Source organism: Bombina bombina, chromosome 5 (genome assembly GCF_027579735.1).
Source record: "Bombina bombina isolate aBomBom1 chromosome 5, aBomBom1.pri, whole genome shotgun sequence".
Lineage (NCBI taxonomy): Eukaryota > Metazoa > Chordata > Amphibia > Anura > Bombinatoridae > Bombina > Bombina bombina.
In genome coordinates, this window is record NC_069503.1 from 849353161 (window position 1) to 849425249 (window position 72089).

Sequence of the window (72089 nt, forward strand, 5' to 3'; positions counted from 1 at the left end):
GGACTATTACATTAGGTGTAATTCTTTTTTATTTTTGATACTGTGTTTTTTATTTTTTGTAACTTAGTGTTTTTTATTTTTTGTAACTTAGCATTTATTTTTTTGTAATTTATTAATTTAGTAGGGTTAGGTTTTGAAATATGTAATATAGTTAATTTAATTGGTAGTTTAATGTAATTTTAGTATAATAGTTAGGGTAGGTTAATTAATAGTTAAATATAGTTTAATTTAATTCTACAGGTAAGTTTAAATTTATTATAAGATAGGGATGTTGTAATTTTAATGTAAAGTTAGTGGGTTATTAGGTTAAGGGGTTAATAGCTTAATTTAGTTTATGGCGATGTGGGGGGCTGGAAGTTTATGGGTTAATAGGTTTAGTAAGTGGTAGTGATGTGGGAGGCCAGGGGTTTAGGGGTTAATACATTTATTTAGTTGCGGTGGGGTCCGGGAGCGGCGGAATGGGGGTTAATTCTTGTATTTAGTTGCGGTGGGGTCCGGGATTGGCGGAATGGGGGTTAATACTTGTATTTAGTTGTGGTGGAGTCCAGGAGCGGCGGAATGGGGGTTAATACTTTTATTTAGTTGTGGTGGGGTCCGGGAGCGGCGGAATGGGGGTTAATACTTTTATTTAGTTGCGATGGGGTCCAGGAGTGGCGGAATGGGGGTTAATACTTTTATTTAGTTGCGTTAGGGTCCGGGAGCGGCGGGATAGGGGCTAATAACTTTATTAAAGTTGCGGTGGGGTCTGGGATAGGCGGGATAAGGATTTAACATTTTAGTATAGTGGGCAGTGTTTAGTTACAGGGTATAAATAAAGTTGGTAAAAAGCCAAATAGCAGCGAGATCGATGACTGCTAGTTAACAACAGTCCGCTGCTCATTGCCCCGTACTTGGTGTGCGGCTTTTTGTTGGCTTTTTTAATAAATATGGAGATTGTATTTAGGTCCGTGGCCGTGATGTTAGGCGATGTTAGGTGAGCATATTGGTGCCGTCGAATACAAGAAAGTTGACAGCTTGATAGATAGGCCTCATTGTCTCTACTATCCTGGAGTGTTATGTTAAGTGTTGCTATATTGATGTGTATGAAATAGTTCCTGGGGTAAGGGAAACAGACTATTGGCCCTCTGCTCCGTGGTATACTATATGTCATGTAGACCCTATTATGGGTGCCGTTATCTGTGAGGGTGTCCAATTTTATATAGTATTTGGTAGTTACATATATGTTACACTAGGTACTACTAGGTATATGACAAAGTCTAAACATACTATATATAGCTGTTCCTTTGCGCCGCAACCCGCTAGATCCAAGAACCGGGCTCTCAGGAGAAAGTTTCCATCTACTCTCTGCTATTAACCTTAAAGGTGTGTCATGTATAATGTGTTAATATATATCCATAGGAGGTAGGGCACACTAAGCTAAGTGTGGAGGTGTGAGAGAGTGCTTTCAGTGATATTACTTAAGTGTGCATATCACTACTTGTCCAGTAAGTGAATTTAATTTTTGCCTTTTAGGTTGTTGGACCCCAGGTTCATAAGCTATAGGTATCAACTGAATAAATGCTATAAGTTAAAACATTTCAATATTATAACAAACACATACTCAACAGCAATGCTATATGAGAGAACTAAAACAACAGTGTTTAGACACAATACCGTACATATCAGTCAGCTGACAAATATGGTAAGCAGTTTAAATATCTTTATCATTTTAACCCGACTTGTTTCGTATATAGGGGCAAATCTTGGTAGAGTCCTAATGGTCTTGAGAGATGTAAGAACACCAGAGTGAGGAGAACATATGGGTTCATACCTCTTGTGGTCGTCTGAGAGTGGAGAGTATTTACTTATAAAGAGAGAAGTCCCCAGTGGGTGATTATTGATGTCATGAGGATCTAGAGCATCTGCACACTCGGATGATGCATATTTTTCAGCCTCGGTATCCCAGGGGACCCCCCGAAATCCCATAGGGCTGCGGCCAGCAAACAGCATGTTGCAGTTCATTGGGGTATCGTTGTTGTATCGTGCGGAATTGGTTTTATCTGTGTTATTGGGTTTTCCCTTCTAGGTGTTGTTACTTGCAGGTTGCTCAACTTCCCCACGGCAACTGTAATACTTTGTAGATACTTCGGTGGGGAAACGTAGGTTTGCATGTTGACATTCTGCGGCTGAAACTTTTGTTATACTACTACGCTCAGTACTGCGTCTGTTACCATCATGGTATCTTGTGTGAGCCATGAGTCTGGTGGGGCTCTCTCGATAAGACATAGGCAGAGCTCTTCAAATCTGCGCCAATGCTTGTTATTAAAATCATCGAGAGAGTCCGCTTCCCCTGTGTCAGCCATTTTAAGTGCAACATGGCGTATAAGTTTATACTGTTTCTTTGAATAAGGCTTTAAACTGTGATCAGTTTTCAAGATCTATCAAGTTTGACTGTTTGAGTGTATGATGATTCAGGTCGGTATATAGATGTGTCAGGCTACAGTCAAATACCTCGGAAATCTGAGGGGGGTAGCGCTGCCCGTTTGGTGCCGCTGCACCAGGCCTCTGTTGTCTGTTTTCGAGCTTCAGCTTCAATAATACAGCTCGGCTTGAGTTGATTAATGCTCAACCACAAAGTAGGTCGATGCTGGGTATAGTGTTGAGAGGTTAGCTGTGCAATTATACAGAAAATCGGCAGATTGAGAGAGTTTCATCTGAAGTTCAAAAAAGTGTGACCGGTCCCGATCACTGTTCAGACATGCCCCCATTCTATGTATTTTTAAATAGATATTTATATATATAAATAATTCCCAGAAGAGATAAGCACAGTCTTATGGTATAACCACAGCCGCCAGGGTGCACTTCCTAATGATGTGAACAATCATCTTTGAAAAAAAGGCACTCACTGGTCTTCAGCACAATATCCAAAATCTTTAATTCATCTTGAAAGACATCACATAACAAACATAACGTTTTGCTGTTATTTCAACACCTTTGTCAAATGTTGTCAAGTATCAAAATCACGGAATAGACATATCCCCCAAAAAATTCCTAACACCACATCCCTAGTACCCACCTTATATACACATTTTATAAAGGTGGGTACTTGGGATGTGGTGTAAGGAATTTTTTTTCAAAGAGGATTATATATATATATATATATATATATATTTATCTATATATACCTTACAAGTTCAAAGCAAAATGTTTATGCAAGTTTGTGAAAGCTGGTACACGCTAACTTCTCCCCATAGACTTCTACGGAGAGTGTAAACTGGAAAAAACACTTATCGCTCCCATGCTAACCCACAGGAGATAAACCTACAGCGCTAACCCGAAGGCAGCTACTGAGCTGTTGTTCATCCTGTGCTTCTCTATCTGTATCTAAAGTATATATACCCATGTAAATATGTGTTTATATTTGTATATATGTATGTATATACATTTATGCACATATAAACCTAAATACACATGTACACATATATACATATGAATATATACATTCAAACATACATACACATGTATGTATATATATATATATATATATATATATATATATTTCCATTATAGACCTTTTCATTCAAATACCTTGTCATATATCATATACCTTTTAGCAAGTAACTTTTTTTTAAATATTTTTTATTAGATAGAGTGTGTATATGAGTGTAACACTTTAGTCACGCTATACCCTCACCAAAAAATATTAGGGCCAAAAAAGTCCTAAAACCTTGGGGGGCAGCAGAATTTTGAGTGCCTAGGGCAGCACAAAACCTAAATATGCCACTCCTAAGGAACATTTTTAACTAACAGAAAATGTTATGATATTGCAACTTATAACACTACCATAACCCTGTAGATGATAGATAGATAGATAGATAGATAGATAGATAGATAGATAGATAGATAGATAGATAGATAGATGGATATGTGATTGATAAATAGATAGATAGATAGATGATGGATAGATAGATAGATAGATAGATAGATGATAGATAGATAGATAAATAGATAGATAGATCGATATGTGATTGATAAATAGATAGATAGATGATGGATAGATAGATAGATAGATGATAGATAGATAGATAGATAGATAGATAGATAGATAGATGATAGATAGATAGATAGATAGATAGATAGATAGATAGATAGATAGATAGATGATAAATAGATAGATAGATAGATAGATAAATAGATAGATAGATATGTGATTGATAAATAGATAGATAGATAGATAGATGATGGATAGATAGATAGATAGATAGATTAGATAGATAGATAGATAGATAGATAGATAGATGATTGATAAATAGATAGATAGATAGATAGATAGATAGATAGATAGATAGACAGGCAGACGGACGGACGGATGGATGGATGAATGAATGAATGAATGGATAGATAGATAGATGGATAGTCAGACAGACAGATAAAAATACATTATGGTGTGAAGGAGTTTTATACTCTTAAACATCACTATAAGGATAATGAATAATGAGTTCTTGGTTCTATTGTAGGATTTGAATTTGCAAATCACCATGGCTGATTAATGAATTTATGGTGTGAGTCCCAGTTATTTTGTAAATAGATAGATAGAGAGAAAGATTAGATAAAGCATGATAACATTTATTATATAGGCTTTTAAATTTAGTTTCTTAAAAAAGGAAAATTCAGCAAAATAAATGATATGCATAGTAGTACTAAGGTTGCCTTTCTTTGTGTGAAACAATTGTCAAAAAATTGGACAATTGATTCAGCATGATTCTTTGACCTGGCAGATAAATTATAAATAAATGCCATAAATATGCTGCAGTTTGAAAATTATTAGCATAAATAAAGTATCTATTGTTTCTTTAATATTACACCTGCAGCAATATGGTTTATAAAGTATTAGCTCTGTAATGTAGAGTAATTAACATATAGTACATTTTACAACAAAACATCTGCAACTCAATCCCCAGCACTTACAAGTACAGTGGCTCTTATTTGCAGTTTAATATTGCTGCAACAATGTACCTGCTATAACAATTGCCTCCCAAGGGCTACCCTATTATAGGCTATAGAACCCATATGAGTTTCTTCCACTATATCAGAAAGCCCTTGGCTCGTGAAAGTGTCAGATTAGTTCATTTCAAGGTACATATCTTAGTCCACAAAGAGTAGCGTTCAGTCTGATACAATTTAACCATGGGAGACGGGTTCCTAATTTACTATTCTGTAATCAATCTAGCTCATCTCCGATGACCTTTATCACCTCGTATTCAAGGTTATAAACTAAAAAAATATGTGTGACCTTTATTGAATGATATATATGGAACCCGTGTTTTATGCTTTTACAGTAACTGCGAGGATATCCTGCAAGATAAAAAAGTAATAATGTTTTATGACCAAGCACTGATATTATTATAACACATTTTCTGCTATTTTATTGTAACGTTTTCCATATACTGTAGGTGTTTTGTTTTGTTTTTTTGTAACATAAATGTTTGGAATTAAAATTTACTTTGTGTGTACTCTTTATTCTTCCATAGATAAAATGTCCAATGTTTTTTTTTTTAGCTGTTTATGTTTCAAATATGATATGATGCAATGACAGTGAAAGCATTACTGCTGGTCACAAGCAAAACAGCTACTGAGTTACTAAGCAGTGGCAGTCGCACAGGTGAGTCATGCAACTGCTGCTACTGATTGGCTTACTGGCTGTATCCACTCAGGACCAACATTGCTATGCGGCTCCCGAGCTGTACTATAATTACATAGCAATGCAGGTTACCTGCACAATCAAAACGCACTTGTAAACTGGAGGAAATTCTGACATGAAGACTTCTGGCTGACCCAAAGCCAGAACAGACTCAAGTTTCAACATTTTGCATTATGGATATCTCACGGAACAACAACTTCAAGAACAGCTTACCATTGGTTAAAGAAATACTATTACAAGTATATGGATTTGAATTTTTTAAATTGAATATCATAATTTGAATCAAATTATTAAAAAAAAAATGGAATTGAACATTACATTTAAAGAAAGCATTAGAAATACTATTACATTAAAACTAAATCCGAAAAGAACGAACTAATATGTAAAAAAAAAAATTATTTTTAGAATGCTGCAAAACATTTGTCCTTAAAAGTAATGATAATAATGGTGCGCAAGTAAGGGTCTCCCTTGCACCCACACTTATCTGTTCCCAAAAAACAGATATGTTTAGAGATATAGCACCAAAGTATAATAGTGTGTGAGTGCGCTAACAGCAATAGGGATGTTATGAGATATTGAAATATCAAATGATATCGGAGTTAGATAACTCTGAAAGAATGACAAAGTGTACATATAAACACTAATACTTTATATATTCATGCAGTTGTTCTTAAAAAAACAATCTATAACTACTAATAAAAGACACTTAATGAATTTTCAATTAGTGGTAGGCGCTTAGGTCTCAAATAATCAATGATATAGATAACTCTGATATAAAAATAACAAAAAGTAAATAAATGTTTACAATTTATTTTATCAGTATATTAAAATGAACATTTATTCATGGGAGTGAATCTATAACTATGCAAAAAAATTTAAAGCATTAAAATGAACTAAAAATCCTATAAAAAATCCTTAATAAATATGAAATATTAAAATAGTGGTAGGCGCTTAGCTATCAAATGATATAGATAACTCTGATACAAAAAATTACAAAGGGTAAATAAATGTTATCAATTTATTTTAACAATGTATTAGATTGAACATTATTCCTGGGAACGAATCTATAACTATGCATAAAAACTAACTAAAAACTAACTAAAATCCTATGATCTGATCACCTATACATAAAAATATATACGGCTAGTTGGGCTTTGAACTGGTATATCTAGTACACTGTATTCCATGAAATAGTATTTATATACTTAAATGGTGCACCATTCCTAAATGTTGTTTTAAACAATAGATTTTCACCATTCCTTATTGTTTAAAAAGAAGAGGCGAATGTGTGTGATTATTGCACAAATGTCTGCATGAAATCCGATGGTTGGTATTAAGATAATGTCTGTATCTGTTATGTGTTATTTTCAATGCAGTCTCTTGTAATCTTTGTATTGTGAGCCTCAAATAAAGTCTCAGGGGGGTAGTTATCAAGCCGTCAACCTCAAATACGCTGGAATTCCGCAGCGTATTTGTGGCGAGGCTGATTCGCCTTAGTTATCAAAGGCTCGAGACCAGCAAAAGTAGAATTTTGTGATGTAAGCTTTGATCCGCCGGACTCAGTCCGACACAGATCGATTGTTACGTCACTCCAGATGTTCCGCACACTAGTGCGGCACAATCTCACTAATTTTGCTAGTTATCAAATGACTAGCAGGTATGCTCGGCACTTTTACGGCCCAGCGTACCTGGTTTTCAAACCGCCACCCCTGGAGGCGGCGGATCCCATAGGAATCAATGGGAGTCTGACCATAGCGAAAGTACAAGTTCGCTGCTGCCAGACATCCCATTGATTCCTATGGGTGATGTCTGCACCTAACACCCTAACATGTACCCCGAGTCTAAACACCACTAAGCTGTCCCCCCCTAAACCGCCGCAACTAAATAAAGTTATTACCCCCTAAACCGCCCACCGCAAGCTACTCTATACATATTAACCCCTAAACTGCCGCTCCCGGAGCCCATCGCAACTATAATAAATGTATTAACCCCTAAACCGCCGCTCCCTGAACCCGCCGCAACCTATATTAAATGTATTACCCCTATACTGCCCCCCCTACACCGTCGCCACCTATAATAAATTTATTAACCCCTAATCTGCCCCCCTTACACCGTCGCCACCTATAATAAATTTATTAACCCCTATCCTGCCCCCCACTACGCCGCCGCCACTGAAATAAAATTATTAACCCCTAAACCTAAGTCTAACACTAACCCTAACGCCCCCCTAACTTAAAGATTAATTAAATAAATCTAAATAATATTTTTATTATTAACTAAATTAATGCTATTTAAAACTAAATACTTACCTTTAAAATAAACCCTAATATAGCTACAAAATAAATAATAATTTTATTGTAGCTATCTTAGGATTTATTTTTATTTTACAGGCAACTTTCAATTTATTTTAACTAGGTACAATAGCTATTAAATAGTTATTAACTATTTAATAGTTACCTAGCTAAAATAAACTGAAATTTACCTGTAAAATAAATCCTAACCTAAGTTACAATTACACCTAGCACTACACTATACTTTAATAAATTATTCCTATTTAAAACTAAATACTTACCTGTAAAATAAACCCTAATATAGCTACAATATAAATAATAATTATATTGTAGCTATCTTAGGATTTATATTTATTTTTCAGGTAACTTTGTATTTATTTTAGCTAGGTAGAATAGTTATGAAATAGTTATTAACTATTTAATAACTACCTAGCTAAAAGAAATACAAAATTACCTGTAAAATAAATCCTAACCTAAGTTACAATTAAACCTAATACTACACTATCATTAAATTAATTAAATAAACTACCTACAAATAACTACAATTAAATACAATTACATAAACTAACTAAAGTACAAAAAAGAAAAAAAGCTAAGTTACAAAAAATAAAAATATAAGTTACAAACATTTTAAAAATATTACAACAATTTTAAGCTACTTACACCTAATCTAAGCCCCCTAATAAAATAACAAACCCCCCCAAAATAAAAAAATGCCCTACCCTATTCTAAATTAAATAAAGTTCAAAGCTCTTTTACCTTACCAGCCCTTAAAAGGGCCATTTGTGTGGGCATGCCCCAAAAAGTTCAGCTCTTTTGCCTGTAAAAGAAAAATACAATCTGATTGGAATCAGCCAATCAGATTGAGCTCGCATTCTATTGGCTGATCGGAACAGCCAATAGAATGCAAGCTCAATCTGATTGGCTGATTCCATCAGCCAATCAAATTTTTCCTATCTTAATTCCGATTGGCTGATAGAATCCTATCAGCCAATCGGAATTGAGGAGACGCCATCTTGGATGACGTCCCTTAAAGGAGCCTTCATTCCGTCAGTGAAGAAGGAGGTTCCGCGTCGGCAGGAGGAAGATTCAAGACCCGGCTTGGAAGATGACATTGCCCGGATAGAAGACCTCTTCAGCGCCTCTTGGAAGATGACATCGCCCGGATCGAAGACTTCTTCAGCGTCGCCTGGATGATGACTTCATCGAATGGAAGATTTCTTCAGCGCCGCTTGGAGGATTAACTTCTTCTGCTCCGGATGTCCACTTCGGTTCCATCGCTGCTTGGCTGAGTGAAGACGACTCAAGGTAGGATGATCTTCAGGGGATTAGTGTTAGGTTTTTGTAAGGGGGGTTTGGGTTAGATTAGGGGTATGTGGGTGGTGGGTTTTAATGTTGGGGGGGTAGTATTTTTCTTTTACAGGCAAAAGAGCTGAACTTTTTGGGGCATTCCCCCACAAATGGCCCTTTTAAGGGCTGGTAAGATAAAAGAGCTTTGAACTTTATTTAATTTAGAATAGGGTAGGGCATTTTTTTATTTTGGGGGGGTTTGTTATTTTATTAGGGGGCTTAGATTAGGTGTAAGTAGCTTAAAATTGTTGTAATATTTTTAAAATGTTTCTAACTTATTTTTTTATTTTTTGCAACTTAGCTTTTTATTTTTTGTACTTTAGTTAGTTTATTTAATTGTAGTTATTTGTAGGTAGTTTATTTAATTAATTTAATGATAGTGTAGTATTAGGTTTAATTGTAACTTAGGTTAGGATTTATTTTACAGGTAATTTTGTATTTCTTTTAGCTAGGTAGTTATTAAATAGTTAATAACTATTTAATAACTATTCTAACTAGCTAAAATAAATACAAAGTTACCTGTAAAATAAATATAAATCCTAAGATAGCTACAATATAATTATTATTTATATTGTAGCTTTATTAGGGTTTATTTTACAGGTAAGTATTTAGTTTTAAATAGGAATAATTTATTAAAGTATAGTGTAGTGTTAGGTGTAATTATAACTTAGGTTAGGATTTATTTTACAGGTAAATTTCAGTTTATTTTAGCTAGGTAAGCTATTAAATAGTTAATAACTATTTAATAGCTATTGTACCTAGTTAAAATAAATTGAAAGTTGCCTGTAAAATAAAAATAAATCCTAAGATAGCTAGAATATAATTATTATTTATATTGTAGCTATATTAGGGTTTATTTTAAAGGTAAGTATTTAGTTTTAAATAGGATTAATTTAGTTAATAATAGAAATATTATTTAGATTTATTTAATTAATATTTAAGTTAGGGGGGCGTTAGGGTTAGGGTTAGACTTAGGTTTAGGGGTTAATAATTTTATTACAGTGGCGGCGGTGTAGTGGGGGGCAGGATAGGGGTTAATAAATGTATTATAGGTGACGACGGTGTAGGGGGGCAGGATAGGGGTTAATAGGTTTAATATAGGTTGCGGCGGGTTCAGGGAGTGGCGGTTTAGGGGTTAAACTATTTATTTAGTTGCGGCGAGGTGCGGGATCAGCAGGATAGGGGTTAATAACTTTATTATAGAGGGCGACGGTATAGGGGGGGCAGGATAGGGGTTACTAGGTATACTGTAGGTGGCAGCGGTGTCCGGGAGCGGCGGTTTAGGGGTTAATACATTTATCAGAGTTGCGGCAGGGTCTAAGAGCGGCGGTTTAGGGGTTAATACATTTATAAGACTTGCGGCAGGGTCTAGGAGCGGCGGTTTAGGGGTTAGTAACTTTATTGAGTTGCGGGGGGCTCCGGGGGTGCCGGTATAGGGGGTAGAACAGTGCAGTTTAGTGTGAGTGCTTAGTGACAGGCTAGCAATAAAGCTGGGAAAAAGCCAAAGAGCAGCGAGATCGGATGAGTGATAACTCTCAGAGTCCGCTGCTCATCGCCCCGCGGCTTTTTGACAGCTTTATTTGATAACTTAGGCGTATTTTTTCAGGTCCGCGGTGGCGAAGGTAGGCGAGCTTAGGCGGGCGTATTGGGCCGGCGAAGGCAGAAAAGTAGACGGCTTGATAACTACCCCCCTCAGTGTGCCAAACTTTTCAGTAAGAAAAACGTAGTGTGGTTTCTTTCAATTTGTAATACTTTGCAATTATATATCCCCGAGTGGATCTCGGTCTAGTAAACTTGGCGGTATAAGGTATATGGCTATAAGGTATGTGTCTCTCCCGTACTATCGGGCCGCAACACCTCTTAAGTGCCTACCTGTATCGATGTGGGTAACTTCCATCCACTTCCTAGATGGCACAGGTGTCTTCGCAGCTCCTTCGATAGTCGGTGACGTCACACGCACGTCCGCTTTTCTAAGAAAGTAGATCCGTCTGAAGTAGTAATCTTAAACTCTGCGCAGAGTATATTGAATCCTTTGAGGAAAAAAGTAGTACCAATGCAATCCTTTGCAATCTTTGGTCCCAATAAGTGGACAAAGTGTAACAAACTTCTGTTCATGTAGTACAATTAACCTTCAACGCGTTTCACCACTTCTCGTGGCTTTCTCAAGATTTAGGAATGGTGCACCATTTAAGTATATAAATACTATTTAATGGAATACAGTGTACTGGATATACCAGTTCAAAACCCTACTAGCCGTATATATTTTTATGTATAGGTGATAAGATCATAGGATTTTAGTTTAGTTTTTATGCATAGTTATAGATTCGTTCCCAGGAATAATGTTCAATCTAATACATTGTTAAAATAAATTGATAACATTTATTTACCCTTTGTCATTTTTTGTATCAGAGTTATCTATATTATTTGATACCTAAGCGCCTACCACTATTTTAATATTTCATATTTATTAAGGATTTTTTATAGGATTTTTAGTTCATTTTAATGCTTTAAAATTTTTTGCATAGTTATAGATTCACTCCAATGAATAAATGTTCATTTTAATATACTGATAAAATAAATTGTAAACATTTATTTACTTTTTGTTATTTTTATATCAGAGCTATCTATATCATTGATTATTTGAGACCTAAGCAGCCAACCACTAATTGAAAATTCATTAAGTGTCTTTTATTAGTAGTTATAGATTGTTTTTTTAAGAACAACTGCTTGAATATATAAAGTATTAGTGTTTATATGTACACTTTGTCATTCTTTCAGAGTTATCTAACTCCGATATCATTTGATATTTGAATATCTCATAACATCCCTATTGTTGTTAGCGCACTCACACACTATTATACTTTGGTGCTATATCTCAAAACATTTGTCCTTCCCAAACTATTTTTTTTTTTTTAAATAAATTTTGGAACCCCCTGCAATAACAAAGTTAGCAAAAAAAGTTTTTAGCCATGGGCTGCTGTAGGAGCTAAGAGCGTTGATCAATTTAAACAAATAAAGGAGCTTTCTAAATGAAGTATCTTATACAGGTGGCCCTCGTTTTACATTGGTTCAATTTACACCGTTTCAGAATAACAACCTTTTTTTCCAGTCATGTGACTGCTATTGAAAAGCATTGAGAAGCAGTGCATTTATTAAAATAGCCAGTAGGTGGAGCTGTCCACTTGTGTTGCAGCAAAGTCAAGCAAGCTGAAATTAATCATTTTAACCAGACCTGAGCTATTGAGCAGATTTTAAAGGAACAAGATCTTCCTGTGTATAAATTAGTCCAGATTGGAATGCATAGAAAGACCTGTTTGCAGAAAAATGCAAGTGAAGTCTGTGTTGTGTGATTATTTTATTAGGTTTATAATGCTGTTTAGCAAATGTTTTTGTTCATTTAACTTAGTTTAATTATATATTCTGTGTTGTGTGATTATTTTATTAGGTTTATAATGTTGTTTAGCATTTAAAGTCTTCATTTCAAAGCTTTAAAAATAATGTATTAGGTGTTACTTATGACAATTTTGAGAGGGGCCTGGAACCTATCGCCCTCACTTCCCATTGACTTACATTATAAACTGGGTTTCAATTTACAACGGTTTAGATTTACAACCATTCCTTCTGGAACCTAACCCCGGCGTAAACTGAGGGCTACCTGTACTTCATGAATGAAAGTCCCATTTATTTGTTTCAATAGTCAATACTAGCGTTTGTACAACACTAGGATTGACTTTCACTGTAACATGGATAAGTCAGAGATTCTATGGTTGCATAAATCACCTAGAGGAATAAAATATAGTTTTTCATTTAAAGAAGTAAGATAAGGCCTTAGTTATCTGGAAATGAAAATCCCAGCACATCTGAATGACTGGTACAATCTTAACCCCTTCACTACCGGGACTTTAAGAGAAGAAGATGCACAAAGCAGGTATGACAGGTTAATTGGCAGTATCAAATCGTTTGCTAAGATTGCAAAATAAGAAAAAGAGACTTATCTGAGCCATGAAGTATTTCCTGTGGACTACAGAAAACTGGAAGAAGGTTTTACGGACATATTAATCTAATATGGCATTGAGTAGACGAAAGGATGGTTTCTCTTGTCTGACACCAAATGTCAAACATTGAAAATATAGAATTATGGTTTGGGGTTCTTTTGCTGGGTCCAGAGTGGGGGGCTTACACAGAGTGAGTTGCACCCCCTGAACCAAAAAGACTAGCACAGCATTTTACAGCGCCATGCAATACCGTCTACTCTACACATAGCTGGTCAGGGGTTCATTCTAAAGCAGAATAATGACCCAAAACATACCTTCAGATTATGTCAGAACTATCCAAGTAGAAACCCCCTCAAAAAGTCATGGAACAGCGAGCACAGTCTCCAGGCTGGAATAGGATGCACTGGAAAGTAGGGGGAAAGCAAAACCTACAAGTGCGACTTATTTTTGGGAACCTCTCCAACAGAGTTGGAAAGAACTTTCTTAACAATAAGTGATTTCCATTGTAGAAAGACAAAAGTGTGTTTGGCTGTTATATCTGCAACAGGTGGCAACTTTGATGAGTCAAAAATGTAGATTAAATTTTATAAAACATAACAATTCCATGATCTCCTATTTTATCCCCAATGATTTATTTGTTCTGTGCTTTAACTTCAAAGTACATTGAGACATTAAATATGTAAATTTTGCAGACAATTTATTTTATATTTATCCTTGACATATAACTGAGAACAAAGTAGCATGGAAAAAGAGGGTATTCAAATGTCCAGATATGCATATAGGCGTGTGTGAGTGAATTTATATTTTAAATTCAAACAGTAATTTGTTAACATGTCATAGGTCTGCACAATATTACTAAAAAAAACATAAATAAAAAAAAAAACATCTTTTGGTTGCCAGGGTTAATCGATTCCCAGACTAATTTAATAACTGGCAAAAATATATTTATTAAAAATATGTTCAAAAATATATTTATTAACCCCTTAATGACCGGACCATTTTTCAATTTTCTTACCCTTAATGACAATGGCTATTTTTACATTTCTGCAGTGTTTGCGTTTAGCTGTAATTTTCCTCTTACTCGTTTACTGTACCCACACATATTATATACCGTTTTTCTCGCCATTAAATGGACTTTCTAAAGATACCATTATTTTCATCATATCTTATAATTTACTAAAAAAAAATGATAAAATATGAGGAAAAAATGGAAAAAAACACACTTTTTCTAACTTTGACCCCCAAAATCTGTTACACATCTACAATCACCAAAAAACACTGATGCTAAATAGTTTATCAATTTTGTCCTGAATTTAGAAATACCCAATGTTTGCACGTTCTTTGCTTTTTTTGCAATTTATGGGGCAATAAATACAAGTAGCACTTTACTATTTCCAAACCACTTTTTTTCAAAATTAGCGCTAGTTACTTTGGAACCCTGATATCTGTCAGGAATACCTGAATATCCCTTGACATGTATATATTTTGTTTTAGAAGACATCCCAAAGTATTGATCTAGGCCCATTTTGGTATATTTCATGCCACCATTTCACTGCCAAATGCGATAAAAAAAAAAAAAAAGTTCACTTTTTCACAAATTTTGTCACAAACTTTAGGTTTCCCACTGAAATTATTTATAAACAGCTTCTGCAATTATGGCACAAATGGTTGTAAATTCTTCTCTGGGATCCCCTTTTTCAGAAATAAAAGACTTATATGGCTTTGTGGTTGCGTTTTGGTAATTAGAAGGCCGCTAAATGCTGCTGCGCACCACACGTGTTTTATGTCCAGGAGTGAAGGGGTTAATTAGGGAGCTTGTAGGGAGCTTGTAGTGTTAATTTTAGCTTTAGTGTAGTGTAGTAGACAACCCCAAGTATTGATCTAGGCCCATTTTGGTATATTTTATGCCACCATTTCACCGCCAAATGCGAGCAAATAAAAAATTTTTTTTACATTTTTCACAATTTTAGGTTTCTCACTGAAATTATTTACAAACAGCTTGTGTTATTATGGCAGAAATTGTTGTAAAAGCTTCTCTGGGATCCCCTTTGTTCAGAAATAGCAGACTTATATGGCTTTGGCGTTGCTTTTTGGTAATTAGAAGGCCGCTAAATGCTGCTGCGCACCACACGTGAATTATGCCCAGCAGTGAAGGGGTTAAATTAGGTAGCTTGTAAGGAGCTTGCAGGGTTAATTTTAGAGATCAGCCTCCCACCTGACACATCCCACCCCTGATCCCTCCCAAACAGCTCTCTTCCCTCCCCCACCCCACAATTGTTCCCGCCATCTTAAGTACTGGCAGAAAGTCTGCCAGTACTAAATAAAAGAGTTTTTTTTTTTTTTTAAATAAAAATAATAAAATATTTTAGTTGTGATGAACCCCTGCCTTAGCACCAACCTCCCTGATCCCCCTCCAGCTCTCTAACCCTCTCCCCTACCTAATTACCGCCATCTTGGGTACTGGCAGCTGTCTGCCAGTACCCAGTTTGGCCCCACAAACCAAAGTATTTTAATTTTATTTTTAACTTTTATTTTTATTTTTAATTATTTCTGTAGTGTAGCAGCCCCCCACAATACCCCCACCCCCTCCCCCTCCCAGATCCTTTTATATGGAAAAATATTTTTTTTTAACTTTTTTTCCCCCTTCCTAACTTCATTGGTGTCAGTGTGGCTAATGCGTGCACGTGCACGCGCGTCCACGTGCACGTGCACACCCTCATGCGCGCGCGCATCGTGCACGCGCGCACACGCTCCCTCCTCCCACCCGGTCAAACGGCACCATCGGCACCATCGCTACCAGTGCAGAGAGGGCCACAGAGTGGCTCTCTCTGCATCGGAAGCTTGTAAAGGGGTATTGCAGGATGCCTCCATATCGAGCCATCACTGCAATACCCTCAGAGCTGCTGGAAGTGGTTGTGATCACTTCCAGCACTCTGTTAGACAACTGACGTACCAGGTACGTCCATTGTCATTAACTGCTTGTTAATGCATGACGTACCTGGTACGTCAGTTGTCATTAAGGGGTTAAAGGTATGTTGCTTTAAAAAGATGAAGATATCCACCATAGAAATATTTGTCTACAATTCATGTTGTTAAAGGGACACTGAACCCAATTTTTTTCTTTTCTGATTCAGATAGAGCATGAAATTTTAAGCAACTTTCTAATTTACTCCTATTATCAAAATTTCTTAATTTTCTTGGTATCTTTATTTGAAAAGCAATAATATAAGTTTAGATGCCGCCCCATTTTTGGTGAACAACATGGGTTGTCTTTGATGATTGATGGATAAATTCATACACCAATAAAAAAAAATGCTGTCCAGAGGTTTGAACCAAAAAAAGCTTAGATGCCTTCTTTTTCAAATAAAGATAGCAGGAGAACAAATAAAAAATTATAATAGGAGTAAATTAGAAAGTTGCTTAAAATTGCATGTGCTATCTAAATCACGAAGAATTTTTTTTTAAATTTGTTTAAGAAAATTTCCTTCATGTCCCAGATTCTTATCAGATTTTTCAGCATGCTAGGGGTCATTCATAGGAAAGGGGTAGCAGTGGGGAATCTTAGATAAGGGGTAATTTCAAATGGAGGAGACTTTGGGGGGGCAGAGGGGGTTGTAAGGTTTAGGGGATAATAGTGGTTGTGGTTGTTTTAGTAGTGTGTTTTGTTGTTGCGGCTTCTGGGGTTAAGGAGTTTTATAGTGGATAAATGTTTTATCAGTTGTGGGGTTTGTGATGAGGGTGTGGCAGTTTAGGAGTTAAAGTGAATGTAAAGTTTAATGAATAAGTGCCTGGTATCTAAAAAATACTCTTAAAATCAGAAATCCTTTTGTTCATTAAAATTTACAATGAAGCTTCTTTTTTTAAAATACTTACTTTTGCTTTATGGAAAGCAGGCCACCGATCCTCCTCCCGCAGCTCTTGCTGTAGTTAGCACAGCAATGACAAATTTGGCTTCCTCCAATCGTTGCGTGCCCCCTTTGGTGTCCAGCTCGTGGGGAGATGATTGGAGGAAGCCAGATTCGTCAAGTAAAATCCATAAGCCTATAGTCATTACTAGTATGTCAGTCATCCTTAGTCAGCTCCAATTTTCAAAAGAATAAAACATTGATAAAGTAGATTCCCATCTTCCATACTGTCCCCTGTCTCCTGTGTGTGTTTGTTTCAAATTCAGAAATATAATTAAAGGTATGCAGACCCCACATAAATGTTCTTATACCCCTGTCCTGTACAGAGTAAACTCTCCTACAATGATACTGAATTAATTCATTTTACTTTTCCCCTTTTTTTATTACTTGCAGGGTATACAATGGACAACTAAGATGGATTAGGGAATATGAAAATCAGATGATGTTTTTTGCCCTTCATTCTGTTAAATGATGTATCACTATTTAAAGATTAACACGTGGTAGAATATGGTTAGTATATGTATTGATTTATCTGTGCAATATATTTTTTTTCCTCAGTTCACCACTTGGAATCTATTAGACCCTATGGTTATTTTGAATTTAAACAAATCTTTTTTTTTTTTTTTTTTTTTGTACTTTACCAAATTTCTGATTTCATATAATATCATCACCCCATAATTATCATATCACTTCAACATTATTTTAGCTCATTTTTAAGATACAAGTTTGTTTTTTCACTTTTACCCTCAGTTCTTATTAATCATCTATAATTATCTCATCACACTCACTCATTAAAGGGACGCTAAACCCACATGATTCAGATAGAGCATGCAATTTTAAGCAACTTTCTATTTTTTTCCTATGATAAATTTCTCTTCATTCTCTTGCTATCTTTATTTAAAAAAGAAGGCATCTAAGTTATGGAACCAGCCAATTTTTGGTTCAGTACCCTGGACAGCACTTATTTAATGGTGGGTGCATTTAGCCAACAATCAGCAAGCACAACCCAGGTTGTGAACCAAAAACGGTCCGGCTTCTAAACTTACATGCTTTTCAAAGAATGTACGTTTGTATTTTCACTTTTACCCTCAGTTCTTATTAACCATCTATAATTATCTCATCACACTCACTTATTAAAGGGATACTAAACCCAATTTGTTCCTATTATCATTTTTTCTTTGTTCTCTTGCTATCTTAATTTAAAAAAGAAGGCATCTAAGTTAAGGAGCCAGACAATTTTTGGTTCAGTACACTGGACAGAACTTGTTTAATGGTGGGTGCATTTAGCCACCAATCAGCAAGCACAACCCAGGTTGTGAACCAAACATTTACATTCTTGCTTTTCAAATAAAGATAACAAGAGAATGAAGAAAATGTGATAATAGGAGTAAATTTGAAAGTTGCTTAAAATTGCATGCTCTATCTGAATCATGAAAGAAAACATGTGGGTTCAGTGTCCCTTTAATAAAAAAAAGTTCACAATTGCTTAAAGGGACATTAAACCCAATTTTTTTTCTTTCATGGTTCAGATAGAGCATGCAATTTTAAGCAACTTTCTACTTTACTCCTGTTATAAATTTTTCTTTGTTTGCTTGCTATCTCTATTTAAAAAGCAGGGATGTGATGCATAGGAGCTGGACCATTTTTGGTTGAGAACCTGGGTTATGCTTGCTTATTGGTGACTAAATGTCAGCCACCAATAAGCAAGCACTATCCATGGTGCTGAACCTAAAATGGGCTGGCTGCTAAGATCTACATTCCTGAATTTTAGATAAAGATAGCAAGAAAATGAAGAAAATTGATAATAAGAGTAAATTAGAAAGTTGCTTAAAATTTCATGCTCTATCTGAATCATGAAAGAAAAAAAAATGGGTTTAATGTCCCTTTAAGCAATTGTGAACTTTTTTAGTTTAGTATACCTTTAATATCAACTATTCAAAATGACACATTATAATAATAGATTTTTTTTTATTATTTTCACATCACTTTGTATCACAAGTCATACAAAGGTAAATATATCTGAAATTACAACGTAGTAATATAGAAGCATAAATAGAGCAAGAAGCTTAATAACTGAACACATTTGATAACATTTGTTACATGTTTTATTTAATCTGTTATTATTATATGATATCACATACATTAAATACATATGGATGAGGATGAGTTTACATATAAGCATAGCGAATAAGAATGTCTTTATGATTTGTTACAAGGTTATGTTTGGAATTTTTTTTAGCCAATGGCACCTTTATGATTCACATAGGTTAGCCCAATAATTTAAGATAGCAAATTCTATTTGGTTTATTATGTGGGGCATAAAAGATCTTAACTAACATTAGTACCAGGGCTTCTCGTAGGTTGGCAGACTTGGCAGAATCAGGTATCTCAAGGTTCTGCTGCTGTCTTTGACCGAGTTTAATTTCTGTCATGAGGAACCTACCTAGAACAGTCTAACGTATCTCTAAGATGGCTGTTGAGTTGCTATTATGGCACTGCAGTTGGTAAAGGGAACCTTAAAGAAATTCGCTGTGCAGCCTATATTCAAGTTAAAAAAATATATATTTTATCTGTGATAGAGTGTTGTGTGTTTTTGTGGCACAGGTGTAATTTTGTGGCCTCTGGGTTTCTGCTCCTCCAGATATCTACCATACCCGGAGAATTAGCAACTTTTAAACATTTTTTACTTTGCTTCTGGGAGAATGGAAAGGATGCTAGACCTCTATAAGGTGACACGGGGCTAGCAAACCTATATAAAAGCGAGTTAGCATTAAAGGGACAGTAAACTTAGTGCAGCATTATATAACATAGTGCAGCATTATATAACATTATCTTAGCGGCAGATGGCATAAAAAACAAACTTGGATCAAACTTGGATTTAGCAGCTCTCAGCAGATGGCATAAAAAAACAAACTTAAATCAAACTTGGATTTAGCAACTCTCTACTCCAGGATCTTCTGAGCGGGTCTTGGATTTTAAAAGCACTTTTTCGGGCGTGCTGTGTAATCACAGCGTGCCCGATCGCGCCATTGAAATGAATGTAGCTTGCTCCCGCTACCAATCCAGAGCGGGAGCAAGCTACATTCATTTCAATGGCTTGATCGGGCGCGCTGTGATTAGACAGCGTGCCTGCGAAGTGCTTTTAAATTTCAAGACCCGCTCAGAAGATCCTGGAGCGGAGAGCTGCTAAATCCAAGTTTAATATATAATATCTTGCAATGCTTCAATGCTTTTTTTTTTTTTTGCTACCTGCCGCTATGTGCAGCATTATATAACATTATTTTATAAGTTTACTGTCCCTTTAACTTGTTAACTATGGTTCACATTATTTTAATACAACAGGTGTGGATTAAACCAATTACATTATGAGATCATGCACCTATTTAAGAGTCAATCTTGGCTACCCTAAAAATTAGGAAATTAATAAATTACCAGCAGAATTCTACAAGTTGCTTGGTAAGGAAGTAGTCCTTTATTTGGCATCTTTGTATACAAAACAATTTTCAGGGGACATGATTGATCACTTATAAACAGTTATCAAAGCCCATATTAGAATAACATCAAAAACAAGGAAAGATCCATTAAACCAAGCATTTTATAGACCAATATCTCTCCTCAGCACACACTATAAATTACTTAAAAGGCTGACTGTGAATAGATTTTCAGTTATATTAAAGGACTTTGTCAAAAGGTTGCATAAAATCAAGCACCTCAGTATCTAATATGAGGAATTTATCACAAGAAAAACAGACAAAAGAAATTCCAGGCCTGTCTTTCACTCTTTGCCCATTGGAACACTTACACATTTACCATGAACTTGATTGGCTGAAGTTAACACAGCTGCTAAAGCAAATTGTTTTTTTTTTTCAAAAGTGTATACAGGAAGGTGTTGTTTGGAACTGCAGTGACTAACTTTGTTTGCCATAGGTTGTTTTTATTGAGCAAATAGGTCCCCATACATTCCCATTTTTATTCTTCAGTGACTTAGAGAGCGGGTGGGACTGCTCTAAACGTAGACAGGAATACACAATCTACAAATACCTTTTTTTTAATGTAGTGCTGTACTGCACACATTTACATTAACTATGTATATAGATTGTCAGAAAATTATAAAAAGCCGGTTTAGTGAAGGGCGGACAGACAAAAAGGGATTGTCTAAATGGGTATTAGCAGAAATCTCAATTTTACCATCACTTTACCCCTTTAGCCAATGCGACGTACTGCACAACGTATACTGCCTGCTGCCTAATATCGATATTTGATCCAATTATGAACATTTGAAAATTCAAAGTAACATTTGAAAACCAGAAAAAAAACATTTGCTTACCGAATTTTAATGGAGTTTCGTTCTTATTAACTTTACGATTGTTCAAAACAAATGTCCACAGGACTATTCGTTCTACCAAACGAATTACACTTTGAGCACATTCGCCCATCCCTAATATTTGTATCTATTATGTATCAATTTATGAAAGTAGAAAGCTGCAGAACATGGAAGGATTAAAATATAAGTTTAAAAAATATATGTGAGAAAACAAAAAACAAAAACATAGTGGCTTAATTATTGAGGTTTAGTAGGCTTCAAAATTGTGCTTCAAAAACATTAAATTAACCATCACTTGAATTTACATCCCATCATAAAATGTACGTGTGTTGGCTTGTGCAAATGAAAAGAAATGCCACTGCCATTTATGGGGAGAATTAATTTGCTGAAGATTAAACTTTGTATGGAAGGAACGAAGAGACAATGAGGCCTACTTATCAAACCATCAACTTACTTGCATTCGACGGCACCAATACGCTCGCCTGACATCCCCTAACATCGCGGCCGCAGACCTAAATACGCTCTCCATATTTATATAAAAAGCTGTCAAAGTACGGGGCGATGAGCAACGGACTGTTGTTAACTAGCAATCATCGATCTCGCTGCTCTTCGGCTTTTTCACAGCTGTATTTGTATACTCTCACTAAACACAGCCACTATACTAAACTGTTTAACCCCTATCCCGCCGCTCCCGGACCTTGCTGCAACTAAATAAAGTTATTAACCCCTATCCCGCCGCAACTAACTAAAGGTATTAACCCCTAAACCTCTGGCCTCCCACATCACTACCACTTACTAAACCTATTAACCCCTAAACCGCCTAAACTAAATTAAACTATTAACCCCTAAACCTAACAACCCGCTAACTTTATATTAAATATTAACTCATCCCTATCTTATAATAAATTTAAACTTACCTTTAGATTTAAATTAAACTATATTAAACTATTAATTAACCTACCCTATTATACTAAATTACATTAACCTATATTAAACTATTAATTAAAGGGACATTAAACCCAATTTTTTTCTTTCATGATTTAGAAAGAGCATGCCATTTTAAACAACTTTCTACCTTACTTCTATTATCTAATTTGCTTCATTCTCTTGATATTCTTTTCTGAAAAGCATATCTAGATAGGCTCAGTAGCTGCTGATTGGTTGCTGCACATAGATGCCTCATGTGATTGGCTCTCCCATGTGCATTGCTCTTTCTTCAACAAAGGATATCTAAAAAATTAAGCAAATTAGATAATTGAAGTAAATTGGAAAGTTGTTTAAAATTGTATTCTCTATATGAATCATGAAAGAAAAAATGTGGGTTTAGTGTCCCTTTAATCTATCCGAACTATTATACTAAAACTACATTAAACTATACTAAACTATTAATTAACCTACCCTAACTATTATACTAACATATTAATAATTATTAATAATAATAATAATAATACTTACATATTAACTATATTAAATTATTAATTAATCTAGCCTAACCATTATACTAAAATTACATTAAACTACAAATTAAATTAACTATATTATATATTTAAACACGTAACCCTACTCAAATAATTTAAATCTACAATAAAAAATTACAAAGTTACAAAAAACTAACAACTAAGTTACAAAAAATAACAAACACTAAGTTACAAAAAAAACCACTAAGTTACACAAAATAAAAAATAAATTATCAATATGAAAATAAAAAAGCCCCCCCAAAATAAAAAAAACCCTAACCTACAATAAACTACCAATGGCCCTTAAAAGGGCCTTTTGTGGGGCATTGCCCCAAAGAAATCAGATCTTTTACCTGTAGAAAAAAAACAACAAATAAACAACTATCTTCAAGACATCCGACGCGGAGCATCCTCTTCTTACGACGTCTTCTTCGGAATGAAGGTTCCTTTAAATGACGTCATCCAAGATGGCGTCCCTTAGATTCCGATTGGCTGATCCAATCCAATTGGCTGATCCAATCCTATTGGCTGTTTGCTTCATTCCAAAGACAACGTCGTAAGAAGATGATCCGCGTCGGATGTCTTGAAGATGGAGCTGCGCCGCGCTGGATGGATGAAGATAGAAGATGCCGTCTGGGTGAAGACTTCTGCGGGCTTGGATGAAGACTTCGGCCGCTTGGATGAAGACTTCTGCCGGCTTCAATGAGGACTACTCCAGGTTTCGTTGAGGATGGATGTCGGCTCTTCAAAACTGTAAGTGGATCTTCAGGGTTTAGTGTTAAGTTTTTTTAAGGGTTTATTGGGTGGGTTTTAGTTTTAGAATAGGGTTTGGGCAGCAATAGAGCTAAATGCCCTTTTAAGTGCAATGCCCATCTAAATGCCCTTTTCAGAGCAATGGGGAGCTTAGGTTTTTTTAGTTAGGATTTTACTGTTGGGGGTGGTATTTGTATTTTTTATTTACAGGTAAAAGAGATGATTTCTTTGGGGCAATGCCCCGCAAAAGGCCCTTTTAAGGGCCATTGGTAGTTTATTGTAGGTTAGGTTTTTTTTATTTTGGGGCTCTTAGATTAGGTATAATTAGTTTAAATATTTGATCATTTATTTTTCATTTTGTGTAACTTAGTTTTTTGTAACTTTGAAATTTTTTATTGTAGATTTAAATTATTTGAGTAGGGTTAGGTGTTTAAATATATAATATAGTTACTTTAATATGTAGTTTAATGTAATTTTAGTATAATAGTTATGATAGATTAATTATTAGTTTTATATAGTTTAATGTAATTGTAAGATAATAGTTAGGGTAGGTTAACCCTTTGAGTGCTAAGCACTTTCCCACCTGGGTGCTAAGCACATTTGAGGGGTTTTTAATTTTACAATTTTAATTTATTTTATTTTTTTTACTTTTTTTCTTTTCATTTCAGCGTGTACAGACTACAACCTATCGGAGGAGGGGTGTGCCACCTGACCACCAATAGAATCAGAGGTGTGCCGTCCGGATACAGTCACGGATTACCCCAGTCAAGACAATCAGATGCTCAGCACCGAAAGCTTAGGAGCCACACATGGGCATGGAGGCTGTTGTTTTCTGATACATTTTAAAGTAAGGTACCTTACCATTTACCATTAACTTTGATATTTTACCCTTGAAAGCGCTTTTACCTCAAGTGCATTATCGGCACTGCAGAAGCAGATACAGTTATAGATTGTTTGATCAGCTGTTGACTGGATTTTTTAACATAGGGAGACGTACCCATTTTTTATGAAATTTATGTGTTTTAGGTATTAGTTTGCTCAATGTTTTCATTGTATTTAGAATAAATATTATTGTGCGATTTTACCTACGTTTATTTATTTGACATAATCAATCAATCATAATCTACACATATGTGCTGTGAGTACTTAGTACTTTACATCATCTACCCTATATAACCTATAGAGGTTTTGTGCTTTGAGATAAGTATCCTTGAATATACAGTAGTATAAATCCTAGCTGTTTCCTACAGCGACAGTTCTATTATTTTTTGTCTTATTCAGTGTTTAGACTCAGGGTACATGCTAGGGTGTTAGGTGTAAACATAACTTTTATTCTCCCATAGGAATCAATGGGATATCGGGAAGCAGCGAACATAAGCTTTCGCTGCTTTCAGACTCCCATTGATTCCTATGGCATCCATTGCCTCCAGGGCGGCGGATTGAAAAGCAGGTATGCTGGGCCGGAATAGTGGCGAGCGTACCTGCTAGATATTTATTAACTAGCAAAAGTTGTCAGATAGTGCCGAATTTATCCTGAAATTGTGATATGATGTTATTTTAGTACTAACTTTTGTTAATATCTCTAGGATATCATTATATAAAATGCAACATCACATTTTTTCAGTGTCATTATCATGCATAATTTGCCTGTTATCTCCTGCACTGTCTGTTCTTTTCTACTATATTAGAAAACTAGCCTATTGAGATTCAACCATTGTATCTAACTGCTTCAGCATTCTGTTTTTAGCCTTTTTTCTATTTGTGTCTGTGAGGCAAGGAAATAGTTAATCTATGTTACTCACAGCATAAATAGATGAGGTTTCTCACAGAGTACCTAATCTATGATTAAGTGCCTGTAGGGGGCGCGAAACATGTAAGATTCTCTGCTCTAGCTTTTACTGCCATGTCTGTGTATCTTTTAAAGTTGTCTAATAAATTTAGATTTTTTACTATTTGGATTTGAGAGCCTGCCATCTTTTCTCTGTTCATTATATTTTGGCTTCCTGATCCTAGCCCTCCTGGCTACGGCTCTCCGTGCTTTGTTGCTTTGACTTTGGAACTTTTTTTTTCAAACCGCATTGCATAGCGGTTTGTTCTCTGGGAATTGACTTCCGGTCTGTGGGGGATCGACAGGCTGCGTTTGCCGTCTACTCTACTCAGTGCCAAATTTCCATTTGGAACATCTGTAGTGACGTAAGCATCGATCTGTGTCGGACTGAGACCGGCTGATCGTATGTTACACAGATGTCACAGATTTCAACTTTTGCTGGTCTGTAGGCTTTGATAACTAAGGGGAATCAGGCTCTCCACAATAACCCTGCGGAATTCCAGCTTATTTGTGGTTGACGGCTTGATAAGTAGGCCTCCATAAGTCTCAAAAGTTGTGTTCTTATTAGGATTATGAAGAATATAATATACCTTGTATAGAATATTATAATTGAGCTGCAGTTAGTAGTTAGTTAGTTAGTTAGTCAGTTAGTTAGTAAATACTGTATGTGTCACTCTAGGCTAATCAGTTTGCATTATTGTCATTAGAGTGTGCTATAGTATATTCACTATGTCAAGCAGTATATACAATATATATATATATATATATATATATATAGATAGATAGATAGATAGATAGATATATATATATAAAATAAATTCACCACAGAAGGCACTCTCTGGTAATTGTAACAATTTTTACTACAAATAAGTAAACGTTTTCGGGCAAACACCGTCCTCAGACATAGAATACCAAGCAATTTACCACCTTATAAGTGCTCCCCACTTCTAACCCACATGTGTGCTGCTCTGCCGCATCCGAAAACTCTGCAGTGTCCTACTAGCGCTACTGCGCATGTGCCGGTCGGGCTACGTAGCGCCATCTGGGCCAACATAAATTTTTTTAAAATACATATACATAGATGCAAACGGATTATAATCTAATTATCAAAGTATAACATACAGACAATGCGGCATTATATCAGCAGAGAGGCTCCCACCTCATATTGTACAGTGGGGCAAAAAAGTAATCACCAATTGTGCAAGTTCTACCACTTTAGAAGATGAGAGAGGCCTGTAATTTTCATCATAGGTATACCTCAACTATGAGAGACAAAATGTGGAAACAAATCCAGACAATCATATTGTCTGATTTGGAAAGAATTTATGTGCATATTATGGTGGAAAATAAGTATTTGGTCACCTACAAACAAGCAAGATTTCGGGATCTCACAGACCTGTATATTCTTCTTTAAGAGGCTCCTCTATCCTCCACTCATTACCTGTATTAATGGCACCTGTTTGAACTTGTTATCAGTATAAAAGACACCTGTCCACAACCTCAAACAGTCACACTCCAAACTCCACTATGGTGAAGACCAAAGAGCTGTCAGACACCAGAAACAAAATTGTAGACCTGCACCAGGCTGGGAAGACTGAATCTGCAATAGGCAAGCAGCTTGGTGTGAAGAAATCAACTGTGGGAGCAATAATTAGAAAATGGAAGACATACAAGGCCACTGATAATCTCCCTCGATCTGGAGCTCAATGCAAGATCTCACCCTGTGGGGTCAAAATGATCACAAGAAAGGTGAACAAACATCCCAGAACCACACGGGGGTACCTAGTGAATGACCTGCAGAGAGCTGGGACCAACGCAACAAAGGCTACCATCAGTAACACACTACGCCACCAGGGACTCAGATCCTGCAGTGCCAGACATGTCCCCCTGCTTAAGCCAGTACATGTCCGGGCCCGTCTGAAGTATGCTAGAGAGCATTTGGATGATCCAGAAGTGGATTGGGAGAATGTCATATGGTCAGATGAAACCAAAGAAGAACTGTTTGGTAGAAACACAACTCGTCATGTTTGGAGGAGAGAGAGAATGCTGAGTTGCAACCAAAGAACAACATACCTACTGTGAAGCATGGGGGTGGCAACATCATACTTTGGGGCTGTTTCTCTGCAAAAGGATGACTGATCCGTGTACATGAAAGAATGAATGGGGCCATGTATCGTGAGATTTTGAGTGCAAACCTCCTTCCATCAGCAAGGGCATTGAAGATGAAATGTGGCTGGGTCTTTCAGCATGACAATGATCCCAAACACACCGCCCGGGCAATGAAGGAGTGGCTTCGTAAGAAGCATTTCAAGGTCCTGGAGTGGCCTAGCCAGTCTCCAGATCTCAACCCCATAGAAAACCTTTGGAGGGAGTTGAAAGTCCGTGTTGCCCAGCGACAGCCCCAAAACATCACTGCTCTAGAGAAGGTCTGCATGCAGGAATGGGCCAACATACCAGCAACAGTGTGTGACAACCTTATTTTCCACCATAATTTGCAAATAAATTCTTTCCAAATCAGACAATATGATTGTCTGGATTTGTTTCCCCATTTAAAATTAAAATTACAGGCCTCTCTCATCTTCTTAAGTGGGAGAACTTGCACAATTGGTGGCTGACTAAATACTTTTTTGCCCCACTGTATGTAGCCTCCTCCACGCTCGTTTTTTGAACGTGTGGCCATACCAACATTTGATTGTATACCTGTGTCATCTGGTGCTGCTGTTAGTACTCCAGTGGTATCATTGTCTGTACTATTGCCAGAACTATCGACAGTTACCAGGGATCTTGGTTTGATGGGGCGAGTGCGTCTGGTTCTATAAAGTGTCTGCTATGGAATTGGACTTTCTGTCTAAATCCTTGGGTGAGTATATGATAGTGGAATTCCCCATCAATCCAGTAATATATACACTCCCCAAGGTGCATAAAGATCCGAAATGCCCCCCTAGGTGGCCTATTGTGTCCTCAAGAGGATCTTTATTACAACCCATAGCAACCTACTTAGATGTACTTCTTCAACCGTTGGTACAGAACGTATCATCATTTCTGCTTGATTCCTTGGAGGTTATCATGCTGAATAAGAATATGCTGTATAGGGAGGAGGGTGACATACTAGTTACGCTAGATGTCACCAGCCTATACACTGTAATTCCTCATGGGGATGGTTTAACTGCCATTCGAAGACAGCTAATGAAATAAGCGTACACTTGTCCCCCTACTGAAGTAGTATTGGAGTTAACCCCTTAACGACTGAGGACGTGCAGGGTACGTCCTCAGAAAAAAGGCAGTTAATGCCTGAGAACGTACCCTGCACGTCCTCAGTGTGGAAAGCAGCTGGAAGCGATCCTGATCACTTCCAGCTGTTTTCCGGTTATTGCAGGATGCCTCGATATTGAGGCATCCTGCAATAACATTTTTTACCCCTCCGGTGCAGAGAGAGCCGTGCACGGAGAGGGAGCGGGTGGGAACCACTTACACTACAGAAAGGGTTTTTTTATTATGGGGAGAAAGGAGGGATAAAATCCCTGAATAAAGTAATCTAAGGGATCTGGGAGGGGGTGGGGGATTAGTCTTGGGGGGGGGGAAGCTACACTGCAGAAAAAACAAAAATAAAAAAAAAATAGACATTTTTACATGCAAACTGGGTACTGGCAGACAGCTGCCAGTACCCAAGATGGCCCCCAATAAGGCAGAGGGGGAGGGTTAGAGAGCTGTATTGGGGGGGATCAGGGAGGTTGGGGGCTAAGGGGGGAATCTTACACAGCAGCATATGTAAATATGCTATATATAAAAAAAGGATACCTTTTATTTTAGTACTGGCAGACTTTCTGCCAGTACTTAAGATGGTGGGGACAATTTTTGGGGTGGGGGAGGAAAGAGAGCTCTTTGGGAGGGATCAGGGGGTCTGATGTGTCAGGTGGGAAGCTGATCTCTACACTAAAGCTAAAATTAACCCTGCAAACTCCATACAAGCTACCTAATTAACCCCTTCATTGCTGGGCATAATTCACGTGTTGTGCGCAGTGGCATTTAGCGGCCTTCTAATTACCAAAAAGCAACACCAAATCCATATATGTCTGCTATTTTTGAACAAAGGAGACCCCAGAGAAGCATTTACAACCATTTGTGCCATAATTGCACAAAATGTTTGTAAATGATTTCAGTGAGAAATCTAAAATTTTGAAAAATTTAACGTTTTTCTTTATTTGATCGCATTTGGCGGTGAAATGGTGGCATGAAATATACCAAAATGGGCGTAGATCAATACTTTGGGTTGTCTACTACACTACATTAAAGCTAAAATTACCCCAAAAAGCTCCCTACATGCTCCCTTATTAACCCCTTCCCTGCTGTGCATAATACATGCATGGTGCGCAGTGGCATTTAGCGGCCTTCTAATTACCAAAAAGCAACGTCAAAGCCATATATGTCTGCTATTTCTGAACAAAGGGGATTCCAGAGAAAAATTTACAACCATTTATGCCATAATTGCACAAGCTGTTTGTAAATAATTTCAGTGAGAATCCTAAAGTTTGTGAAAAAATTTGTGAAAAAGTGAACAATTTTTTTTATTTGATCGCATTTGGCGGTGAAATGGTGGCATGAAATATACCAAAATGGGCCTAGATCAATACTTTGGGATGTCTTCTAAAAAAAAATATATACATGTCAAGGGATATTCAGGTATTCCTGACAGATATCAGGGTTCCAATGTAACTAGCGCTCATTTTGAAAAAAATTGGTTTGGAAATAGCAAAGTGCTACTTATATTTATTGCCCTATAACTTGCAAAAAAAAGCAAAGAACGTGCAAACATTGGGTATTTCTAAACTCTGGACAAAATTTAGAAATTATTTAGCATGGGTGTTTTTTGGTGGTTGTAGATGTGTAACAGATTTTGGGGGACAAAGTTAGAAAAAGTGTGTTTTTTTCCATTTTTTCCTCATATTTTATATTTTCTTTTATAGTAAATGATAAGATATGATGAAAATAATGGTATCTTTAGAAAGTCCATTTAATGGCGAGAAAAACGGTATATAATATGTGTGGGTACAGTAAAAGAGTAAGAGGAAAATTACAGCTAAACACAAACACTGCAAAAATGTAAAAATAGCCTTGGTCCCAAATGGACAGAAAATGGAAAAGTGCTGTGGTCATTAAGGGGTTAATGGAATTCTGCCTCAAATATAATTACTTCAAATTTGAGAACAGCTATTACCTCCAAATGTCAGGAACAGCGATGGGGTCGAATGTGGCCCCATCATATGCCAACTTATATATGGCATATTTCAAGGAGAAGTGTTCCCCACTTCTAACCCACATGTGTCCTCAGACATAAAATAACAAGCAACTTACCACCTTATAAGTGCTCCCCACTTCTAACCCACATGTGTGCTGCTCTGCCGCATCCGAAAACTCTGCAGCATCCTACTAGCGCTACTACGCATGTGCCAGTAGAGCTACGTAGTGCCATCTGGGCCAACAGAAAAAGCAATTTAAAAGGGGGTGATAGGGGCAAGCTGCTCCTTCAAAGGGAGTCAAAATGGATATACATTTTAGATACCCTGGTGCCCAAAGGGCTAAACACAAATGTTGATCTACACTGTTTCTTATGCGTTTATTAGGATGTGGTTTCATTTCTAGCTTCCTTATACCTAATGATTATTATGTATCCTATCATGAGAATATAGCTCTTGATACATGTATACATATTCGGTATGTGTAAGGTTAAGGAGTTAAAAATTAGTATTTATCAATAATATGATCATTAGTACTAATAGCCATAGTCATAGTGTTTCTACAATAGATATGTGAGCCTCTCTGCTGATATAATGCCAATGGTAGCTATCTCCTGCTGCATTGTCTGTATGTTATACTTTGACAATTAGATTATAATCCGTTTGCATCTATGTATATGTATTTTTAAATCACTTTTTCTGTTGGCCCAGATGGTGCTCCGTAGTCCAACCAGCGCATGCGCAGTAGAGCTAGTAGGAGTTTACCCGAAAACGTTTACTTATTTGTAGTAAAAATTGGTACAATTTCTGGAGAGTGCCTTCTTTAGTTAATTTATTATGCATACGGTTTGAAGGGCACCCTGGGAGCTGTTATGTTGGGTGAGTGCTGGGTTCTATCCGTGGATATATATATGTTTGGAAGTGAAGGGCACTCTCAGGTTTTTTAGAGAAATACAAAATTTTTAATTTAGGACAACAATGAGTCATCAAGAACAGAGTCGACATTTCGACTCACATCAGAGCCTTCTTCAAGACAAAGAAAATCTGTAAAACATATAAAGAAACGAAAAGTATACTAACATAATATGCAATATACAGTGATAACAAACACCCAACACCATAATTAACCTAAATTAAAATCTTTTTAAAATTAAATATAGTGGAGATTGACTACAGAGAGAAGAAGGTGTATCAGTGGCTCTCTGGTAAAAATAATTTGTTTAGACATAGGAGAAATGATCGAAGACAGGTCTCTTTGGCCAATACCATTGACACAAGTGGGGGTGAATCAAGTGGTTCTGAAAATACAGCAGGGGCGTGAACTGACCTCAACAGAGTGAAAGAATTTTCACTAGATCCCAAAGAAAACCTCCCTCCGCATCAAAAAACGACAATCTGCAAACAAAAAAAGACACAGGCCAGCTAATAGGAGAGGAGGCTGCTGGAAAAAAGCTTCCAAAAAGTTAAACAGTGTGGAAAGTGTTGTTATTAATCTAAGCAGTAGAACTTTAGACAATGATGAGGGTAATGTTCTGAGTAAGGGCTTGAACTTTGTACCCACACCTAAGGTTTGGTTCATTTGGTTGATTTACATAGGACTCTAAAGCTGAAAGATTTTTTCAAGCATTCAGTTGACACCAAGGCAAGCTTTCAAACCGTCTAGTTTTGAAATTAAAAATGCACACCCCACCATAAAAACATTTACGAAGATTTGCATCAGAGATATTGAACAAGAGTGTAAGACTCAAGCCCCGTATAGAACGAACTTGAACAAGAATGAATGGAGTGCTCTAGAAAGACTAAAGGATGATATGATCATAATTCGTCCCACTGACAAGGGTGGAGCCATAGTGATTCTTGATTACTCTTATTATAGGATTGAGTTATTGAAACAATTGGAAGATGCCTCCACGTATAAGAAACTTGCACATAACCCTAATAACCCTGTATAAAAAGAAGTTGGACAACAGTTTAACTTTTGCACTCAACAGTGGCCACATTGATCAACAAACTTTTGAGTTTTGAAGATCGACTATCCCATGTATCCTATAATTTATACCATTCTAAAGATACATAAAGACCTAAGCAATCCTTCAGGACGACCCATAGTATCAGCTGAAGGGTCTTTGTTTCAGAACTTATCTATCTATATTGATTTCCATCTGCAAGATCTGGTAAAAAGCACTGAGGCATTCCTATTGGACTCTATTCAATTGATTCAACTCCTCTACAATAGAACATTTCCAGCATATTGCATTTTAGTTACTCTCGACGTTAATAGCCTCTACATAATAATTCCACACGATGTAGGTGTAGAGGCAGACAGACAGGCCTTATTAAGAGTGAAAGTGATAGTTCCAGGATACACTTTCTGGATTTGTGCATCTTTAAATGTGTCTCTGATGAAGGGTGTATTCTCAAAACCACCCTCTTCTCTAAACCGACTGACCATAACACCCTCCTCCAAAGTAACAGTTTCCATCCTGCACAGTTAAAGAAGGGTATAATTAAATCTCAATTTTGAAGGGTTATTCGGAGCAACCCTTCGAAAAACTTATACAACTGCATGAAATGAAAAGCAAATTTCTGGAAAGAGGGTAAAGTCAAAACATGGTGACTGAAATAATGAATGAGGTAATCCATTTAGACCAGACTACCCTAATCCAAAGAAAATCGATGATTGAAAATCAAAAAAGTGATGCATGCATCAATTTTATCACTGGCTTTAGTCCTGCTACCAAACAAATTGGAATATACTTAAGAAGAATTGGCATCTCATCAAAGGGGATTTGACGTTACTGTTTAATGAAACACCTCCACCTAGAGTGGTACACAGGAGTGGATGCAGTCTAAAAACACTTTTGATGAAGACTGACCCTTGGCGCAGTGCCAAGACTTGGTTAGCCAAGACTAAGAGAGGCTGCTTCAAGTGTGGCAACTGCATTACATGTAATTCTTTATTGACAGGTCCGAAGTTTCACCATCCACATTCTACAAAAACATATCTGATTAGACATAGACTCACATGCACATGTAGGAAAAACAAACACGACCTTTCGAGAAAGATTGGTGAATCATAAGAGTGCCATCAGGGCTGCGCTAAAAGAAGGACAGTCTGACCAACCTGTTGCCCATCACTTTCTGGAATTTAACCATCCAATTTCCACCTTAAGGGCGATGCTCATAGACATGGTGGTCCCCCAAGGAGAGGTGGTGATAGACATAAGGAACTCCTTTGTTGTGAGAGCAGATGGATCTACAGGTTGAATACTCTCAGTCCACATGGAATGAATGTCCATCTGGATTACTCATTGTTTTATTAAATCCCTGTACATATTATATTACTTACTAATCTTGTCACTCAATTCTGATTCATTGATTTATCTAGATCGCATGCCTAGTAGTTATATTCTTTTTACAGCACATACTAATTGTGTAACACCCACACCACAGTACAGGGGTTATTGATATTGTTAGCTTTTGTACATAATAGGATATCAGTTCCAAGTTATTCTTTATTTCTCCCGTTTGGAGGTTTGGACATCTTATATATGTATGTGTTTGAGTACTGATATTTACATTTTTCTGCATTCCTTTTGGACCACTGAGTTATGGTTAAGGCATTGTCTGTGGGCCTCGGTCTTGGTTTTAACATAATTGTAGGTTGCCTTTCCATCCTGATTGTGATGTCTATGTGATTTGCTGGTCCATCTGTGTAACAATTTGTATGGTACAGTTCCCTGTAATTTTGGTACTATCTATCTGTTTGATAAATGGGCACATTTGGAGTTCATTGTTTAAGTTATGGGTGTCCTTTATCGTAGCAGGTTTGAGCGGTTGTCTGTTTTTCAGTGTACAATGCAAACACATAATTATTGAAGTGTCAGTAGCCAGACTGCGTGTTGCCATGATGGATCAGCTGCTCTTGCTACGTACTGACAAACTCTGAGCCTAGACCAATGGATGCACGTTCTAAGCCATATTAGTCTGCACAGGTGGTACAGTCCTTATGAGCACATTTCCTGTTTTGGGAGCATTGCTACGTGCCAACTTGAGGTAGGAGCTGCGGTTTGTTACAGCATTGTAATACTTTGTTTCTTTTCTAAGTTGTTCTTTAAATTGCTACGTAGTTATATAGTTGTTAAAGCATAGGTTGTTTATGCGATACACAATAGACGGCTTCGTTTGGTGGTTTTCTAATCTTCGAGTGTAGTTCTGGCTAATGTTTGATTCATGCCTTGTTAACGAGTGAATGGCGCGGCTCCGGCACTGTTTGTTCCCTGTATAATGAGGATGTAGTTATTTAGCATAATGGCACCACTGTTCATATCTAGTTTGTATATATAGGAGCATTGGCTTTGGTCCTCTTTATTTGAGTATAGATTTCATCTTTTTATTTTTCGTCACAGCTACTATTTTCCACCAGGTTAACCATATAAATTGTAATTGCGCTTTGTAAGTTAGGTTATAAATATGTTGTATATATCGCTAGTTGCGTTTTACATCTTAATAAGTGTATTGGATAAATTCTAAGAGTTTTGAGCTAATGTATCGACAGTTTAATGATGATTGGACGAATGGTTTTATGTGTAACAGATCTAAGTTTTGACTAAATACAAGGCCTGTTCTTTTAATGATTGTTCACAAAATATTTTACAACCTTAGCTTTGGTCATATTGGTGGATTATAGTGTATTTCATACATTGTTTTCCGCCGTTGTATTATTTGATCTTGTTCAAAGGAATGAATGGTTATACTATATCACATGTAAAGCGTGTTACTTTAATATTTGATTGATGTTTATTTGCTATACCTGTATATCACTTATGATTGAGTTTTAGTGAATTATTTAGTCTCATCCTGGACACTGCATAAATTTTTATTGATGCTGAGTCTTGCAATGTGGGCTCATACTGCCTTTTTGTCATGTATTCGGGTGAATTCCCCAAATAGAATTTTGGATCTATAACAGTTTGGCTCTAATAGTGAGATGAATTTTAGTGTGATTGGGTGTTTAGCACGGCCTCTCTGTTGGTTTTGAGTTAAAGTTTATCCTTTCAAAAAGATTTTAATTTAGGTTAATTATGGTGTTGGGTGTTTGTTATCACTGTAAATTGCATATTATGTTAGTATACTTTTCGTATCTTTATATGTTTTACAGATTTGTCTTGAAGAAGGCTCTCATGTGAGCCAAAACGTCGACTCTGTTCTTGATGACTCGTTGTTGTCCTAATTAAAAACATTTTGTGTTTCTCTAAAAAATCTGAGAGTGCCCTTCACTTTCAAACAAATCTATACATGACCTTTTGAGGATTGCACCCAGGTGGCTGATACGTTGCCTAGGCTGGAGTGCTGGGACACCTGCTAATAATACATATATATATATATATATATATATATATATATATAAATCCAGGCAATAGAGCACACTGAAGTTTACAAACGGAATTCCACAGCAGTACTAAAAAAATCTTAAAGTTTATTATCCTCACTTAAAAAATGGAAGGTTCAGCACTCTTTAAAACAAACAAAGTTATGCGATAAGAGTCTAATGCAGACGCGTTTCATGCACATGCGCACTTGGTCACTGCATACCTGTGACTAGCACTGAATTTTATATCCAAGTTCTTAAAGATACAAGAACATCAATTGTGATAACACTTGTAATAATATTTACCGTTTGTGGCTCATAGAATTAATCTTACGGTGCTATATGATATGCTTTTCTATAAATATTTGATAGTCATTATACAAAAGTTATTATAGGAGCAAATACACAAAGGGGAACCTATGAAACTCCAAAAAGAGCACATTTTATGTAAACGATAAGATAAATGTTTTCATAAATCCTAAAGGCTAGATTACGAGTTGTGCATTAAGGTACAAAAGCAGCGTTAAGAGGTCCTAACGCTGCTTTTTTACGCCCGCTGGTATTACGAGTCTTGCAGGTATAGGTGTACCACACACACTTTTTTTGGCCTTACCGCAAAACGACTTACGTAACTATGGGACTTCCATAGCGCCAGTATTACGAGTCTGTCCTGGGAGGCCAAAAAGTGAGCGGTACACCCTACCCGTCAGTCCTAACGCATTTAAAAGTCAGTAGTTAAGAGTTTTATGGTACAACGCCGTAACATCAAAACTCATAACTAAAATGCTAAAAAGTACACTAACACCCATAAACTACCTATTAACCCCTAAACCGAGGCCCTCCCGTATCGCAAACACTAAAATAATATTTTTAACCCCTAATCTGCTGCCCCCAATGTCGCCGCCACTATAATAAACATATTAACCCCTAAACTGCCACACTCCCGCCTCGCAAACATTAGTTATATATTATTAACCCCTAATCTGTCGTCCCTAACATCGCTGCCACCTACCTACATTTATTAACCCCTAATCTGCCGCACCCAACATCGCTGCCACTATACTAAATGTATTAACCCCTAAATCTAAGTCTAACCCTAATCCTAACACTTAAATATAATTAAAATAAATCTAACTAAAAATTCCTATCATTAACTAAATTATTCCTATTTAAAACTAGATACTTACCTATAAAATAAACCCTAAGCTAGCTACAATATAACTAATAGTTACATTGTATCTAGCTTAGGGTTTATTTTTATTTTACAGGCAAGTTTGTATTTATTTTAACTAGGTAGAATGGTTATTAAATAGTTATTAACTATTTAATAACTACCTAGCTAAAATAAATACAAATGTACCTGTAAAATAAAACCTAACCTAAGTTACAATAACACCTAACACTACACTATAATTAAATAAATTAACTAAATTAACAACAATTAAATAAATTAAATTAAATTAGCTAAAGTACAAAAAAACACTAAATTACAGAAAATAATAAACAAATTACAAGATATTTAAACTAATTACACCTAATCTAGCCCTATCAAAATAAAAAAGCCCCCCCCAAAATAAAAATAAACCCTAACCTAAACTCCAAACAGCCAATAGGATTGAGCTTGCATTCTATTGGCTAATTGGAAAAGCCAATAGAAAGTGAGCTCAATCCTATTGGCTGATTGCATCAGCCAATAGGATTGAACTTCAATCCTATTGGCTGATTGCATCAGCCAATAGGATTTTTTCTACCTTAATTCCGATTGACTGATAGAATTCTATCAGCCAATCGGAATTTAAGGGACACCATCTTGGATGACATCACTTAAAGGAAACTTCATTCATCGGGTAGTTGTTGGATGAAGAGGATGCTCCGCGTCGGATGTCTTGAAGATGGACCCGCTCCGCACCAGATGGATGAAGATAGAAGATGCCGTCTGGATGAAGACTTCTGCCTGTCTGGAGGACCACTTCACCCGGCTTGGATGAAGACTTCTCCCGGCTTCGTTGAGGACTTCGGCCCGGCTTGGATGAAGACTTCTCCTGGTAAGTCGATCTTCAGGGGGTTAGTGTTAGGTTTTTTCAAGGGTGTATTGGTGGATTTTATTTTTAGGTTAGGGACTTTGGGCCGCAAAAGAGCTAACTGCCCTTTTAAGGGCAATGCCCATCCAAATGCCCTTTTCATGGCAATGGGAAGCTTAGGTTTTTTTAGATAGTATTTTATTTTGGGGGTTGGTTGTGTGGGTGGTGGGTTTTACTGTTGGGGAGGGTGTTTGTATTTTTTTTTTGCAGGTAAAAGAACTGATTACTTTTGGCCAATGCCCCGCAAAAGGCCCTTTTAAGGGCTATTGGTAGTTTAGTTTAGGCTAGGGTTTTTTTTATTTTGGGGGGCTTTTTTATTTTTATAGGGCTATTAGATTAGGTGTAATTAGTTTAAATATCTTGTAATTTGTTTATTATTTTCTGTAATTTAGTGGGGGGGGTTGTACTTTAGCTAATTTAATTTAATTGATTTAATTGTTGTTAATTTAGTTAATTTATTTAATTATAGTATAGTGTTAGGTGTTATTGTAACTTATGTTAGGTTTTATTTTACAGGTAAATTTGTATTTATTTTAGCTAGGTAGTTATTAAATAGTTAAAAACTATTTAATAACTAGTGTACCTAGTTAAAATAAATACAAACTTACCTGTAAAATAAAAATAAACCCTAAGCTAGCTACAATGAAACTATTAGTTATATTGTAGCTAGCTTAGGGTTTATTTTATAGGTAAGTATTTAGTTTTAAATAGGAATAATTTAGTTAATGATAGGAATTTTATATTAAATTTATTTTAATTATATTTAAGTTAGGGGGTGTTAGGGTGAGGGTTAGACTTAGATTTAGGGGTTAATAACTTTAATATAGTGGTGGCGACCTTGGGGGCAGAAGATTAGGGGTTAATAAGTGTAGGTAGGTTGCAGCAACATTGTGGGCGGCAGATTAGGGGTTAATAAATATACAGGGAGTGCAGAATTATTAGGCAAATTAGTATTTTGACCACATCATCCTCTTTATGCATGTTGTCTTACTCCAAGCTGTATAGGCTCGAAAGCCTACTACCAATTAAGCATATTAGGTGATGTGCATCTCTGTAATGAGAAGGGGTGTGGTCTAATAACATCAACACCCTATATCAGGTGTGCATAATTATTAGGCAACTTCCTTTCCTTTGCAAAATGGGTCAAAAGAAGGACTTGACAGGCTCAGAAAAGTCAAAAATAGTGAGATATCTTGCAGAGGGATGCAGCACTCTTAAAATTGCAAAGCTTCTGAAGCGTGATCATCGAATAATCAAGCGTTTCATTCAAAATAGTCAACAGGGTCGCAAGAAGCGTGTGGAAAAACCAAGGCGCAAAATAACTGCCCATGAACTGAGAAAAGTCAAGCGTGCAGCTGCCAAGATGCCACTTGCCACCAGTTTGGCCATATTTCAGAGCTGCAACATTACTGGAGTGCCCAAAAGCACAAGGTGTGCAATACTCAGAGACATGGCCAAGGTAAGAAAGGCTGAAAGACGACCACCACTGAACAAGACACACAAGCTGAAACGTCAAGACTGGGCCAAGAAATATCTCAAGACTAATTTTTCTAAGGTTTTATGGACTGATGAAATGAGAGTGAGTCTTGATGGGCCAGATGGATGGGCCCGTGGCTGGATTGGTAAAGGGCAGAGAGCTCCAGTCCGACTCAGACGCCAGCAAGGTGGAGGTGGAGTACTGGTTTGGGCTGGTATCATCAAACATGAAATTGTGGGGCCTTTTCGGGTTGAGGATGGAGTCAAGCTCAACTCCCAGTCCTACTGCCAGTTTCTGGAAGACACCTTCTTCAAGCAGTGGTACAGGAAGAAGTCTGCATCCTTCAAGAAAAACATGATTTTCATGCAGGACAATGCTCCATCACACGCGTCCAAGTACTCCACAGCGTGGCTGGCAAGAAAGGGTATAAAAGAAGAAAATCTAATGACATGGCCTCCTTGTTCACCTGATCTGAACCCCATTGAGAACCTGTGGTCCATCATCAAATGTGAGATTTACAAGGAGGGAAAACAGTACACCTCTCTGAACAGTGTCTGGGAGGCAGTGGTTGCTGCTGCACGCAATGTTGATGGTGAACAGATCAAAACACTGACAGAATCCATGGATGGCAGGCTTTTGAGTGTCCTTGCAAAGAAAGGTGGCTATATTGGTCACTGATTTGTTTTTGTTTTGTTTTTGAATGTCAGAAATGTATATTTGTGAATGTTGAGATGTTATATTGGTTTCACTGGTAAAAATAAATCATTGAAATGGGTATATATTTGTTTTTTGTTAAGTTGCCTAATAATTATGCACAGTAATAGTCACCTGCACACACAGATATCCCCCTAAAATAGCTAAAACTAAAAACAAACTAAAAACAACTTCCAAAAATATTCAGCTTTGATATTAATGAGTTTTTTGGGTTCATTGAGAACATGGTTGTTGTTCAATAATAAAATTAATCCTCAAAAACACAACTTGCCTAATAATTCTGCACTCCCTGTAATGTAGGTGTCGGCGATGTTGGGGGCAGCAGATTAGGGGTTTATAAGTATAATGTAGGTGGCGGCGATGTCCGGAGCAGCAGATTAGGGGTTAATAAGTATAATATAGGTGTTGGCAATGTCGGGGCAGCAGATTAGGGGTTAATAAATGTAAGATTAGGGTTGTTTAGACTCGGGGTTCATGTTAGGGTGTTAGGTGTAGAAATAACTTTTATTTCCCCATAGGAATCAATGGGGCTGCATTACTGAGTTTTACGCTGCTTTTTGGCAGGTGTTAGACTTTTTCTTAGCCGGCTCTCCCCATTGATTCCTATGGGGAAATCGTGCACGAGCACGTACGACCAGCTCACTGCTGACTTAAGCAGCGCTGGTATTGGAGTGCAGTAAGGAACAAAATTTTGCTCAATGCTCACCTTTTGTCTTTTAACTCCGGGTTTGTAAAAACCCGTAATACCAGCAATGCATGTAAGTGAGCGGTGAGAAAAAACTGTTCGTTAGCACCGCACAGCTCAAAATAAAGTGTGTTAAGTAAAATTTAGGACTGCACACATAAGAAAATACAAGAGGATATAAGTTATTTCCAACAAACCTTCAGATAATCCTGATGCTTCTCAAGGAAGCTCAGGTTATTTGATACATATTGGTATCTACTATATTGTTCAAGATAAAGAGGACAAAATTAACATTGTATAATTTAAACTGTTAGAAAATTACGTGAAGAGATCTAAATCCCATCTCATATTAAGTCCTAGAGGACTAGAGGTTTTTAAAGTAAATAAGCAAAAATTCTTTTCAATACTGGAATATGGTCAATACCCTGTAGAGTAAGCAAAGAGTTATTTGAGTTGTGTAATGTTTTAAAATGCCTGGATACTGGAGTGTCTGACTCAGGGTCTTCTATGGACATCAAATGTTCCAAATCTCTATCTTTTATAGCTCTCTTTGTTTTGCCAACGTACTGTTTTTGGCAAAGTTGGCATGTAAGTAGATAGACCACATTAGTGGTGGAACAGTTAATGAAATATTTGATGTTATGCTGACAATCTGTTACACTTGATGTAAATGTCTTTCCTTCAATCACATGTTTTGCATGCATTTCTCTGCATTTGTAAAAGCCCTTTCTGCCTTTAAACCATGTGGTGTTAGTTCTGGAAGATAATTCTGAGGGTGACAAATAATTAGCTAGAGTTTTGCCATTTTTAGGGACAAAATCAAAGCCCTCTTGTATTATTTGTTTTATCACTATATCTGAATGTAAAATTGGGATAGTTTCCCTAATTATGTTGCAAATTGTTTTATATTCTGTTCTAAATGTAGTGATAAATTCCACCTTTCGATTTTTGTTGGTATTTGGAATTTGTTTGTACGTTAACAATTGATCCCTAGTCATTTCCTCTACATTTTTTTGGGCTTTATTCCGGATAGTGTCTTCATATCCCCTTTCGTTTAATCTATTAGTGATTATTTCTGTTTGTTTAATGTATTCTTCATGTGTAGAGCATTTTCTTTTCACTCTAATAAATTCTCCTTTCAGGATACCTCTCACAACATGTCTGGGATGGCATGAATTACATTTCAAAATTGTGTTTCCTGCAGAAGGCTTTCTATAGAGTGTGGTATCAATGTTTTGCCTATCTTCACTCACATAGATAGTCAAATCCAAAAAGTTAATTCTATCCGTATTGTGCTCCCCTACCAGTTTGATTCCACACTGATTGTCATTGAGATATTCACAGAAAAAAATCAGCTTTTTCACTGTTTCCATCAAAAATAAAAAAACAGATATATCTATATATATGTAATAATACTTAATATCAACTCTATAGGGATTTCTCTCCCCAGAGACGTGGAACAGCTCCCACCAACCCATGAATAGGTTGGCGTATATTTTGCCCCCATAGCTGTTCCATGCCCCTGGAGAAAGAACTCACTGCCAAAAATGAAATAATTGTAAGACAGAAGGTATTCTGTCGCTCTCATGAGAAATTGTTTAGTAGCTGGCTCATAGTCACAGTAATTGTCAAAAAAGAACTCCAAAGCAGTCATTACCTTTTGATGTTGAATTCATGTGTAATGGGAGTCTACATCCACAACCAAAAATCTATAGGAAGGTTCCCATTTTATTGTGTTTAATTTACTTAAAACATCCACACACACAAACTACCAGTCGAATATAAAGCAATAGGCAGTTAACTTAGAGGGGTAAACTTTATTTAGAAGGGACAGAAATAATAAAAGGGGTGGAGGAATCTGCATGTATATTAAACCTAACCTTAAAACTACAATAAGGGAAGATATTTCTGATACAGGCGACAATGTAGAGACTCTGTGGGTGGAAATAAAGAGTGGGGGGGGGGGGAAATCCTAAAAAAATATTACTAGGAACATGCTACAAGCCCTCCAACATTAGTGACCTGGATGAAACTCAACTACTAATACAAATAGGTAAGGCTTCTAATAACAGTGCTGTGATTATGGGAGATTTTAACTACCCTGATATAAACTGGGCCAATGAAACTAGTAATTCAGCTAAGGGGGATAGATTTATAAATGTTCTCAGGGATAACTTCTTGTCACAATTAATAGAGGAGCCAACTAGGAGTAACGTTATATTGGATTTAGTGCTATCAAATAATACAGATATAATTTCAAACATAGAAGTCAAAGAACATTTGGGTAACAGTGATCATAACATGGTCACATTTGAAATTTCTTTTCATAAGCAGTGTCTTAAAGGTTTAACCAAGACTTTTAATTTTAAGAAAGCAAAATTCAACGATTTAAGGAAATCATTAAATAACATAAATTGGGACAAAGTATTCTCTAATAAAAATACAGAGGATTAATGGATAACATTTAAAACTTTGTTAAATAAATATACATATCAACAAATACCATATGGTTATAAAAATAAAAAATCCAAGCCAATGTGGCTGAATATAAATGTGTTAAGAGAAATTAGGGAAAAATGTAGGGCATTTAAATTATTCAAAGAAAATAGTACAGACTCAAAATTCCATATTTATAAGGAATGTAACAAAGCATGCAAAAAAGCAATCAAATTAGCCAAAATTGAAAATGAAAAATTAATTGCAAAGGATTCTAAATCTAACCCTAAAATATTCTTTAAGTACATAAATAGCAATAAATCTAAGAAAGACAATATAGGTACATTAAAATGTGGGGAGGGTAGCATGATTAACAGTGACAGGGAGAAGGCTGAGATACTAAACCAGTTTTTTTCTTCAGTATACACAAAAGAGGAACCATTGGATGATACTTTGGAACAAAATAGAACATGCCAGCCCATACCATTAATTGGGTTATGTATAGAGGATATCAGGAACAAATTGGATAATATTAAGGTAAATAAAACTCCAGGCCCTGATGGAATACACCCAAGGGTGTTGAGGGAGCTTAGCACTGTTATAGACAAACTTCTACTCTTAATTTTTCAAGACTCATTATCCTCAGGCATGGTACCCAAGGATTGGCGTAAAGCTGATGTGGTGCCACTCTTCAAAAAGGGAAGTAGGGATGATCTGGGAAGCTATAGACCAGTTAGTCTGACATCAATAATGGGGAAGATATTTGAAGGGATATGCTATTGATGAGCATATTCGTGTAAACAAGATTATGAGTTCTAATCAGCATGGTTTTAGGAGAAATAGATCATGTCAAACTAATCTAATTAGATTCTATGAAGAAGTAAGTAAAAATATAGATAAAGGGGAATCAGTTGATGTGATATACTTAGATTTTGCAAAGGCGCTTGATACAGTGCCACATGAGAGATTAATGCACAAAATTAAGGGACTGGGAATAGCTGAAAATGTTAGTTTGTGGATAAATAACTGGATAAAAGATAGGGAGCAACGAGTAGTAGTAAATGGATCATACTCAGATTGGACAAAGGTAATCAGTGGAGTACCCCAGAGATCAGTGCTGGGCCCTATTCTTTTTAATATTTTTATAAATGACTTGGAGCTAGGATTAAATAGCGACATCTCTATTTTTGCAGATGATACTAAGCTAAGTAAGGTCATTAGGTCAGAGCAGGATGAACTTTCGTTACAAAGGGACCTGCAAAAATTAGAAGTATGGGCAGGTAAATGGAAAATGAGATTTAATACGGGAAAATGCAAGTTTCTACATTTTGGAAGTAAAAATAAGCAGGCAACGTATTATTTAAATGGGACAAGACTTAGCCAGGAGGAAAGGGATTTGGGAGTAGTAATAGATAACAAGCTAAAGATGGGTGCACAATGCAGGGCAGCAGCTTCAAAGGCTAATATGATACTAGCATGTATTAAAAGAGGCATTGACTCAAGGGAGGAAAGCATAATTCTGTCACTATTTAAAGCCCTGGTAAGACCTCACCTTGAGTATGGAGTTCAGTTCTGGGGACCGATCGCAAAAAAAGATATTGCAGAACTAGAAAAAGTTCAGAAAGGCCACAAAGCTAATAAGGGGATTGGAGAATTTAACCTATGTGGAGAGGCTAGCCAAACTTGGTCTGTTTTCTTTAGAAAAAAGGCGCTTAAGAGGTGACATGATTACTTTATATAAATATATTCAAGGCCCATATACAGAGATGGCAGAAGCGCTGTTTATTCCAAGAAAATTGTTTGTGACCAGAGGTCACAATTTAAGGTTGGAGGAAAGGAGATTTAATCTCCTGCAACGGAAACGTTTTTTCACTGTAAGAGCAATAACATTTTGGAACTCATTACCAAAGGAGGTAGTGAATGCCAATACCCTAGATACATTTAAAAATTATTTGGATACATTTCTGTCTATAAACAAAATTCATGGATATGATTGCTAGTATTAAATGGGTCACCTTTTAGTGGGATTATTTAAGCTTAACTGGAGCTTTTTGTATATATTTTAGATTTGTATAGGTTGAACTCGATGGACTTCGGTCTTTTTTCAACCTCATCTACTATGTTACTATGTTTGCTAACTACTACAACAGCCATAAAGATAGACTACAGACCACACCTCAAATACCAATAAGAACAAAAAGTCATTGCACTCCAGGAATCAATACAAATTGTATTTCATGCATTAAAATATTAAACATGCAAAGGTGCCTTATTAATTGCTCTAAATTATAAAGGCTGATGCTTGTGACCTTTGGTAATGTTGGCATTGATTAAGTACTGTAACTCCCTTCACCATGCCAAAGCCTTTGGTTGACAATCTTGAAGCTGTACCGGCCATATCAGAGCAAAATGTCCCTCAATGCAATAAAGCTTCTTAGTGTTCCAACTTTATTCCTGAGATGTCAAGCAAATTGATTACAGTGTTGCTTGCAATGCAGTGTATCTGTGCAAAGAGCTATGATACAGGAAATAGCATGATAAACCACATTATGGTAGCAAAAATCAGAACAGTATGAAGCTTGTATTATTCTGGGATGTAAGAAATAATTTCAAACCAAAAGAATTGTGCAATTACACAATATATTTTGGTGCAACCACTTAAAGCACTTCAGTCTAATTAATTGGCTACAATGCCAAACAGGTTACAAGCAAACATTATGTCTAAAAACCACAAGGTATTGGTGGTTATTATGAGATAGAAAACAAGTTATATTCAAACTAAAATTAGCAAGCTATACAATACTTAAAGGGACAGTCTAGGCCAAAATAAACTTTTATGATTCAGATAGAGCGTGTAATTTTAAACAATTTTCCAATTTACTTTTATCACCAATTTTGCTTTGTTCTCTTGGTATTCTTAGTTGAAAGCTTAACCTAGGAGATTCATATGCTAATTTCTAAGACCTTGAAGGCCACCTCTTTTCAGAATGCATTTTAACAGTTTTTCAGCACTAGAGGATGTTAGTTCATGTGTTTCATATAGATAACACTGTGCTTGTGCACGTGAAGTTATCTAGGAGCAGGCACTGATTGGCTAAACTGCAAGTCTGTCAAAAGAACTGAAATAAAGGGGACATCCACGGAGGTTTCGAAGCAGAAGGGGCTATTGATATCTCCAGATAGTAATCTGCAGGTGATACATTTGTCCTCTTTTAAACTAAATCAAGCGCATATGAGTGTTTTAAAGAAAGGTCTAACCTTTTGTCCCACGAATGGGCTTAACAAATTTGAATTCATTAAAGACTTGCACTATTTTGCGAGAAGACTTGTCCTTTCCCAAATGTTTAAAGGTAAAGGCAATAGACATCTAGTTGATTTGGCACTGAGTAAAGAGGACAGAGGTACACTTGCAGATCTTGAGGAGCTCCTAACAGAACAGGTCGAAATCTCTGATTTTGACCCTTCTCCTGGAAATACTCAGATTAGAGTCAAATCCAATCTAAGAGCTAAATCTAAATACATGCCCCAGTTAGCTTCCATCCCCTCTGTTAACACGTTTGTTAAACTAGTTGAAAAGGATGTTAACAAACTAATGCTTACAGGGGTAACCAATGATAATTTGTCTAAAGTTGAAAGAAAAGCTCTAAATGAACTAATGTATGCTGAAGATATCGTAATAAAAAGTGCCGATAAGGGCGGAAATGTGGTACTCTGGGATGCCAAATGTTATGTCTTAGAAGTAAAAAGACAGTTGCTAGATAAAAATCAATATTTGCGCCTCCAGGAGAACCCCATTCCCTCCCTGAAAATTGCACTGTTTAAATTATTAAACGATGCTAAATCAAATGGGATCATTAATCTATCTGAATTTAAATATCTATATAATGATTTTCCGGTGATGCCGTTTTTTTACTGCTTACCCAAAGTCCATAAGAATTTTTCAAACCCTCCTGGACGTCCCATTATTTCAGGGATAGGTAGTCTTACAGAGAATTTGGGTAACTATGTAGACTTTTTTCTCAAACCCTTCCTCGAAACTATGCCCTCCTATGTTATCGATACACTTGATCTCCTAAGGAAGATAGAGGGCATTACAATACCCAGTGGAGCTATCTTGGTCTCCTTGGATGTGGAAGGCCTTTATTCCTCTATTCCACATTCAGTAGGAATAAGGGCAGTGAAACATTTTTTGGACTCCAGAGGGATTACTTATTCTGAACACACAGAATTTGTTGTCAATTTGCTAACTTTTGTGCTTGAAAATAATGTTTTTTCCTTTGATAATAGGCTGTACAAACAGATTAGGGGGACAGCAATGGGGGCCACTTGTGCCCCCACATATGCATGTCTACATTTGGGCCTTTGGGAAATGGAAGAAGTCTTCCAAAAACAAGCTTTCAATGAATATGTGCAACTTTGGTTACGCTATGTGGACGACGTCTTGCTGATCTGGGAGGGTACAGAGAATGAATTAAGGTGTTTTGTTTCAGAACTTAATAACAGAAATATTACTCTGACCCTAAATTTCAGTAAGACGGATCTATCCTTCCTTGATTTACATATAAGAATTGAAAGGGATACTCTTATAACTGAGAATTTTAGGAAGGAAACAGCCACAAATAGTGTACTTGAGGCACATAGCCATCATCCTGAGCATTTAAAGAGAGGCATCCCAAAAGGTCAATTCCTGCGTTTACGCAGGAATTGTTCCTCAGTCTCAAAATACAATGAACATGCCACCTCTATGGAACAACGTTTTAAAACCAGGGGTTACTCGAAGAGAGTAATAGCACATGCTAGAACCTATGCCCAGAAGACAGAAAGGAATGTGCTGTTAACCCCTAAATCAAGAGAAAGTGACAATAGAATCAGACTTATTACAGAGTATAACTGCCACTGGAATCAGTTAAGAGATATACTCAAGAAAAACTGGAGTGCTGTCTTAAATGATGACAATATTGCCAAAGAGATAGGAGAAGCCCCCCTTCTAACAGCAAGGAGAGCCCCTAATCTTAAAGACAGATTAGTCAAGAGCAAATGTGTTACTCCTCAAAAGAATTGGTTGTCTAGACAAAAGCTGATAGGCAACTTTCCATGCAAAAAGTGTGTGGCCTGTCGGTTTATGTTACAGACAAAAGTCTTTTCAGTGAATGAGTAGAAAATTTACAGGTTAAAATATTTTTTTAACTGTAATACAGAAGGTGTAATCTATCTCCTCTCTTGCAGCTGCCCTTGTTTCTATGTCGGGAAAACGAAACGGATTCTGAAAGACAGAATCCTGGAACACAGGGACGACATAAAAAACAAGGCACAAACCAGCAGTGTAGCCAGGCACTTTGAAACTTTTCATAACAGTCTACCGGATTGTATGAGGGTGACAGGCATTGACAAGGGAATCACCAATGGTAGAGGGGGCAATAATGATAAAATTCTCCTGCAAAAAGAATGCAGGTGGATTTATAACCTAGTTACCATTGGTGAAAGTGGTCTTAATGAAAAGCTTGATATGGGAAGTTTCCTTTAGCTCTCATTGGACCCCTTTATGCTTCGATCCCCTTCATCCATTGGTTCAATTGCGGTCTTTACTAACCTAACCCCTAGTGAATTTAGGTTTATAGTACCATGCAGAATGATAATTGTATACATGTATATGTTGATTTGTATTACATTTTTAATTTTTATTTATTTAAAACCTTTTTTGTGCTTATCACTTCACCTGTTCTTATGGGCGGTTTTCTGAATCCCTATAAAATAGCACGTATGACGTGCAAACTAACATGCCCTGATGAAGCCCCGTCCCTTTGATGACGTAAGAGTGAAAAACCACCTTTCTGAAAGTAATTTTTCTACATTTTTTTTCTACTTAAAAGAGTGCTTTATCCCCAGTCTTTGGTGAATGCCACTATTTTGCGCCATTCTTCTCTCTTTGTTATTGTGGAAATTAATATAACTGTGTTGGTTATGCAAAACTGGGGAATGGGTAAAAAAGGGATTATCTATCTTTTAAAACAATAAAAATTCTGGTGTAGACTGTACCTTTAAACTCTATTATTAAAGAAACCCGAAACCCAATTTTTTTATTGCATGATTCAGAAAGAGCATCCAATTTTAAATAACTTTCCTATTTACTTCTATTATCATGTTTGCTTCATTCTTGTAGTATCCTTTGTTGAACAAGCAGCAATGCACTGCTGGGAGCTAGCTGAACACAATGGGTGAGCCAGCAAGAGGCATATATGTACAACCAGCAATCAGCAGCTAGCTCCAATAATGCACTGCTGCTCCTGAACCAACCTAGGTAAGCTTCTTAATAAAGAATACAAAAAGAAAAAAGCTAATTAGATTTTTTTTAAAAGTAAATTGTTAAGTTATTTAAAATGACAGCTCTATCTGAATCATGAAAGAAAATATTAGGTTTTCATGTCCCTTTAAGAGAGGTAGTAGGGACATGAAACAACTAAACTAATAATAAAAACTAGCCAGTTTCAGAAAAAGCTGCTAATTTAGAATAAATCAAATAACCCACCCTGAAACTTGCAAAGCTATGTGACATATACAGGTATTGCAAAATGAATGACAGGCAAACGTTGTCATTTGAGCTTATCAGAATCATACTAAAAATGTTAACCCTTTCCTTACAAAACCAAAAAACAGTTAGCAAAATATGCATTCTAGATAATTAATTGCACAATGATATCTTCCGAAAAGCAGAATTCAACTCAATAGAGTACAAAGACAGATATGATTAATGGATATTAATCTGAGAAAAATATTTTATTGTGGTTTTTACAAGAATATGAACTGACATAGAGAAAAAACAAAATCGCTATATGCATTTAATATGGTTTTATCATTCTGATGGGTCCAAATATTTTGGAATGTTTGTGTCGCAAACTGTTCTCATGGGCCTCATGGACACTTTTTTTAAGCTGGAAATAAGGTGAGTTTCCCCCAGATAGGTGAATTACAAGATTTATTATCCCTAAAAATGCATTGCTCGGGTGTCAAAACTTTTAATCTCCTGAAACTCATTTCACAAGTCTGACCTCTGTTGTATACAACATGCTAATTCAATTACCAGTCACCTTGTAATTTTATTATGCCCCTAAACTTGTTTATTTTAAACCTCTCATTTTAGTATGCAAGATTCAAAGCCTGTCTGTGGTGCACTATGTATAAAGGTGTTCGTACTATGGGGCATATTTAACAATGTGCGAGCGGACATGATAGGAAGTAGCGTATCATGTCCACCGCACATCGATAAATGCCGACAGCATACACTGTCAGAATTTATCATTGCACCAGCAGTTCTTGTGAACTGCTGGTGCAATGCCACCCCCTGCAGATTTGCGGCCGCTATCAAGGGGGTATTCGATCGGGTTGATTTCTTTCCACGGCCTCAGAGCAGGCGGACAACTTATGGAGCAGCAGTCTTTGGGATCCTTGAAAAAGCCAAGCTGTGATTGGTGAAACGTACGTTGGAGTAGTGATGTCACCTAAGGGGCAGAGCCTTGTTCCTTACCGGACTAACAGAGCATTCATTGGACATTGTGATACACACAGTCTTTTGCTTGTAGTAGTCTATGATTGGGACAGTCTCATTATATGCCTTGTGACTTGTTTTTAATAAATTTGTTATACTTTTTAACCACTTCTGATTCATCCTTTCGAGCTGGAACATCCATCTTTGCCTTGCCTCCTATTAGGAGCTTCCTGTGCCTGTATATCTAGAGCGTGATTTTGAAGCTCTAGACAATGTTCACCTGCTGAGCATTACCACCATGATAACCTGGGACTTTTATCCTTTTTTGTGCACCATTACATTTGTTTTTTATTTTATTATTTCTTATATTGTGATTCAAGCAAGTTTATATATTGTTTTTTTTTGTTCTATGAATTGTGTGTCATAGCACGGCGTGATTTTATTATACTATGGATGTTCCAATAAAAGTTAAGCTTTATTTATGCAGCTCCTCAGACTTTGTTTCCTTTTTTTGCATTTTAAAAAAAGCCAATTCTAAAAAAATCCTATACTAAAAAATCCTCAGCTTAAAAATAGAAAATGTACTCCAAAAAAATCCTAACTCTAAACCCCACCAATTTGATCCTGGCTCCTAATTGATCGCCCACTGCAGTGCTCCTCTTCATGGCAGGGCCCCATCTTCATCCTGGCAGTGGGGACCTATCTTCATGGAGGCAGTAGTCCTCTTCTGTCTTTATCCCGGGGCAGTAGTCTATTTTCATCCATCTTCTGCCTCCACTTCTCTGGGGCAGTCTTCACCCATCTTCCACACATTGCGTCTTATCTTCTTTTCTTGTCATGTTTGGATCTTCCATCGCTGACGTCCTCTTCATGCGGTCACCCGCCGCACAATAAATTTTGAATGTGAGGTACACCTTTTATATTGGGGTATCCTTGTATTGCTAATGGCTGATTTTCAAAAATCAGCCAATCAAAAAAGATTTCAAAAAATGAAAACAAATATTCTGTTGCCCACACTGACTATTATAATTAAAGGGACATTATACACTAAATACAAATACATTGCAAAGCTATTTAAAATGTCATGCTCTATCCAATTCATTTAAGTTTAATTTTGTTCCTTTAAACAGTAGGTAAAAGCAGTCATTACAAGTAAATGCTTTAGCAATTAAAATATTCTATATCTAAATTTATTTGCAGATGGTTGTGGCAGTGACATTCATAATGAGGAATGTAAATTGCTATATGTGTGAGTGAAATTTAAATAAGCATGTGAACAAGCTACACTGACATCTTTAATAATCATGCTCACATGCATCTTGAACAATAGGAACAATAAACATTAACGACTGGCTATCCATACTAAATCTAAACTAGTGTTTTATTTCAAAATAAAGGGTTTTTAGGGTTGATTACAGTTTATCATTTGATAATTATCTGCATGTTACTGGTTACTGATGAGCTGTTTTATTATATTGATGTAATCAGAATCAGCCATTTTCATTGTTTATTGGCAATACTGTTTTCATTATTGGTTTTGGGGTGAAATGGCCCTATACGTAACATGTGCTAGTCTTGTTTGATCACAATCCAAATTCTTGATAATAAATGACATATGTTCAGGACTGTTCCTCACTTTTTGCAATTACAAAGCTAAATGGACTTGATAAAGCCACAAACTACACTTCCAAATTATTACCATGTACTCCAAAACATTTTAGCATATAACATTGGTTTTGCAAATGCACAAAACACACTGACATTACTCCTACTTGGGAGCAACGGAACCAGATACAAATGCTACCTGCTAAAAAACCCTAAGCTTAAAAATAAAAAGTGTTTTTGCATCTGCTTTTTATTATAACCTGTTAATTATGCCATTCTATTGTTAATTTGATAGTCTTTTAAATAGAAAAACACAATAGGGTAGATTTATTAAAGACCGGGCGGAAAAGGCATACATCATCGACCTCCCTGTCCGCCCGACATTCTCTTCTTAGCTTTAGGGGTATTAATGGCAGAAGCATTTTTTAATTGAATCATTATCTTTTAAAAAAAAGTGCAAGATTGAGGTTGACCCTTTAGTTGGTTGTGACAGTGCTAGAATTTGAGGAACAAATTAGGGACCCCCCTAGTAAATAAAATAGGCTTACAGTGATTAAATGGACTACATTCAATTCCATCAGAAATTTCCATGTCAACACATTACATGACTTCTTATGGCTATTTTGCTTTGTTTTCAAAGTCCTTCCATGCATTTTAATTCTAAAAACATGAAAAACTAAAAGAAACTGGTTTACTGTGGTCTTTTGTTCTGTACTATGGGTGATTTTTATGTGTTTTCACAGACTATATTGCAGATAATGTGAAAGTAAAATATGGGCTAATTAATTCAATACTGATAATTACTGCATATTTGAATGCATTTTTCTCTTCCCATTAATAAGCAATTAGTAATATATGCAATTAATAATATAAAAGTAATTTTATAATTAAAATGTAAACATCCAAAGACTTTATTGCAATAATACATTAACATTCTGATGCTGTATATTAATTATATTATTAATCCTATTAAAAACACGGGCACTTTAATTAATCAAAATTGACATTTCACTCGTTTTCTTCAAAAACTTACCTTTTAATCCTGGCAGCCGCTCCAGCACTTCCTCCGCCCGTCGCAAGCCGTCTTTGCGGGTCCAAAATGACGAATCCAGCTTCCTCCAATCACGGCCTTGCATCAGGCCAAGATTCCCCCGGGGGGAAGCCGTGATTGGAGGAAGCCGGATTCATCATTTCTGACGTCTACATAGGCTTCTGACGGCCGTGGGAATTGCTGGAGCGGCTGCTAGAATGAAAAGGTACGTTTTTGAAGAAAAAGAGTGAAATGTCAATTTTGATGAATTAAAGTGCCCTTGTTTTTAATAGGATTATTAAAAACCGGGCACTAATTCATCAAAATTGACCTTAACTTTAATGTGTATACAAGTTGCATAATTGAAATTTGATTTGAGCTGTTTTTATTCTTTTCTATATTTTAAATGACATAACGCCAAATTTAATCTTTCTTAATTGAGACAGTGGGGCCGAATTATCAAGCTCTGAATGGAGCTTGATGCCCCTGTTTCCGCGCAAGCTTTCAGGCTTGCCGAAAACAGCAGTTATGAAGCAGTGTTCTAAAGACTGCTGCTCCATAACTTGTCCGTCTGCTCTGAGGCTGTGAACATCAATTCGCCCGATCCTATACGATCAGGCTGATTGACACCCCATGCTAGCGGCCGCGAATCTGCAGGGGACAAGAACTGCTTGTGCAATGATAAATGCCGACAGCGTATGCTGTCGGCATTTATCAATGTGCAGCAGACATGATACACTACATCGTCTCATGTCCGCTCGCACTTTCAGAAATTGGCCCCAGAGGATTCAATTTTAAAAATCTTTCCAATTTGCTTCCATAATAAAATATACTTTGTTCTCATGGTATTCTTTGTTGACCATACCTAAGTAGGCTGATGAGAGTGGACATGTCTCACTCACAATATAACTGCATTTTATTTTTCATACTTCACCATTTCATCACACCTCACACATTTGGAGATGTTGTTTGTTTAGTTGTTGTAATCTAATAGATGTCTTTGTTTGTAATAGAACTAGTGCAAACAAACAAAGTAAAAGGCAGCTGCATGCACTCTCTTTTTATTTGTAAACTTCATGAATCACCAGTTCTTACCAAGCATGTGCCAGAGTTCCCAGTATATACTGTATGTGTCTGTGATTTGATGAAAGCTGCCATGTGATATATGGACCAGGGTAATGAAAGGAGACTTTAAAATCTGTCAGAGAAAAAAAAAAAACCTACTACTTGTTTGAAATTGAAAATGAGTTATTGGATTTTCTTTTTTTTTATGCATTTATTGACAAATACGCTGCACTGTATTAAATGGTCCTTTAACATGCGAACTTTGCATGCATAATAACTTCCACTTTTAAAAAATAAATTATGAACAGCCAATTAACAAGCAACATTTTACTTTTGTACCGTAGACAGGAGGTTGATTGAAGTTTACATAATTTTACAATAGGAAAATGGCATCACAGTAGGATATTGAATTTAAGGATGCCCCAGGGGTAAACTCAAGGTAACTAATGTTTTGGGGCATCACTAAAATTCAGTCATGTTCAGTTTTTAAACTTTAATAAAATATCATCAAAATCCGAAAAGAAAGAAACAACCTCCATGTTTGTACACTGATGTGATGCTTTATTATACATGTTGTGTACAAACATACACCGAGATTACGAGTTTTGCGGTAACAGGGGTGCGTTTCTAACAAGCAGTTTTTTCTCACTGCTCACTTAAGACAGCGCTGGTATTACGCTTTTTTTTAAACCCGGCGTTAGCCGCAAAAAAGTGAGCATAGAGCAAAATTTAGCTCCACATCTCACCTCAATACCAGCGTTGCTTATGGTAGCAGTGAGCTGGCAAAACATGCTTGTGCACGATTTCACCATAGGAATCAATGGGGCTGAATCGGCTGAACAAAAACCTAACACCTGCAAAAAAGCAGCGTTCAGCTTCTAACGCAGCCCCATTGATTCCTATGGAGAAACAAAAGTTATGTCTACACCTAACACCCTAACATGAACCCTGAGTCTAAACACCCCTAATCTTACACTTATTAACCCCTAATCTGCCGCTCCGGACACCGCCGCCACCTACATTATACTTATGAACCCCTAATCTGATGCCCCCAACATCGCCGACACCTACATTATAGTTATTAACCCCTAATCTGCCCCCCCAACGTCGCCGCAACTATAATATAGTTATTAACCCCTAAATCTTAGTCTAACCCTAACCCCACCTAACAAATAAAATTTAAAATAATCTAAATAAAATTACTACAATTAAATAAATAATTCACTATTTGAAACTAAATACTTACCTATAAAATAAACCCTAAGCTAGCTACAATATAACTAATAGTTACTTTGTAGCTATCTCAGGGTTTATTTTTATTTTACAGGCAACTTTGTATTTATTTCTTTGAACTAGGTACAATAGTTATTAACTATTTAATAACTTCCTAGTTAAAATAAGTACAAATTTACCTGTAAAATAAACCCTAACCTAAGTTACAATTACACCTAACACTACACTGTCATTAAATAAATTAACTAAATTAACTACAATTAATTACAATTAAATTAAATAAACTAAAGTACGAAAAAAACACTAAATTACAGAAAAAAATAAAATAATTACAAGAATTTTAAACTAATTACACCTAATCTAATCCCCCTAATAAAATAAAAAAGCCCCCCAAAATAATAAAAATCCCTACCCTATACTAGATTACAAATAGCCCTTAAAAGGGCTTTTTGCGGGGCATTACCCCAAAGTAATCAGCTCTTTCACCTGTAAAAAAAAATACAATACCCCCCAACATTAAAACCCACCACCCACACACCTAACCTTACTCTAAAACCCACCCAATCCCCCCTTAATAAAACCTAACACTAAGCCATTGAAGATCACCCTACCGTGAGACGTCTTCACCCAGCCGGGCACAAGTGGTCCTCCAGAGGGGCAGAAGTCTTCATCCGATCCGGGCAGAAGAGGACCTCCAGACGGCAGAAATCTTCATCCAGGCGGCATCTTCTATCTTCATCCATCCGGAGCGAAGCGGGTCCATCTTGAAGCCAGCCGACGCGGAGCATCCATCCAGACCGACGACTACACGACGAATGGCGGTTCCTTTAAATGACGTCATCCAAGATGGCATCCCTTGAATTCCGATTGGTTGATAGAATTCCATCAGCCAATCGAAATTAAGGTAGGAAAAATCCTATTGGCTGATCCAATCAGCCAATAGGATTGAGCTTGCATTCTATTGGCTGATTGGAACAGCCAATAGAATGCAAGCTCAATCCTATTGGCTGATTGGATCAGCTAATAGGATTGAACTTCAATCCTATTGCCTGATTGCATCAGCCAATATGATTTTTCCTACCTTAATTCCGATTGGCTGATAGAATCCTATCAGCCAATCGGAATTCAAGGGACACCATCTTGGATGACGTCATTTAAAGGAACCGTCATTCGTCGTGTAGTCGACGGTCTGGATGGATGCTACGCGTCGGCTGGCTTCAAGATGGACCTGCTCTGGATGGATGAAGATAGAAGATGCCGCTTGGATGAAGACTTCTGCCCGTCTAGAGGTCCTCTTCTGCCCAGATCGGATGAAGACTTCTGCCCCTCTGGAGGACCACTTGTAACCGGCTGGGTGAAGATGTCTCACGGTAGGGTGATCTTCAGTGGGTTAGTGTTAGGTTTTATTAAGGGGGATTGAGTGGGTTTTAGAGTAGGGTTGGGTGTGGGTGGTGGGTTTTAATGTTGGGGAGGTATTGTATTTTTTTTTTACAGGTAAAAGAGCTGATTACTTTGGGGCAATGCCCCACAAAAAGCCCTTTTAAGGACTATTTGTAATTTAGTATAGGGTAGGGATTTTTATTATTTTGGGGGGCTTTTTTATTTTATTAGGGGGATTAGATTAAGTGTAATTAGTTTAAAATTCTTGTAATCATTTTATTTTGTAGTTAATTAAGTTAATTTATTTAATGATAGTGTAGTGTTAGGTGTAATTGTAACTTAGGTTAGGGTTTATTTTAAATAGGTAAATTTGTAGTGTAGTGTTAGGTGTAATTGTAACTTAGGTTAGGGTTTATTTTAAATAGGTAAATTTGTACTTATTTTAACTAGGAAGTTATTAAATAGTTATTAAATAGTTATTAAATAGTTAAAAAACTATTTAATAACTATTGTACCTAGTTAAAATAAATACAAAGTTGCTTGTAAAATAAAAATAAACCCTAAGCTAGCTACTATGTAACTATTAGTTATATTGTAGCTATCTTACCGCCGGTATTTGGAGTCAGTCAGGAAAGGGTCTAACGCTCACTTTTCAGTCAGTAGTTAGGAGCTTTCTGGGCTAACGCCGGTTTATAAAGCTCTTAACTACTGTGCTCTAAAGTACACTAACACCCATAAACTACCTATGTACCCCTAAATCAAGGTTCCCCCACATCGCCGCCACTCGATTAATTTTTTTTAACCCCTAATCTGCCGACCGCCACCTATGTTATACTTATGTACCCCTAATCTGCTGCCCCTAACACTGCCGACCCCTATATTATATTTATTAACCCCTAATCTGCCGCCCACGCTATCGCTGACCCCTGCATATTATTATTAACCCCTAATCTGCCGTCCGCACGCCGCCGCCAAATACATTATAGCTATGTACCCCTAATCTGCTGCCCCTAACACCACCGACACCTATATTATATTTATTAACCCCAAATCTGCCCCCCACAATGTCGCCTCCACCTGCCTACACTTATTAACCCCTAATCTGCCGAGCGGACCGCACCACTATTATAATAAAGTTATTAACCCCTAATCCGCCTCACTAACCCTATAATAAATAGTATTAACCCCTAATCTGCCCTCCCTAACATCGCCGACACCTAACTTCAAACATTAACCCCTAATCTGCCGACTGGAGCTCACCGCTATTCTAATAAATGTATTAACCCCTAAAGCTAAGTCTAACCCTAACACTAACACCCCCCCTAAATTAAATATAATTTAAATCTAGCGAAATTAATTAACTCTTATTAAATAAATTATTCCTATTTAAAGCTAAATACTTACCTGTAAAATAAATCCTAATATAGCTACAATATAAATTATATTTATATTATAGCTATTTTAGGATTTATATTTATTTTACAGGTAACTTTGTATTTATTTTAACCAGGTACAATAGCTATTAAATAGTTAAGAACTATTTAATAGCTAAAATAGTTAAAATAATTACAAAATTACCTGTAAAATAAATCCTAACCTAAGTTACAATTAAACCTAACACTACACTATCAATAAATTAATTAAATAAAATACCTACAATTACCTACAATTAAACCTATCACTACACTATCAATAAATTAATTAAATACAATATCTACAAATAAATACAATGAAATAAACTAACTAAAGTACAAAAAATAAAAAAGAACTAAGTTACAAAAAATAAAAAAATATTTACAAACATAAGAAAAATAATACAACAATTTTAAACTAATTACACCTACTCTAAGCCCCCTAATAAAATAACAAAGACCCCCAAAATAAAAAAATGCCCTACCCTATTCTAAATTACTAAAGTTCAAAGCTCTTTTACCTTACCAGCCCTGAACAGGGCCCTTTGCGGGGCATGCCCCAAAGAATTCAGCTCTTTTGCCTGTAAAAAAAACGCATACAATACCCCCCCAACATTACAACCCACCACCCACATACCCCTAATCTAACCCAAACCCCCCTTAAATAAACCTAACACTAAGCCCCTGAAGATCTTCCTACCTTATCTTCACCATACCAGGTTCACCGATCGGTCCTCGGAAGTGTTGATCCAAGCCCAAGCAGGGGGCTGAAGAGTGACGTCCATTCTCGGGCTGAAGTCTGGATCCAAGCGGCGACTGAAGAAATCCATCATTGGGCTGAAGTCGGAAGTCCATCATCGGGATGAAGTCTTCTATCAAGCCGCATCTTCAATCTTCTTTCTTCTGGAGCGGAACCATCTTCTTCCAAGCCGACGCGGAACATCCTCTTCAACCGACGACTAGACGACGAATGACGGTTCCTTTAAATGACGTCATCCAAGATGGCGTCCCTCGAATTCCGATTGGCTGATAGGATTCTATCAGCCAATCGGAATTAAGGTAGGAAAAATCATATTGGCTGATGCAAACTGATCGGAACAGCCAATAGAATGCGAGCTCAATCTGATTGGCTGATTGGATCAGCCAATCGGATTGAACTTGATTCTGATTGGCTGATTCCATCAGCCAATCAGAAAATTCCTACCTTAATTCCGATTGGCTGATAGAATCCTATCAGCCAATCAGAATTCGAGGGACGCCATCTTGGATGACGTCATTTAAAGGAACCGTCATTCGTCGTCTAGTCGTCGGTTGAAGAGGATGTTCCGCGTTGGCTTGGAAGAAGATGGTTCCGCTCCGCTCCAGAAGAAAGAAGATTGAAGATGCGGCTTGATAGAAGACTTCATCCCGATGATGGACTTCGACTTCAGCCCGATGATGGATTTCTTCAGTCGCCGCTTGGATCCAGAATTCAGCCCGAGGATGGACGTCACTCTTCAGCCCCCGGCTTGGGCTTGGATCAACACTTCCGAGGCTTGGACCTGGCAGGGTGAAGATAAGGTAGGAAGATCTTCAGGGGCTTAGTGTTAGGTTTATTTAAGGGGGGTTTGGGTTAGATTAGGGGTATGTGGGTGGTGGGTTGTAATGTTGGGGGGGGTATTGTATGTTTTTTTTTTACAGGCAAAAGAGCTGAATTCTTTGGGGCATGCCCCGCAAAGGGCCCTGTTCAGGGCTGGTAAGGTAAAAGAGCTTTGAACTTTTTTAATTTAGAATAGGGTAGGGCATTTTTTTATTTTGGGGGGTTTTGTTATTTTATTAGGGGGCTTTAGAGTAGGTGTAATTAGTTTAAAATTGTTGTAATATTTTTCTAATGTTTTTAAATATTTTTTTATTTTTTGTAACTTAGTTCTTTTTTATTTTTTGTACTTTAGTTAGTTTATTTCATTGTATTTATTTGTAGATATTGTATTTAAATAATTTATTGATAGTGTAGTGTTAGGTTTAATTGTAGATAATTGTAGATAGTTTATTTAATTAATTTATTGATAGTGTAGTGTTAGGTTTAATTGTAACTTAGGTTAGGATTTATTTTACAGGTAATTTTGTAATTATTTTAACTATTTTAGCTATTAAATAGTTCTTAACTATTTAATAGCTATTGTACCTGGTTAAAATAAATACAAAGTTACCTGTAAAATAAATATAAATCCTAAAATAGCTATAATATAATTATAATTTATATTGTAGCTATATTAGGATTTATTTTACAGGTAAGTATTTAGCTTTAAATAGGAATAATTTATTTAATAAGAGTTAATTTATTTAGTTAGATTTAAATTATATTTAACTTAGGGGGGTGTTAGTGTTAGGGTTAGACTTAGCTTTAGGGGTTAATACATTTATTAGAATAGCGGTGAGCTCCAGTCGGCAGATTAGGGGTTAATGTTTGAAGTTAGGTGTCGGCGATGTTAGGGAGGGCAGATTAGGGGTTAATACTATTTATTATAGGGTTATTGAGGCGGGAGTGAGGCGGATTAGCGGTTAATAACTTTATTATAATAGCGGTGCAGTCCGGTCGGCAGATTAGAGTTTAATAAGTGTAGGCAGGTGGAGGCGACGTTGTGGGGGGCAGATTAGGGGTTAATAAATATAATATAGGGGTCGGCGGTGTTAGGGGCAGCAGATTAGGGGTACATAGGGATAATGTAAGTAGCGGCAGGTTTACGGAGCAGCAGATTAGGGGTTAAATAAATATGCAGGGGTCAGCGATAGCGGGGGCGGCAGATTAAGGGTTAATAAGTGTAAGGTTAGGGGTGTTAAGACTCGGGGTACATGTTAGGGTGTTAGGTGCAGACGTAGGAAGTGTTTCCCCATAGCAAACAATGGGGCTGCGTTAGGAGCTGAACGCGGCTTTTTTGCAGGTGTTAGGTTTTTTTTCAGCTCAAACAGCCCCATTGTTTTCTATGGGGGAATCGTGCACGAGCACGTTTTTGAAGCTGGCCGCGTCCGTAAGCAACTCTGGTATCGAGAGTTGAAGTTGCGTTAAATATGCTCTACGCTCCTTTTTTGGAGCCTAACGCAGCCATTCTGTGAACTCTCAATACCAGAGTTATTTAAAAGGTGCAGCCAGAAAAAATCCAGCATTAGCTACGCGGGTCGTTATCGACAAAACTCTAAATCTAGCCGTTAGGGTTTATTTTATAGGTAAGTATTTCATTTTAAATAGGAATCATTTATTTAATGGTAGTAATTTTATTTCGTTTTATTTAATTTAAAATAATAAATAAATAAATAAATGATTAAATAAATAATAAATTTAAAATAGTAGTGGCGACGTTGGGGGTGGCAGATTAGGGGTTAATAAATGTAGGTAGGTGTCGGCGATGTTAGGGACGGCAGATTAGGGGTTAATAAAATTGAACTAGTGTTTGCGAGGCGAGAGTGCAGCGGTTCAGGGGTTAATATATTTATTAAAGTGGCGGCGATGTCCGGTCGGCAGATTAGGGTTTAAAAAATGTATTTGAGTGTTTGCGATGTGGAGGGTGGGGCTCGGTTTAGTGGTTAATAGGTAGTTTATAGGTGTTAGTGTACTTTTTAGCACTTTAGTTAAGAGGTTTATGTTACGGCGTTAGCCCATAAAACTCTTAACTACTGACTTTTAAATGTGGTAGGAGTCTTGACAGGAGAGGGTCTACCGCTCACTTTCTCCAAGACTCGTAATACCGGCGTTAGGCAAATCCTATTGAAAAGGTTGGATACACAATTTACGTAAGGGGATTTGCGGTAAGCTCGAGTCGCGGAATAAAAGTGAGTGGTACACCTGTACCTGCCAGACTCGTAATACCAGCGGGCGTTAAAAAGCAGCGTTGGGACCTCTCAACGCTGCTTTTTAAGGCTAACACAAGACTCGTAATCTGGCCAATAGAGATCTAACCCCATGAGGATCAAAAACATGTTCAGAAAATGTACTCAAATGGTACACTGTGTAAAAAATTAAATATGCAAGAAAATAGCTTAATATATGTATCTTGCAGGAGTTAAAAAAGACAGGCTATACTAAGATAGAAACATTAAAGCATATTAATGGATTTAATATGTTTGAGGATTAAAGCATGTTTCCTAAAAAGGGCCACATTAGAATAAAAGGTCATGGAGTGTAGCAGGATCAGAGGTAATTTATGAAACTCTACTTTAAATAAAGTGTGGTTGGTTCATGTAAAAGATTTGCCATATATGTGGTAAGCACAAAAATATTGGGGAATTAAGAAAATGCCTGACATAGCCAAGATACTTTAATTAATTAAGCTTTCACTTCTAAAATAAAATATGGGCCCTATGTGGATTATATTGGTCTTCATCATAATCTATATTTCTAAATATATAATGTTATATACATAGTTTAATTCTGAAATTAAAATTATAATTATATTGAAATCAGTGGAAAAATAATTATAAAGTATTGGGAATGGGCTTCAGATGTAAAACCATACTTTTGAAACTGAAGAGGTTAGCAGAATAATATTTTAGAATCCTTTTTAAATAAAACTGAACCTTTAAACGAACCTATTCTGGAATTCACTAACATGTCCCTAATCCTCTCTAATGAATTCATTCACACCCTACTGCTCAATTACATGTTTAGAAGGATTTTTACCTTTTAGTGGTAAATGTACCATTCTCTTTATAATGTTTGTTCCACTGAATTTATTAAGACACAAATGCAAAGCAATGAAGCATTATAGATTCAATGCTCTTTTTACCTTTTTAATTCTTTTCTTGCTTTTCCCCTACATAAGTTCCAGTCATGTATGAAAAGCATAAAAAATGCCCAAAGGGTGCACAATATTCCCAGGTCAACAAATCACCCAGGCATAACATTTCCCCTGTGCAGAGAGCGAAGTAAGTCAAGATCTCGCTTGTGTTTCCAACAGCTTCTTTTTCAAACCTATTTGTTATTGTTTCAGAGATCACAAGTTTAAAAAAGGAAAGTTAATTAAATATGGAACAAGACTGAGCAACATCTTTTAAACCATCATGTCATTAGAAGTGGATTCCTCCGAGGGCTGCTTAAAAAGGCTTTGAGAACAATGACTGTTCATTTAGATATTTATGGCCATAGTTATGTAAACACACACTTTATTGTCTATGTATATTTAATATAATTATCAGTTTTGTACTGGCAGTCTCTAGAGATTCAGCAATTCAGTGTTGCTTTGAAGATGTCAGCAGAAAAGACAATTGTTGCCAGGAAATTTTCATAAATTACATTAAGAAGTCCAGTGAAAACAGACCCCTTGTTACCATGGAATGGTTTGAAACAGCTGTAAATCTTCCTCAATAGATTGGAAGACAATGCTCTTTCCCTTGGTAATGCAATGTTGCTTCATGATCAGTATCAAATATTGTTTGATACAAAAGATAAGCTTATCAAAATGCTTAATGTTCATAGTTTTGTTGACTGTAAATTAAATCAAGTGCTAAAACTGATTAATAGATTTTATTGTTGCTGTTAAGAACATTTTGCATGTGGTTCGTATAAATGTACTTTTTAATTGTACTGCACCTTTCTTTACACATTCAGTTTATTCTACCATTTTGAAGTAAAATTAGTCCCAACAGACTTGTGATAGAATTGGTCACTAGCAGTGAGATTTGTGGCACTTCAGGTTCAAGTTTCTAATATGCTGCAAATGAAGAACAAGATTATTATTTCCCAAGACAATATTGTTTCCATTGGTATCTTATGAGGCATCAGTATTTCATATCTGTCCTCTATTTAAAGGGTTATTATATAATATTTTTTTGTTGCATTTAAAAGAGGGCATCTTAAAATGTATGGTAAGTTTGTGTGTGCGTTTGTGTCTGTGTGTGCATTGTGGATGTTCTTGTTTTTTTTTTTTAATATATGTTTGTAGGGCATGTGACAGTCCACCAATAGAGCTGTAGGCGTTTTCCTGAACATCCAGTATGCTGTTATCCCACAAACCAGTTTTCTTTTAGTTTCAAAAGCAAAATAAACTTTGGCATAAAGGGACACCATACTAAAATAAAACAAAAAGGGCTAGATTACAAGTGAGGCGCAAATGGTTTTGCACAAGCAATATCGTCTTTTTAATTGCGCTGATATTACAAGTTGAGCTAAATCACCATTTACACTTACCGCAATCTCAGAGCTGTGGCTAACTTTTCCGAAAACAAAATGCTGCAAACATCACTTCAAAAATACATTAAAAAGTACAGTTACACTCATATTAACACTGTGTAATTACAATTATTTAAAAAAAATATTGCACAAAAAAGTTATAAGGGATGAAAGATATGAGATCTTGGGTGTGCCAAAATAATTTAACATAGAGATACATAAATTGCTAAAGATGTATTTGTATGTATATATATATGTCTATATATATGTACATATATATTAATGTATTTACTGTATATAAGTGCATTAGAGCCCTTTGCCATTAAGTAGATGAAAAGGTAAAAACAGGGGTCAAGTCTTAAAAAAAAGTGTGGGAACTCACCAAGACTTCCACACTTCCTCACAATTAATATTGTTTATATATATATATATATATATATATATATATATATATATATATATATATAAATGCACACACACTGTATTTATATGTATATAATCTATACACTTTGGTTAATGAAAGCAAATTAAATCCAATGAAGGGTTGAACGGTTGCCTTTGGGACTGAGAATCCTCCTCTGTCACAGAGCCTTATCCATATAAGGTGCAATAGTCCTATTTCTGCTGAGAGAAGTTAATAACCCCAGAGCAAGCCACACATAAATTTAAGCACCATGTGTAATAAAAGATAATAAAGATAATATTCATAACAGGGGTGATAACACAGCAGGACTGCTGACAGTCTTACATTTAGTGTATTTTAGAAAGTGTTACTGCCCATTACTAGAGGATCTCACTATCCCTCTAACCAGACTGTGCCCAGCTCCTCCCACCACCAGCAGCAGTGTTAACTAAAGTGTTTCTGTTCTCTGTCCAGGGGGAACTTAGTTCCTCCTGAAAAAGTAGTGCAGGAAATCCATTCCCATGCATTCCAGCTTGACTTGACCCCTGTGTAAAAACATACGGCTAGATTTAGAGTTTTGTCGGTAAAGACCCACGTAGCCAACGCTGCTTTTTTTCCCAACACACCCTTCCAACAACGCTGGTATTTAGAGTTGTCTGAGGGGCTGCGTTAGGCTCAAAAAAGGGTGCGTTGAGCCTAATGTAGCTCCACTTCAACCCTCAATACCAGCGTTGCTTACGGTAGCGGTAAGCTGGGAAAACGTGCTCGTGCACGATATCCCCATAGGAAACAATGGGGCAGTTTGGGCTGAAAAAAAACCTAACACCTGCAAAAAAGCAGCGTTCAGTTCCTAACGCAGCCCCATTGTTTCCTATGGGGAAAAAGTTTCTAAGTCTGCACCTAACACCCTAACATGTACCCCGAGTCTAAACACCCCTAACCTTACATTTATTACCCCTAATCTGTCACCCCCGCTATCGCTGACACCTGCATTATACTATTAACCCCTAATCTGCCGCTCCGGACACCGCTGCAACCTACATTATCCCTATGAACCCCTAATCTGCTGCCCCTAACACCGCCGACACCTATATTATATTTATTAACCCCTAATCTGCCCCCCCAATGTCGCAGCTACCTTACCTACACTTATTAACCCCTATTCTGCCGACTGGACCTCGCCGCTACTCTAATAAATGTATTAACCCCTAAACCGCCGCACTCCCGCCTCGCAAACCCTATAATAAATTGTATTAACCCCTAATATGCCCTCCCTAACATCACCGCCACCTAACTTCAAGTATTAACCCCTAATCTGCCGACCACACCTCGCTGCTACTATAATAAATGTATTAACCCCTAAAGCTAAATCTAACCCTAACACCCCCCTAAATTAAACATAATTTTAATCTAACAAAATAAATTAACTCTTATTAACTAAAGTATTCCTATTTAAAGCTAAATACTTACCTGTAAAATAAACCCTAATATAGTTACAATATAACAAATAATTATATTGTATCTATTATATTGATAGTGTAGTGTTAGGTTTAATTGTAACTTAGGTTAGGATTTATTTTACAGGTAATTTTGTAATTATTTTAACTAGGTAGCTATTAAATAGTTAATAACTATTTAATAGCTATTGTACCTAGTTAAAATAAATACGAAGTTGCCTGTAAAATAAATATAAACCCTAAAATAGATACAATATAATTATTCGTTATATTGTAGCTATATTAGGGTTTATTTTACAGGTAAGTATTTAGTTTAAAATAGGAATACTTTAGTTAATAAGAGTTAATTTATTTTGTTAGATTAAAATTATATTTAATTTAGGGGGGTGTTAGGGTTAGGGTTAGACTTAGCTTTAGGGGTTAATACATGTATTAGAGTAGCGGCGAGGTCCGGTCGGCAGATTAGGGGTTAATAAGTGTAGGTAAGGTAGCGGCGACATGGGGGGGGGCAGATTAGGGGTTAATAAATATTATGTAGGTGTCGGCGATGTTAGGGGCAGCAGATTAGGGGTTCATAGGGATAATGTAGGTGGCGGCGGTGTGCGGTCAGCAGATTAGGGGTTAAAAATATTTATTATAGTGGTGGCGATGTGGGGGGACCTCGGTTTAGGGGTACATAGGTAGTTTATGGGTGTTAGTGTACTTTAGAACACTGTAGTTAAGAGCTTTATAAACCGGCGTTAGCCCATAAAGCTCTTAACTACTGACTTTTTTCTGCGGCTGGAGTCTTGTCGGTAGAGGGTCTACCGCTCACTTCAGCCAAGACTCTAAATACCGGCGTAAGGAAGATCCCATTGAAAAGATAGGATACGCAATTGGCATAAGGGGATCTGCGGTATGGAAAAGTCGCGGCTTGGAAGTGAGCGTTAGACCCTTTCCTGCCTGATTCTAAATACCAGCGGCCGGCCAAAACCAGTGTTAGTACCCCTTAACGCTGCTTTTGACGGCTAACGCAGAATTCTAAATCTAGCCGATGGTTCTGCAAAAAAAAAAATTCTCCATTGACTTCTATGGGGAATGCGAAAATGCAATCATGTTTGCACAATATTCTGGTTTTAGGGGTTATTTTCTACTTTTTTTCTCTCCATTGATTTCTATATGGTAATAAATAAACGCGCATGCGGTAATTTAAGATTTTTGCGCTATTCGGGTTACCACTTGCCCCAAATAATTTTTTGGGGAACTTGTAATACGAACAAAACCTGACTAGCGCAAAAAGCTTAAAGGGACACTGAACCCAATTTTTTTCTTTCGTGATTCAGATAGAGCACGCAATTTTAAGCAACTTTCTAATTTACTCGTATTATCAATTTTTCTTCGTTCTCTTGCTATCTTTATTTGAAAAAGAAGGCATCTAGGCTTTTTTCTTGGTTCAGTACTCTGGACAGCACTTTTATTGAATGTATCCACCAATCAGCAAGGACAACCCATGGTTGTTCACCAAAAATGGGCCGGTATCTAAACTTGCATTCTTGCATTTCAAATAAAGTTACCAAGAGTATAAAGAAAATTTGATAATAGGAGTAAATTAGAAAGTTGCTTAAAATGTCATGCTCTATGTGAATCATGAAAGAAAACATTTGGATTCAGTGTCCCTTTAACTCTAGCAGAGTTTTCATAATCGTGAAAAAGAATAAATACAGAGCCATTTGTAATCTAGCCAAAAATCTGTAATCCATATGAAAATGCAGCATTACACATGTTGATATTTTTTACCTAAAATATATTAAAGGGACAGTCTACACCAGAATTTTTATTGATAGTTAATCCCTTTATTACCCTTTCCCAGTTTTTCATAACTAACACTGTTATATTAATATACTTTTTTACCTCTGTGATTAACTTGTATATAAGCCTCTGCAAACTGTCCCCTCATTTCAGTTATTTTGACATTTTAGCCAATCAATACTGACTCCTAGGTAACTCCACGTGTGTGAGCACAATATTATCTATATTACACACATGAACTAACACCCTCTACTGGTGAAAAACTGTCAAAATGCATTCAGATAAGAGGCGGCCTTCAAGGACTAAGACATTAGCATATGAACCTCTTTGGTTTAGCTTTCAACTAAGAATACCAAGAGAACAAAGCAAAATTGGTGATAATTGTAAACTGGAAAGTTGCTTAAAATTAAATGCCCTTTTTGAATCATGAAAGTTTATTTTGGACTAGACTGTCCCTTTAGGTAAGAGCTGTTGAAATTTAAATTAAAATTAATATACCACTATCAGTTTTGTGCTTCCTATTATTGTTCATTGGCTCACGTACTGTTGTCTAATGTCCAATGAGCTTTAACAGGAAGTATCTATCAGCCAATGACCATTAATTGGTAAGTATTTAAGTATATAACTGGTACAACTATTATTTGCTATTTAAATTTAAACAGCTTTTGCTTCACATTTTTTAAATATGTTTAAATAGCAATATTTCATGTACATAAAAAAAAAAATTGTAGTACAGTGTCCCTTTAACCTTTTTTTCATGTAGCCAATATTGTAAAATGTTTAAATAATGCAGTTTCATATGCTTCATGCTGTTAGATTTCAGCATCTCTTTCACATATGATCTATACTGATGTAGTAAAATAACATAAATATTTCATAGTTGCGAAGTATTCTACCAATATCACAGTGTTGCCTGAACCGTTTTCGCATAAGATTTGAACATGCCTATTATGCCAAATTCTTTGATTTTCATTGTTAAAGTTTACAGCTGGGCGATTTTCAGAACTTAAGATTTTGAGTGCCAGGTTAAGAAAAAAAAATCAGAATTTTCAAAAACCACAAGTGAGAAACTGTCAGGAAAGTTTAGGGTTTTTTTGTCTGAGCCGTGTGTTGGGCTAGTAAGGAGTGAGATAAACTGGAGAGACACATTCAAAATAAATCTTACAAACAAAGCATTGCTTTGTCTGCAGTTTGCAGCTTCTCTACGTTCTTGGGGGAAATAAAGGTTGAAGGAGAAAAATAGAGTCTTGAATTTGATTTAATACGGTGCAGGAAAATTGCATAAAGTCAAACTCTCTGGGAGAACATTTTGCTTGTATATTGGTGTGTAAATATTCATCTTTTCTTATGACAATTCCTGTGATGATATCAGATGAAGTCATGGTGTGTCACTTTTTGAAGACACTTAAGAAGAAATTCATATTGTCATTGCAGCAAGACTTATGTAAAGTCCAGCTAAATATATGGCTAAGGCATGTTGCATCTACTTATAAATTTGCAGACACACTGTATTTTATTCTTGTATGTTGTATATCAGTGGACTTGTCTTTATTTCTAGTGTCATTTGTTTTTGGCCACTGCAACCAGCTACATTTATGATAAGCTTTACTTTGGTTAATACATGTCTTAAAGAAAGGAGGCAGAAAAAATAGGTTTTCAAATGAATTGTGTTATGTTGTGTTGGTTTGTATTGTTTTATGTTATAGTAAAAATATGTAACCATAACTCATTTATTTAATAGGATAATTTACATGTATGTGTGTGAGTAAGAAAAAAAAAGTTTTAATCAAAAAATTAATATACACAACACATAGAAAGTCTGGCACTCTCTTGCAAGCACATAGCTAGATTAAAAGCACATTAAAATGGAAGAGCTAGTTACAGCATTTGGCCAAATGATGAGAGGCCTGGGACAAAGTCATGGTCTCTTCCTCCAGGGTCCTTAACTTACAGCCACACAATGCATGTCTTAAACCAAACACACTGAGATACAAACAAGGTGACACAAGCCCTTTGTAATTTCCCTAGACACATACTAAACATGGAAATGGACTGCACTCTCAAATCGAACTGGGTACACATCCCATGACCCTGTAACTCTCACAGTCCTGTTTGCTCACCAGAGCTCACAGACAGCTCCACAGCTTTTAAAGACTTAGGCAGTTAACCCCAGCCAAGTCTGGGTACAAAGCACATAGAGAAAATTAAAAAAAAATTAACACAACACATAGAAAGTCTGGCACTCTCTTGCAAGCACACAGCTAGATAAAAAGCAGAATGGAAGAGTTAGTTAAAGCATTTGGCCAAATTGTGATAGATGCAGGACCACGTCAAGGTCTCTTCCTCCCTGGGTGCCTAACCTACAACCACACATTGCTGGCTTTCAATCAAACATACTGAGATACAAATAAGTGACACAGGCTCTTTGTAATTTCCCTAGACACATACAAACTATGGAAATGGGCTGCACTCTCAAACTGGACAGGGTACACATCACATTACCCTGACAATCTCACAGCCCAAGGGTGACACAGGTCCCTTGTAATTTCCCTAGAAACATACAAAACATGGAAATGTACTGCACTCTCAAACCAAACTGGGTACACATTCTATGACCCAGCAAATCTCACAGCCCTGGGGGCTCACCAGCACTCACAGACAGCCTTATGGGCTTTGCACCCAGGTATGTCTGGGGTCCCTGAAAGCTGTGCAACTGTCTGTGAGTGCTGGTGAGCACCCATGGCTCACTTAAAGGGACATTGTACTCAATTTTTTTTCATTGAGCTAAAAGAGAGTATTTTTTCATGCTGCAAATGCATTTGCAAAGTGCTAAAGAAATGGGTTATTGATAGATTTTCAAACATTTTGTAATGCTTTTGAATTTGAAAACTCATACAATGTACTTTTCATGTGAATTTTTATGCATTGGTATGATGTCCTAAGTGTTTACATGTTGCTAAGGGGTTAAAAACAAAGTAAATGTTGTGCAACTTGTATATTTCCATGCTACTTCAGATCAGGATACTGCTGGTGTTTAAATCATATGAATGTATGACACTCATGATTAGCTATATCTTGATCTAACTTGCTAGAAGACCATGCATAGTGCACTAGTTTAACTTTGTATTTAATTTCTTAGCAGATGCTGAATCTGCAAAAAAACAACAACCTGCAAAACAAGTAAATCATGATGATGTACAAATACAAGCAGTACTGTAAAAATGTAAAATAAATTAACATATTGCAGACACAGTTTATACATATAAATCAGTTGAATGAATTTATATACCATATATTTAAAGGAATAATTCTTAAGTTAATATCAGAATTTAAGTTCCTATTAAAACCTTCAAAAGACAAGAGCTTATTATTTTAACCACCATGAGATTTGTATGACATAATTAATGATATTACACATTACACAAATGACATCATAAGCATCATCAGTTCTGATATAACATATAACATCACCTACTACATCATCAGTGATATCACACATTACAGGACATA